This window comes from Tasmannia lanceolata, unplaced genomic scaffold (assembly GCF_043159265.1).
Source record: "Tasmannia lanceolata isolate RefF3 unplaced genomic scaffold, GAP_Taslan_0.1 ptg000037l, whole genome shotgun sequence".
NCBI lineage: Eukaryota > Viridiplantae > Streptophyta > Magnoliopsida > Canellales > Winteraceae > Tasmannia > Tasmannia lanceolata.
Window position 1 is genome coordinate 46,938,891 of NW_027518714.1, and position 72,089 is coordinate 47,010,979.

The window sequence follows — 72,089 nt, forward strand, 5'->3', positions numbered from 1 at the left end:
GAATGAATTCTGCAAAACTAAAGCTGAAGGTGTTATGGGTCTCCGTCACTTGGATGATATCAACAACGCTCTCCAGGTGACTGTTTTGGAACATCATCCAAAAAAGAGATCCCCCTGGACCAGGTGGTTCAAAGGCAAATACCTCAAGAATAACAAAAATATTTGGACTATGGCAATGCCTTCCAGGCCCTCTTGGGGTGTTCGGGGGTTGTTTAAGGCTCGGGAATTAACTAGACCTTTTATCTGCTACAATGTAGGCATTGATGATGAGATCGACCTATGGCACCAACCTTGGCACTCCAAAGGTACCCTCTCTTCTCTCTTCACCCGCGCAAGTACTGATTCAACTCTGGCTTCAGCATATTCTCTTGCCCAGATCCATAGCAGATAGGGGTGGATCCCTGCGCTATCCAAGCCTTCCCTAATTTGATATTCTTAAATCAGCCATCTTTAATCATGACAATAGGAATCAGGCCATCTGGATGCCAAACCCCAATGGCTCATTTACATCCATCAGTGCATGGAACTCAATCAGATCCCACTCGCCGAGACATTCGTGGTTTGATACAATCTAGTTCAAGGGGCATGTGCCGAGATTTGCGAATATTTCTTGGGAGGCAATCCAAAATAGGTTGAGCACCAAGGATAATCTTATTCTCAGAGGTTCGGCGTGTGACGCGAGATGTTACCTTTGTAATTCAGATCTTGAGACCATAAATCACCTTTTCTTTGGTTGTGGTCATGGTTTAAAATTTTGGTTTCGGTAACCGTTTCGGACCCCACCAAAAACCGAAATTTCGGATTTCGGCAAAATTTCGGTCTGAAATTTGGTAATTTGGTTCCAAATTCCGGACCAAAATTTTGTAACACTTTTTTTTTTTAATAAATAATGTCATTAAATCGAAATTTCGGACCGAAATCCGAAATTTGGTAAATGGCGAAAAACTGAATTTCGGAAAATTTCGGTTTCGGTCCCCACCAAAATTTCGGATTTCGGTCGAAATTTAAAACCATGGTTGTGGTTACTCCTCTTGGATTTGGAGATCTTTGCTTTGGAGGGTAGGTTTCAGGCGGAAGCCGAAGAGGTGCCTAACCGAAGAGATCGGTTGGCTTAGAGAAAAGTTCAGAGGTCGTGGTCAGATTGCCACTGCAATTAAGCTCGTCTTCGTATACGCTATCTACAAGATTTGGGGGGAATGCAACCTTCGCATTTTTTAAAATATCAGGAGGCCGAAATCTGTTATTTTGTGTGATATTCTCCTGGAGGTTGGAAACAAAATCAATTCTCTTGATCTTGTTGATTCGGATAATCCTCAGGACCAAAAGTCTGCATCTCTGTTCGGATTCCGCTTAATCCCTTCCTCTAAAATTCAAATGTGGTGTCATTGGGACCGTCCCCCCCCCCTCCCATGCTGGATGAGATAAAGATCAATGTGGATGCTTCGCTGGACTCTACTGGTGCTGGAATCGGGGGGCTACTTAGATCCAATTCCGGAGAGTGTAGTACCCTGTTTTCGCTTAATGAATGTGCTAATGAAGTTATTTATGAACTTGAACTAAAAGCAATTGAGAGAGGCATTCGTCTTGCCATAATCCATCCGGCCAAGAAGTTGTGGATCGAATCTGATTCTAAAGTAGCTGTGGATATTTTAAATGGTATCACAGATACCCCCTGGAAGCAACTGGAGCGGGTAAGGAATATCAGAGCCTCTATTCAGCGCTTCAGCGAATGTAGAATTTTGCACTTATGGAGGGAGGCAAATTCTGCAGCCGATTACCTATCTAAGTGGAATTGTAGCCTCAAGGGATGGGACATTAGGTCATCTCTGATCCCTGCTGAGTTGCATACCATCATTGAAAATGACAGACGAGGAACCCGCTACCTCAGAATTTGATTTTTCTTTTGTATCTCTACTTATTTTGTTGGCTGCTTGCCTTTGTTGCCCTCGTGGCCTCCCTTAACCTCTTGTATCTATCTTTTTCATGCAATATATCCGGTCGGGGTCCCGCCTAACCCCAGCTTAATCATAAAAAAAAAAGAAGGAAAAAAGGACATGTCTTTATTTTTTTTTGCTATTGATATTTGCACTACCATTTTTTAATAATTGCACTAACTCACCTTGTCGACAATTTGGCGCATGTAGCACCTTGTTTAATTTGAGAACATTTCAGGACGTTTGTTTTAATTGCATCACCTCCGTAGCTACCAGCTACAAAAAAAAAATCCATAGTGAGTTTCTCCCAAAAAATCGCATATCCCTTATTACAATTGATGTATTTGGTGGTAAACAAGAAATCATTGAAACATATAAAGGGTAATGATCCCCCCCCCCCCCCCCCCCCCCAAAAAAAAAAAAAAAAAAAAGGAAAAAGAAGAAGAAGCAATTTTTATGTAGAAGAGGACCTCCAATTTACGATGGTATCCCTATAATTTAATAATAATCATATTATTTTTCTCTAAACGGTGGGAAGGAAAAAAAATTCCCCAAGATAAATTTTTGGGAGATGATATTTTCACCCCTCTGCAGTACTCATTCGCTCCCCTTATAACGTGAACAGTGTGCAACTTTAACGTTTTCTGATGTCAAATCATGCTGGGGGTGAAAATATCATCGCCCTAAAATTTTCATCAGAAATGTTTTTCTTGCAATCCAGACAGAGTCTAAGCAAAATCAATGGCTCTAGGGTAATGCTCTTAGCACACGGATATGATGTTGAGAAGCCTCCAAGATAACGTGGATCCGTCAAAGTAGTGTGCGCTCACAATTCTTTAATCACACGAACTTGACTCAGTGTTGCCCGGATCAACAAAAATAAGAACGTATACGCAAAAGATAGAACATTAAAAAGTTTAAGATATTTAGATGTGATCAATTCCTTCAAGATTTCCCATCAAAATAAAAAATTTCTTCAACATACACAAAAACTCTATTCGTTGTCCATACAAGCTAACTAGTAAACGGTCCAAAAACTGTAACAAATTCACTAATGTAGAAGAATACAAGTACATGATATCATTGTTTTGTCCTTTTGGGTTTTGACATCATTTATACTACATCTACCAGTTTTATATGCGAGCAGGACACGACTATGGAGCACATGTGTAACCGAAAAAATAACAGCCTGTCTAGGTAAATGATCTAGGGAAATGATAAATTCACCCTTTTTTCTTTACCTGGGACAGCCTCGTGTAGTGTAAAATAGTAGTAAAAAATAATAAATACACTAGAAGCTGACTGTCCCAAGTAAAAAAAAAAAAGGGGGCAAACATATCACATCCCTGATCTAAATGATTTCAATTGTGGTCTTGTAGTAGAGAGTTGTGCCCCAAAATTGGGGCGATAGTAGTCATAAATAATAAATACACTAGAAGCTGACTGTCCCGAGTAAAAAAAGGGGCAAATATATCACATCCCTAATCATTCTATTTGCATAATCAGAGCGCAGATAGAGTCCTTCTATTTGGTGCAAGGCAATACCCCTCAATCATTCTATTTGCAACCCCCTTTTCATTATTTTAATATTTCCTAATGAGAAAAAGGGGCTTCGTTTAATGCATTTCTCACTCCCCGTTAATGCATGGGGCGTTGACGAAATTGCACAAATAATCCTTGCTTCTTCTTCACGCTTATCTTTATACACATCAAAGGAGATAGTGCTGCCGTTATCACGTATAAACGTTATTTCCCTTATGTAAAGCGCGCACGAATTTTAAAGATTGGAACATTCCCGGTATTCTGTTTGTGTATTAACTCCTTCGGGTCAAGCTATCGAGTACACCGACGGAATTTCGATTATGCTACCGAAATATCAAATACGTCGCTAGAATTTCTGGGTTCAAACATATCAAGTACGCCGCCAGAATCTCGAGTACGCCCCCGGAATATCAAGTACGCTGCCAGCATTTTTGGGTTCAAACAAATGTTCAAACATACCGAGTACACCGGCGGAATCTCGAGTAAGCCACCAGAGTCTCGAGTACGCGGCCGGAATATTAAGTACGCTGTCGGAATTTCTGAGTTCAAACACATGTTCGAACATATTGAGTATGCCACCGAAATCTCTCGAGTACGCCAAAAGATGTTTACTTGTCAATGATCCAACGGTCTCTGATTATGGGTAATAGCCAAGGTTTAAATGAACCCGAAGTTTTCTGGGTTGAAACACATGTTCAAACCAAACTAAAGCCAGCAGTGAAGAAAGACGCGACTGTTCCATCAAAATCTGTCCACGTGTCAAGGATCGACCCGTCTTTGCTTATTGCCGACGGACTAGATTAAAACGAACCAAAAGGGTGACAACCAAGGTGGCCTTATACAGCACGCCAGCGTCTCCTGCATTAATGGAGGACGTGAAATGCATTAAATGCAGCCCTACTTTCTCTCGAAAGACAATACTAAAATAGAAAAAGGTGGCTACCAAGAGGTTCATGACACGTATGGATTTTGTCAGGAATAGCATTAGGGTATTTTGCGGGCCATTTTTTGAAGAATCGTCCGTTTTGTAAATAAGATGAAAGGTACCCGCGATTCATACTATGTTGAAATCATTATCCACATTCGGTACTTTTCTCAATAATAAAAGACAATATGTGTCGGTGCAATTAACAAAACTTTGTTGTGCTGATATCATTTACCCTCTAAAAATGTCTTTCAAGAAGAGAACTGCCTAAGAATGTCTGGACACCTCTCTTGTAGATGTTGGAATGCAAGAACCTTCCCCCACCAAAACAAGGCACCGAATAAACAAGAACAACAAAGTAGACAACTCTGCTTCTCTCTTAAAAACATGCTCTAACTCTCTCCCACACCTCAAACAAATCCACGCCCACATAGTCCGCGCCCTTCTCCACCAAAACAACTCCTTAGCCTCCACCCTCATCTGCCTCTACGCCTCTCTTTCCCTCACTCGCTACTCTCATCTCATCTTCTCCTCCATCTCTCATCCCAACCTTTCCCTCTTCAACCATGCCATCAGAGCCTTCTCAAAGACCCCATCCCTCTGCCCACAATCCCTCAATCTCTACCTCCAAATGACCCACAAACACATCACACCAGACAACTTCACTTACCCTTTTCTTCTTAACTCGTGTTCGGCTCTAGTGTCCCTCAACCATGGAGTTGAGGTTCATGGTCGGGTTTTAAAAACTGGGTTTGGTGCCTTTATTCAAGTTTCCAACGCATTGATTGACATGTATGGGAAATGTGATGAGTTGGGTCGTGCTCATATGGTGTTTGATGAAATGCCTGAGAGAGACACTGTTTCTTATAATGCGCTGTTGGGTGCCCATGCGAGGGTCGGTGTGGGCATGGATGCTGCACAAAGTTTGTTTGGACAGATGAGTGTGAGGAATGTGATTTCGTGGAATGCAATGATTGTTGGGTATGTCAATGCCGGGGAGTGTGATTCCGCACGAAGGGTGTTTGATAAAATGCCTGAGAGAAATGTTGTTTCTTGGAGAACAATGATCGTGGGTTATACTAAGAATGGGCTTGTAGATATGGCTAGAAAACTATTTGATGAAATGCCTGAGCGGAATTTGGTTTCATGGACAGTGATGATTACTGGGTATGCACAAAATGGGCGGCCAAGGGAAGCTCTTAAGCTCTTTCATAGAATGGAAATGGTAAGGATTAAGCCCGATGCTGTCACGATGACAAGCGTGATCTCTGCAACAGCACAATTAGGAGGTACTGACCTTGCGAATCGTATTGGCTCTTACGTCGAACAACAACGCATTGAAAGGAACCCACGTGTTCTTACGGCGCTTGTGGATATGTATGCTAAGTGTGGAAACGTGGAAGAGGCATGCCGCTTATTCGACGAGATCCCTCAGCCCGATGTCTTCTCCTACAGTGCGCTTATCACGGGTCTTGCTTCTCATGGATACGGAACCAAAGCGCTTGATGTGTTCCACAAAATGAGAGTGGAAGAGATCGAACCGGACCACGTCACATTCATTGGAGTCTTGAATGCCTGTAGCCATACAGGGCTTGTTGACAATGGCTTGAGATTTTGGGAGAGCATGGTTAAGGAGCATGGGATCAACCCCGATGCTGATCACTATGCTTGCATAGCTGATATGCTTGGACGTGCTGGGAGACTCGCAGAAGCCCATGAGCTGGTTAAGAGCATGCCAATGGGCCCACATGCTGGTGCATTAGGTGCGTTGCTTGCTGCGTGTAGAACATTCGGTAATGTTGAGATTGCGGAAAGGATTGCTGAGCAGCTTTTTGTGTTGGAGCCTGAAAACACTGGGAATTACATGCTTCTTGCTAGTATTTATGCTTCTTGTGAGCAATGGGATGATGCGGCAAGGGTGCGGGAAGCAATGAAGGAGAGGGGTGTTAGTAAGCTCCCCGGATGCAGTTGGGTTGAGATACAGCCGGAGTAATGCTTACCAAGATTCAAACTAGCAGCCCATTCTAATGAATCATTCATGGACAATGATTTGAATGGATATTACTTAAAGTACAGAGATTTTCTCATTCGCCTAAAGCATCCAATGTTTCGTCAAGGCTCTTCCATCCTTCAGAAAACGATGAAGTTTTCAAGACTACCCAAGTAAGGCTACGCGTCTGTAGTCTTGTGAAGCTGAGCAAGTGCTGCAAGCTTTTCATTTGAAGCTCCTTTTTCTTCTACAAGGTACTCACACACATTCACACACATTGCTTTGATGCAATTTACAAAACAAATAATTTGCAATTTCATAAAAACTTCATAGTATACTTTTTCATCTGTAGCATGTCATAAGAGTTATATCTCAAGATGATCATTTCACCTGCATATAACAAGAGAATGGGCTACAAGCCTCACGGTCAGCTCGCTTAGAATGGCATTCTTAAGATAAATTTGACCATGCTTCCATTCCTTGCAAGCGCCCAAGGAGATGGTGGTTATGTTCTCGTCTTTGTAGCAGGTCTGAGAATCTCCTGGTATCATCTCATATTATTGTGAAAACTGTCTTTAAATATCTCCTAAGGCATATAGTCCATAGAATAGACCCATCTGCCCTTCTCTCATAATTATAGCAAACTCTCATGCTCTATGGTTTGCTAATTGGTAATTTGATAACGCATGGCATAAAGTTTACTCTTCTAACCATATATCCTCCCAAAACAAATTTTGTCTTCTCTTCCAACCCTATAACTAATTCTAGACTCATACAAAGAACGAGAAATACAAAATGACTGCCATGCACCTAAATCTTTTCCTATCGGTCGGTTCCTACACTCCCAATCTCCTAATCCTTTCCCATATTTTCCCAATTATTTTGTGCCATAAGGCCTCTTTTTCTTGTCCATACCTCAACAGCCATCTCACCAAGAGTGCTTTGTTCTTTAGATTGAGATTACCATTTCTAATTCCACCTTGTTTCTTTGATTTGCACATTCTCCTCACTTCATGAGATGTTTGAGTTTTTTTATATGTTTCTTTTCCTTACCATATAAAGTCATGTTGGAGCTTCTCAAATATATTTTCTACCATTGATGGTATCTTGAATAGAGATAAGATGTATATTGGTAGATTGGACAATGCTGCTTTGATTGGTGTGATTTTTCCTCCGAATTATAGTTTATTATTATTTTTTTCAAAAGGCCAACTTTCTCTCCATTCACCTAATTACCTGGTGCCAAAGAGAGAGTGTTGGTATCCCTACACCAAATGGGAGCCCAATATATGCTGTGGATAACCTTTCTTTCTTCTTTGCATTCCATGAAGATTGTCTTCTGGAACATAAGGGGACTGGGAGTTGCATAAAAACAGAAATCTGTAAAAGGATTGGTAATGGGGAGCGGGGTCAACATACTATTGTAATCAAAGGCTAAGTTTGTTTTGGAATCTTTAATTGATAATCTCTAGGGGCACTAACGCAAGGCCGACGCGACGGATTGCTCTGATACCAAATAACGCAGGGGCGTATAGCGGAAGTGATGGGGATATCAACAATGGGCGTGGATTCAAGGTTTACAAGTGTAGACGTGGACGAGACTGATGGCGGGGACTCTAGCATGGGCCACAGACATTGGCGTCTTTTTTTTATTTATTTACTTTCTATTTTCGTCATTTTATTTGTAGCCTACTTTTTAGGCATCAAATCTCATCCGTTTGGCGTGTTTTTGGTATTATTAGAAAGGTTTTTCAATTACCTATCTAACGGGCCCAAGATCACATGATTTGGAGGTGTTTTTAGCAAGTTATGAGTGTTTTTAGGAAGTGACATAGGTCTATTACGGGATTACTATTTTAGGTAAGTTTTTATCTTTTTCTAGCTTTGCTTTAGATTAGATGAATGATTGAGATTAGTTTTTAACTTTAGATTATCTTCTAAGGTTTCTTTTCTTATAAATATATCTTATGAAAGCAATGTAAAAGACTTTGGAATATTGAATAGAATTGAGAATTTTTTGTAAGAGCTATTGTGGCTTGGATTTCTTCTTCTCATCTCCTCTTGGTGGCTTGGAGCCATTCTTCTCTCATCTCCTCTCTTCTATTATCTTCTATTTTTTCAATCAAATAAACACAAACAAGGTTAGTAAATCAGATTTTCTATTTTCTTTGTTCTTAAACCCTAAAACTAGAAAACCCAAAATCCATAAATCTCCCTTGTTCTCCAAGATCTTGTTATGAGATTTTGAGGGATTGTTTTTATGATTAAAGTCATTAAACCTCAGCCTAAACACCGAAGAACCCTAACTTCAACCCCTTTTTAGCCTTATTGCAATTTTCACCCCTTTTCAAGCCCGGAAACCCTTTTAAAAGATCCATGCCCTAAACCAACCATCAAATCAGAACCTAAACCCTATAATTACATTTCTTTTACCTTCTAAACCTTAACCTAAGATTTGAACAGCATTATTAAACCAAGAACCTAAATCCTAGAATTACCTTTCTTTTACCTTCTAAACCTTAACCTAAGATTTGGACTGCAATATTAAACCAAAATCCCAGATCTGCCAAATTATCAAAATACCCCTACAACCCAAAACTGAACCGTTTTGAGCCTTTTACTACTGCTGGACATTTTGTTTTGTTTTTCTTCATTGGATATTATTATTTTCATGATTGTGTGCCATCTATTTCATTGGTAACTACATTAGCTTTTAGTTCTTTTAATTGGTTAGTTTCAGACTAATCTTTCTATTATCAATACATCTAACGAATCCTTATCGCTTTGATTGAGTTGTATAAGGTTTAGTTCATGCTTAATTACAATCTTTACAATTATTTATGCTATTTAAGTCTCATTATTGCTACTGCCCATAGATTAATTAGGCGTTAATTCGGCCCTAGGTAAGTTGTTAAGTGTTCTTTTAGTTTTTCGCGTAAGCCCTAAATTGTCCTAAAGTCTTAATCCCACTAGGAGTGTAGGATTTTCCCTAAATTAGGTATTGTCATGCATCAGGAAGCTTAGGCTCGGATAGGGCAGTATTAGCCGAATAGAGGTAAAAGGAAGACAAAAGGAAAGACTAAGGAAAAGGAAGTGGAATTCTTGGTCATTAGGTAAAGAAAGAAAGATATTAAGATTGTCTTCAAGGAAGAATAGATAGTGATTTCAAGAGGGTTGTTCTTGGAGGTATTAGGTAGATGGTAATCGGATGAAAATTTCGTAGGTTTATGGGCTGCTGTTTAGGCTTGGGTATATGGGGGTGCATGTTTCTATTAGTTGGGGAAGAGTCGGATGAGCCTGTGAAGGTGTGATGTTAGGCTGGGAAGCAACAAAATATGGGTTAGTTTGATCGGATGGTAAGAGGATTATGACATGGTGAAAAGATGAAGATGAGGAGGTTTTGGGGCTGAAATTAGGGATGGGAATAGGCTATAGCAGGGTGCTATTAGTAGGTGTAAATAGGATGGTCTTTGAGGGTAAAGAATCAATCGAGCAGCAGGTGGCTCGTTTGTGAGTGAATTTTCTGGTGGCGGCAACGCAACAGCAGCAGATGGCTGTGGTATTATGGGACTTGCGTCAACAAACTTCCGAAGGCAACTTAAATTTTATTCCAAAAGATAAAAAAAACGTTTACATGGCTGTATATTTATAGACTTTTGAAAAGACAAAATCCTAATCAAATTAAACTTCCTAATTCTACTCAAACTAAAAACAGGAAAAGGCAAGCAAATCCTACTTTTCCTATCTTAAACATCCTAAAAATCCTCCAACACATGGACGTCCAACCACGATGGGAATTTCGTCCACAATAAAACTCAATCCTAAAGTATCTCTACAAATTCCTAAAACTTCTCTCCTAGATTAACTCAAACTACTAAAATTTTTCTCAAAATGTTCAATTGAAATTAAAACTCTTGAAGGTCAACGTGGGTCGTTGATCTCCGCAATCCTGAGGGATGCACCTGCATCAGCACTGGAATCCGCAGTAGGCATCCCTGGATGCAAAACAGACCGCAGGTGGAATAATAAGTGTGGAGGGAATACAAATTCATTATAGAACCGATTCGGGCAAAGGAGTATTCTCTATCTATCGCGGTCACTAATCTGCACAACCACCCGAAATGACTGCTATCGGAGGTATATGGGCCTTCCAGAGCAAGGTTGCGAAACCAATTCTGGGCGAAAATCATGGAGGTCTACAATCAAAAGACAGGAACTTGGATAATTGGCAAAGGCTTTAACACTATCAATCTCCCAATGAAAAGAGCGGGCAAACAACGGGTGAGGTGCACTGTGAGTATAAGGAATCTATCAAAGGTTATTCAATTGTGTGAGCTAGTTTATCTTCCATTAGAAGGTGCCATGTTCACATGGACAAACAACCAACCCATCCTTTTAGTATGCAGATCGATCGGGTCTTAATCTCCAAAGATTGGAGGATACCTTCTCCATGATACTCCAGAGAACGTTCCTGTGCCTGACCTGCAGCCATTACCCAATTCTCTTAGAAATGAGGGACTGTGGAGGCAATCCAAGACTGTTTAAATTGGGTGTGGTGTGGCCCTGTGTGCAATATCCAACTTCAATGAGAAGACTAAAGAATGGTAGCAAGGAAATAAGAATGGCGGGATGGAAAGGTTTCGTTTTTTTTTTCCAGAAAATTAAAGTCTTTCAAATAAAAGATCAATGACAGGGAAAAGGGAGATGAACAAAGTAAATTTAAAAAAGAGGAGTCACTACTGAAAATTGAAGCATTAGACAGGAAGGAGGAAGAAACTCCACGGTTGGAACAAGAAAGGAATGAAATATCTTTGAATGCGGTGTACTAAGAAATCGTTAGAAGGGAGGAAATAATCTAGTGATAAAAATCCAGGGTACTTTGGCTGGGGGGGGGAGACAACAGTATGAAATTTTTTCATAGAATGACCAGTGTTAGGAGAAGGATTAATGCTATCAATTGTCTGGCCGATGGGGATGAGCTGATAGAAAATAAAGGTCGCATCAAGAACCTTGATAGTTCATAAATTATTCATTTTCAACATATTTTAATTTTCAAAAAAAAAGAAACAAAAAGAAAAAGAAAGAAAAAGAGCCTGTGGACCCCGATCCCGAGGACGAATGGGCGAGGGACACGAGATCCCCACACCGATCCTCTAAGATCTCCACAATGTGAAGGAGAGCTCTACCAAGGAACTCTCGAAATGGTGCCACTCACAGCATGGGTGGCGATATAAATGAGATACCTCTCGATTCAAGGACCAGCCCGGAACCGAGGTGTACCTATAACAAAGAAGAGTCGCCATCCAGGGAAGTAGGCCCTGGATCCCATGAAATACTCTGTTTGCAACGGATAACTAGAGATACAAAAGTCCGTGCCTGATGACGAATGGGGAAGGTGTTAAGCGCCCCCAATTCGCCCAAGTGCAAGCACATGGTCTCTTATGCCATTTTTAATTAATTTTGAAGAGTTTTGGGCTAAAATCATGTGAAATGGGAACGAGCATCCCCGAGAAAACGTCTATCTAAGCATGCATGACCCGGGGATGAGCAAAATAAAATAAACATTCAGATCCTAACTCACCGCATCTAATCCTAACCCATCACATCTAGGAAAGCAATAACATCCGCATGCACAGCTACAGCTAAGCAAGTAATAGCAGATATGATAAGCAGAGAAGCAGTAAATATCTACAGCTAAGCATGCGAAACTAAACGCACAAGGAATAAGCAAGCTGCAAATAAACACACAAGGAACCAAAGACAAACACACGATAAGCTAAAAGATTCGAGGAAAGAAATGAATCAAAAAATCAACGATACATGAGGACCGAGAATGCCAGGGAAAATAAAAGGGAGCGTACGATAGGCTCAGGGAGCGATTCTAATGAATCAAGCTCAGCGATCCTGATCCGCTGAAGATCGGATAAGTCTCACGATTGTCATAGCCTATCGTTGGGCTCAGCGAGGACAATCCCTGTGAAGGGGCCACGCTACGTCGTCGCCCGTCCCAAAACCCGATAAAACGTCGGAAAACCGATAAAACCGGAAAACCACGATTAAAATCGGAAATGAATATGGAAAGAAGGCTCCGAGTGACCTGGCAATCACCATCCTTGCCCATTTTGGCTTTTGTATTTTTGAGAAAAGCTTGGAAAGTATTTTTTGATGCTGAAATGATTTTTTTGAAGGGTTTAAATGATTTTATTGAAAAATTTGACTGAACTTGGGATGGCGATCCCAAGCTGCCTACGTACCCTGTGAAAAGAGATCAAGCCAACGTAGTTCGAAACAGCTTTTCGAAAAACGCCTTTGTTGTTTTTTGAATTTTTGATGTTTTTGGATTTTTGGTTATTTGATTTTTATGTGTTTTTTTTTTTTTTTTTATCCCTTTTTGATTGAAAAGGGGGGGGGGTTTGGCTCAGGAGGTTTCCGTCCGTCGTCGCCTGAACCCGACGAAGTGTTCCCAAAATCGATGGGATCCCGAAATGCAAAGAGAACCCCGAAGAACATGAAGAATGACTCTGATTGGAGAAGAAATCCAAGGAAATGTCCCTATAATCGAAGGAGTCCCGGAGCCCGAGTAAAATCCCTAGGAACGTGAGGAGAGTGAACCCGAAGGAAGACAAGGTAGAACCCCTGAACCCTATAAGAAGTAATGATCTCGAAGAAAAAAAAGAAAAAAGAAACCCCTAAGCCCATGTAAAAAATGATGAGATAGGAAAAGGGATATGAAGGGCAAAGAGGTGGCTCAAGAAACATTCCGTCATCGCCTAAACCCGACAATGTGCTCCCGTGATCGATGATACATCCTACAGGATTAACTTTTCTTGTGAGGCATATGATTTCCGTCCATGATCAAAAGAGAAGTTATAACAGATAATGATTGGGGTAAGCACACACAACTTCCTTACCATCAAACATCCACACTAAAATGATACATTAATCACGTAAAAATCATACCAGGAGAATTGAGCTTTGGAAGAAAGAGATTTCACTTATGAATTCACAGATGGGGTATTGAGGAGAACAAAACAAACATATTACGTGCTTCCGTTTAGACTGACAAAGACGTTGGGTAAACACAGAGCAGAACCAATTTTTATCGTCTAGATCTCCATCGTAAGCTTGTGAGAATATCACCAGTAAATTAATGCAATTATTAGAACTTACGCACGCTAATCCAGCTTAAAACAAGACCATCACATCTCACATCAAAATCAGCATAAAAAAAAAAACTGGTCAAAGGAATTGGATGTTCACTTAAACACTATGGATTGAGTAGGTCCATTGGGACAAAAGAGAATAACAAAAATCATGCCTTCATCAGATCGTGACAATCTACAGGTCGAATGCTAAATCTCATTCACAATGATACAAACGAGAGACCAAATTTCAGACCTCATCCGAAATGCTTATATCTCATAGATCAATAGCTCATGCAAAAATGCTGTAAATAACAGATCAAAGACCAAGTCGTACACATCTAATACAATAGTATCATCTATGAGAGCATAAAAATTAAATCACAAGCAAGGTTACCTGAATTTAGACGTAGAAGGGTAGAAAATGCCTTTAGAAAGACCAAATCCGATGCAATCACCGGAAATGAAGAAGATACTCCTTGGAATTGCAACTACAACTTCCGATCTAATTTTCTCTGAAATTGAGATGCTCGAATTTAAAGGTTGAAGACCATGGTATACAAGATGGAATATGGATCCAGATAATGAAAAGAAATGAAGAGGGTTTGAATAGGTAATGGGTATCCACAGTGGAAATTGGTGGTGGAAAATGGAGGGTCGAGATGGGTTTCTTATCTGGAAAACAGGGGAATGTTTAGGGTTCTTGGGGTTAAGGTAATGGAGTTGGGGTAGAGAAGATGATATGGTGGTTGATGGTGGTAGAAGATAGAGAAGAGGGTGGAGGTAGCAGTGGATTTGGAGCTTTTGAGAAGTGGGTTTGGATGTTAGGGATGAAAATAGAGGAGGTGGGGGTTAGGGCTGGCGGTTGCAGAGATAGTGATGGTGAAGAAGAAGGTGGCGGTGAAGATAAAAAAAGGGTTTGGGAGTGAGGTTGGATTCCGGCAAATCCCGCCGGAATCAATGGAGGTTAGGGATGATGGAGAAGAGATGGGGGTTTGGAAGGAAGATGAAGGGGTTTAGGCCGGATTCCGGTGATGGCCACCGGAGAAGATGTAGATGGTGGTTGCGGCTCAAGCGAAAATGGAAATGGGTTTTGATGGTTCGGGTGGAAACGGATCTTGGGCCGGAGTTAATGATGGCCGAGCTCCCCTTCTCTTGTCTTTCTCTTCCCTGCTCTCTCTCTTTCTCTCTCTTTTGCTCTTGGGTTCTTCTTTCTTTTCTTTTTTTCTCAATGAAGATGAAGCTCCCCTTTTAAAAAAAAACCCTAGCTCGATCCCTTATCTGCAAAAGGGAAATGATATATTTGTACCCCTTTTTCTTCCTTGGACAGCCACCTCTTAGGGTATTTTGAGACAATTTTTCTAACTTACAGGGGGGGCCGAGCAAAAAGCAGGGTGAAGATTCTCTTCTCTCCAAACAATCCTAAACCACTGATTTGATCTGATGGCTCTCAAGGATTGCTTGGAACAGAAGTTACATCCTAATTACTAGATCGCCCTTGTAAAAATGGGAAATCCCCTTTTTTATCAAGCATTGTCTTTTATAATAAAAGGAGGGTGATAACTGCACACGTATTTAATAACTGCACCAATTTGGCATGCCTTTTCTGCCATTATTCGCCAAATTTGCCCACAATTTTGCGGACGCACTTTTTGAAGTGCTGAACATCTTCTGAGGAGCCTACACCTACCAATGAACACAACGGGTTGGTATCATTTCGAGTTTTCTCTGCTTTTGGGGTACACTTCTTCGGGAATTTCGGGATTAGGCTTAAGAACTTTTATTCGGAATTCGGATCTGGGACTTGATTTGACTTCGGGAATTTCAATCGATTTCAGGGATTTATTTGATTTTGGGATTTTGGGGGTCCGGTCAAAATGGGATGTCTACAGAACCTTGATAGTTCAATACTTTTCAAGGTTGTACCCGAAGGATTAGTATTGGAGGCTAAAGGTGGGAAGGTTACCGTATAAGCAGTTGTCACAGGAAAGCAACGATGACCGGAGAGGGAGTTTAGTGAAGAGGTTAGAGAAACCATTTTTACTATGAAGAAAGGCGAAGCACCTGACCTCAACAGTTTCCCCATGTCTTTTTTCTTGTGGTTCTGGGAGGTGATCAAGAAATATGTAATGGAGTTTATGGTGGAGTTCCATAGTAGAGGCAAGATTGGAAAGGAAATGAATACTACGTTCATAACTCTCATTCCCAAGAAAGAGGGTGCAGTGGACTAAAGGACTTTAGTCCGATTAGCCTGGTGCATTGTTTGTATGAAACCCTAGCGAAGTCCTTGCAAGAAGATTCAAAGATGTAATGGGAGATATCATTTCTCAGTTCCAATGGGCATTTGTTAGCAGCAGACAGATTCTAGATGGAATCCTCATTGCAAATGAAGTGATCTATACTTATGCGAGGAATGACAAGAAAGGGTTCTTTCACTTCTTTGTAAGATAGATATCTATCACTTCTTTGACGGGGAGTTTGCTGACTGTGTTTAAGAGAATATAGGGCTCGTTGTAAAACTGTTGTGGATTAAGGAATGCGTATAGACTTCATCATTCTCTATCCTCTTAAATGGCATTCCTGTAGGATTCTTCGGCAGTTCGGGAGGCTCAAGGAAGGGTGATCTGCTATCTCCATATTTGTTCATAATAGTTGCAGAGGCACTCAGTTTACTTATCGCTAGAGCAGAAGAAAAGGTGTTGATGCATGCAACGACGTTACGGTGCAGAAAGGAGAAGTTGCCTATCTCATACTTGGGCCTTCCTCTAGGATACGGAATACCGAACACATCACTTTTGGACCTAGTAGTGGAAAGAATAGAGAGGAAAATTGTGGCTTGGAAAAAGAAATACATATCCTTTGGGGTAAAGATAAGTCTCATCAATGCAACGTTAGCAAATCTTCCAGTGTACTTTATTTCACTGTGTATAAAATACCTGCCAAAATTATTTCATAAAAAAAAAGATGCCAAGGTGGCCAAGCAGATTGCAAAGGAACTTATTGTGGGAATGAGGTAAATCCAACAGGAAGTTTAGGCATCTCATAAATTGGAAGAAGTCAGCCTAAGAGAAGGAGAGGCATCGGTATTGGTAGACTATAATTAAGGAACAAATCATTACTGGGCAAGTGGTTGTGGAGATATGGAGAGGAGAAAGAGGCATTATGGCACACCATAAATATGGTGATACATATGGACAAGGATCGGGGGATTGGGAGAGTAGGAACCCTTCTCTAGGTAAAGGTTTGATGTATGGAAGTCTATATGCGGTACTAGACCATTGTATGAGTTCTTAGTTAGGTTTAGAGTAGCATTTGGTGAGGGGACAAGGTTTTGGGTAGATCTTTGCCTAGGCAAGTCCCTATTGTGCCAAACATTTCCAAACTTATTCCGCTTAGCGACCGATAGATAGGCTAGAGTGTCTGACTTAGGGTGATATGAGAGTGGATTGCCTGAATAGGCTTTGGTGTCATCTCAAAGAACACGAAATAGACCTCCTTGGTTGTCTCAACAATTGGTATGTCTCACCCTCTTGTCAGGGCTCGGGACCATAGAGTTTGGACCCCGAATCCTAAAGCTCCTTTTCCGTTTGTGCTTTCTTCTATAGGTTGATTGGAGATGATCGATCTGCTTCCTGACATGCAAAGATTTGGTACTCTTCGGCACCCCCACGAGTGTCTGTTTTTGCGTGGACGGTTGCGGCAAGAAAGATTAACACTTGTGATCAGCTCAAAAAGAGGGAGTTCCATTTCGCTAGTTGGTGCATCCTTTGCAAAGAGGCGGAGGAATTGTTGGATCATCCTATGATTCATTGCTCTTCAATCTCACGGTTATGGAGGACCATTATCAAGAGTTTTGGAATCTCCTGGGTATTCTTAAGATCCATCAAAATCATTCTTCTGAATTGGAGCGTTGCTCCATTTGATAAGACAGGTCAAACTCTTTGGAATTTGATTCCTTTTGCGTTGATTTGGCATGTTTGGAAAGAGAGGAATAACCATGCATTTGAGGAAAAGGAGAAAAATATAGGAAGAATACTTGTTGACATCAAGATGGATCTCATCCTATGGGGGAGGAATGTCAACAAGGGTTCTACCTATTCAACACTCGGCATTATTTGAAATTGGAAAACATTATCAAAGAGAAAGGATAGAAGATGAAAGCTAAGCTGAGGTAGCGTCCTCCACTGGTTGAGTGGGTCAAACTCAAATTTGATGGAAGTTCGAAGGGTAATCCTGGGCACACAGGAATCGCCAGAATTTTTCGGGATTCAGAGAGCCAAACCCTCCTTTTTCTGGTTCACTTGGAATTTGTGATGCTAATGCAGCTGAAGCTAGGGATCTTCTCTGGGGATTGCAGAGATGGACAGCACAACCGATGAATACTCCCTTAATGGTAGAGGGTGACTCCTCAAATGTAATCAGCTGGGCCTCTAATAAAGCTGCTGACTCGTGGAAATTAACATTTGTTATAGCAGAAATCAGGACTTTCGCCTCAAGATTGGCCCCCACCTTTAGCACGCTTTACTTTCTTCAAATGGACAGAGTTTACCCTTGTGAAAGATGAGCGGGTATGGATTCAGTGGTAGAAAATTTCAGCTCGGGATTGTTGTAGAGTGGGCTGAGAAGTAATAATCGGGCCACTCTGGCGGGTTTCTTCTGTCTTTGGCTTGCTTTGTTGGGACATGCTCGTCCGTAGGCCAGCTACTATGTTTTGTTTTCGGGTTTTAATGAATCAGTTGATTTTAAAAAAAAGGCAATCAATGGATATTAGATTTCCATTAAGAATGAGTTTGCCTTTTACTAACGCCCCTTGGTATGTGGGGATCACCTCTTCTATGACTTCAATCCCCTATCAAGAACCTTTGCTAATGCCCAGTGCGAACGAGGTACCAAGCTTATGGGTCTAAAATCTTTTATCTCGATTGCTTCTTCTTCAATATTAGTGTGATGAAAGTGTGTTTCAATAGAATTTTCTAAATGAATGTAACACAACCAATAGGCATCTGTGGTGAATGTAAATCGATATACGGATACCTTGTGAGATTTGCTCTATCGCTATCATAGCTTGGTATTGTTCATCTAGTTGAACAAAAGATTCCATCCACAAAATTTTGTGTATAGCCTGAATCAATTAATATTGTAATTGGTTGTTTCTTCAGGACATGCATGGTTTGTGGAGATGTGATACCCACTAATGCCTGAGCTATGATCTCAGGTTGTGGACCCAAATTTTGTTTGATAATTTTCTCCATGGGGTTCTCCTCTTCTGCGCTGCTTGAATCCTCCAGCCACTTTCTTTCCAACAACAACAATTGCTGTGATTTGCATCGGTGGCCAGGTGCAAAATGAAAGCTTTTGCTGGCAAAGGGGTTTCTACCTTCTAGACCTCACAAGTTGAGGGCGATCTATCATGTGGGGAGTCTCTACTCACGACTGTGAGGGCCCAAGCCCTTCTCGATCCTCCTTTAGGGCCCAAACCCTTCTCATTCCCTAGTGTTTCTATTAGTATCTTCGTATTTTCTATGGAAATATGGAAAGATAACCGGGATGGAGATCTGAGAAGCAATCGAATCAGTCTGGTGGTTTTATAAGTAAACCAAATTTCCTTCCTGGAGACTGGATGTGTAAGGGCTGCTCATATCATAACTTCAGAAAAAGGAATGAATGCCGGAGATGTTCGAAAGGAAAAGAAGAAGTAAAGAACCTGTACTATGCTCCTCCAACGAAGCGGACCTCTGAAGGCCGGAATAAACCAAAAAATGATGAACTACCGGATGATGATATCCGAATGGAGGACAGTCTTAATGTAACAATTGAAGCATCTGGTAATCGTGTTCAAGCTAGAACCAAACTTCTAAAAATGTGTCTGATTGGAAGGATAAAAAAATGGAAAAGAAGATTGGGGAGATATGGCGATGGGAGAAATGGTTCTGGGAGTTACCAGCATTATCCGAACCTTTTATTATTAGCAAAAACGAGATCTTATTCGGTTTTGATTCGATTGAACAGGCTGAAAAAGTTTTTGGTATGGGAGGGAATGCTTATGGGGAGTATCTTTTATCGAGACCTTGGCATCTGGCTCATAAAGCTGGAGCAAAAGTCGATTTGCATTCGTTTCTTCGGAATCCCTCTACATGGATGGAGTGAGTCAACGGTTGAAGCACTTGGAAGCTTTTTCGGAACGGTGACTCAGGTAGTATTGGAAGGAGATAATCCTCAAAGCCTTGAATATGCTAAAGCAAAGAAGGTCTTCACTGCCTCTTTTCTCCGATCTGTGGTAAGATTGAAGGTTGAGGATCGCTATTATTCGATAGGTGTTGCTGGGGAATTTGGAGAGGATATTAAAATAGCGGAAAATCCGGTGCACCGTAACCGGAATTCATATCCATCTGAAGAAGTGGGGGTGGAAGAGCAGATTTCCGGCCGATCTGGGCATCAGCGGCACTCTGAAACGGGCAAAGAAAAGAAATATCCTGATCTATTGGATCAACCTAGATTGAACGGTTCTGATATTTTGGAAAATATTGGTGCAAAAGAAAATTCGAAAATCAATGGAAAACATTCGGATCAAAGGGGCAATGGCAATACAAAATCTAGGCCGTTGAGTTCAAATTTTGAATTGATCAGACAACCTGCGGGTGTACCAACGCAAAGACACGCAGCTCTCATTGATTCATCCGAACGGTATATGTCTCTGTTGGCTCCTTAAAAGGTGGGTGGGGAACCACATCCCTTTAATGCACCGTGTGCCTGGGCGGACCTTTTGAGGGCTGAGCACGTGGCCTCTTCAAAGATGGCGGTTTCACATGCTAAACAGCTGGCAATAGCTACAAAAAATAAAGAAAACCCCGATACTTGTGTTTTTTGACGACAGGATGATTCATACGAGTTATCGGGTATGGGAGACCGGAAACGCATCCAAACCATTCGATGGGAAAACAAAATGGCCTCGTCAATCTCTAAAGGCGTGGTAAATTAGGATAAGGATAATAGCGGGGAAACAGATGGCAATGCCACCGTTGCATGTGGGAGTAACGTGGCTTCATCACGATGTGTCTCAAAAAGAGCGAACAAAAACAAAGTACGATGGCATGGGTATTCTCGTCACAGCAAGAAAGGCTTCCTTATGAACCGTCGCAATCAAAACAAAAGATTTCTTCAACATACAAGCAATTTGCCACGAAAGCAAGTGCTGGCTATGAGGGAGGTGAATAGGAGGAACCCGGAAGCTTTTGGTGGAGGAATTAATTCAGAGATCCTTGTTGTTTATTAGGAGATGCTATATCTCCTATGGTCTAATGTTGTCACGATGGCTAGCTCAAGAAAGATGATCCACCGTTCTAACGATGTTGGCAGGCGATGGGAAGAGGCTAACCCTTCTATCACTTTTAATCGGGAAGAGATAGCCGAGGAATATCTTGCTCTAAAGTACAAGAAAATGGAAAATATGGATGCCTTTGATCAAGAAAATATGTCTCGGGATGAAGGGGTAACCTAATTTGAGGTTACAGGCGAAACATCTATCCCCGTGGACAGACAACGGCCGAGGATTTGTGAAAGGGGGAAAGGGATTACCATTGATACAAACAAAGGGGTGGAGGTGGAGGAGCTTTTAACGGATAGCGCCAACTGAAAAGAGGGTGACGAGTCTGGGCAAAATCTTGATCCGGATGCGTTAAAGACGTCAATGGACACACTCGAGAAGGAATTGGGTGAAAATATTGAAGCTTGTCTACTTCGTTGTCAGGGTGACAAATCCCCGAGTGAAATCGACAGTGATGAAGAGTTTGTAGCCATGTCGGAGATAGGGGATGAGTTGGGCATTCTGTACAGGGATAATGTGAGTGGCACTGAGAAGATGCTCAAGGCTATTGAGAGTAGGGATCGAAAGGGACGTTTAAAAGCCACTCATTCGGGAAAGGGGAAAAAGGAACTTAAGACCTTGCAACAGGCAAGCTCTAAAGGCTTCTTTGGGCGAAATCACCATGTATTTAAATGAAGATGTTATTCTGAAACATTAGGGGTTTCGGGTCGGAGAGGAAGAAATTGGCGGCGAAGGAAATTTGTCGAAGGAGGAAACCAGATATTTTTGCCATAATTGAATCAAAGTTGCATGGGATGGGGGAAGATGCTATAAATGGAATTTGGGGTCGCAACAATCGTCTGTGGGTTTCGAAAGATGCGGTTGGATCTGCTAGGGGGATCATTGTAATCTGGAAGGAAAAATTGCTCAGACTAGAACGGTATATTATAATGGAATTCTCTGTATCCTTAATCTTCTCCTCTCTATCACCTTCTCCTGTTGCTCCAGATATTGCCAGGGTTTGGACTATCCCGGCCCCCCCTTCGGTTGTTGTTTTTGGGTGGGCGGCTATTTTAGGGAGAATTCAAACGATTGACTTTTTGAGATAAAGAAAAATGATCATTATTAATTTCTGTTCCCTTTGTCATGAGGATGGGGAGTCGGCGAGCCATTTACTTCGTCATTGTAGGTTTGTGAGAAAGGTGTGGGGTATGGTGTTGGAAAGGTTTGGTGTGCAGTGGGTGTTTCCGAGAGACATTGCCCAGGCTCTTGATAGTTGGCAATATGCTCCGTGGGGAATGAAGGGGAAAGTTCTTTGGAAGCTATCTTTCCTTGCCATTATATGGTCGCTATGGAGAGAAAGAAATGCTAGATCGTTTAGAGGAATTTTTGAAAGTGTTGTTTTTGTTGCTTTAAAAGCTACGGCGTTAACTATATCTTGGGCGAAGTCTTTGCCTCTTTTTAATTTTGTATCCGCTTTCGATTTATGGTATGGGTGGTTAGTGGTGTGCTCAAGTGTAGAGAGGAGTAATGTTATTGTTCAAACTTGGGTTCCTCCGGAGTATGGCTCGTATAAGTTCAATTTTGATGGATCAAGTTTAGGTAATCCCGGCCCGGCGGGTATTGGAGGGGTTTTCAGAGATGATAAAGGTGAGGTGATATGGTCTTTTGCCGGTCCTATTGGGATTGCCGATTCGATTGAGGCGGAAGTGCGGCTGCACATCAAGTATTAAGCTTCTTGAAGGGGATAATCTTAATAATGTGGTGGTGGAAGATGACTCCATTAATGTTATCCGTTGGATATCAGGCTCTCGTAAGTTTCCGTGGAGATTTGCGGATTGTTTTAATGAGATTTTTTATATCATCGGAGATAATCATGTGGCTTTCAATCATGTGAGAAGGTCGACTAATGAAGAGGCGGATTCTCAAGCTAGGAGGGGGGTTGATTTGGAGTTGCTGGAGAAATTCGATTTTCTTCCTCCTTGATGTTGTATTCTCTTGATTTGTATTTTTTTCTCCTTTGTAATCTTTGACCATCTCGGTCTCTTTTAATGAATTTCACCATTCGAAAAAAAAAAATTCTTCTCTCTATCAAATGGATTTGAATGGATGTTAACGGCTATGAACGTGCATGAGCTCGGGATCGTCATGCTCTATGGCCGGAGCTTTATGCTATTCGTAATGGATGGCCGGGGGCTTGGATCGTGGGCGGGGACCTGAACACCACTAGGTACCCACATGAGAAGAATAGTCCCAGTCGAATCACTTCTAGTATGAGTAGATTATCTGACTTCATCAGCAAGTGCAAACTAATTGATCTGCCGCCCGAAGTGGCGAAATTCACATGGACAAACAATCAAGACCGACTTGTTCAATCTCCAATCGATCGTATTCTGATTTCTAAAGAATGGGATGAAATGTTCCGGAACATTTGTTAGCGTACTATATTAGACCATAACCTGATTATGTTACTGCTTAGTGACATTTTGGGCGGACCTTACCCTTTCAGACTGGACATGGCTCTATGTGAGATTCAGGGATTCAATGATAAAATTGTCGAATGGTGGAATATGGCAAGTTTTAACGGTTGGGCGGGGTATGTTTTCTGTCGTAAACTCAAGGCTGTTAAAAAGAAAATAAAAAACTGGACATCTTTGGAACGGCGACAAAACAATATCCTCAAGGATGAAATTCTTCATGGATTGGAAGGATTGGAAAGCAAAGAAATATCTTCTACACTGACGGATACCGAAAATCAAATGCGGGTGGACTTTATGGTGGAGTATGAGGAAATTGTCCGCAGATAGGAAATCTCATGGAGACAAAAATCTCGCGCCATTTGGCTTCAAGCTGGCGATAAAAATTCCAAATTTTTCCATAAAATGGCAAATGCAAGAAGTCAGTCAAATTCAATCAACTGCTTGATCGATGATGAACTTGTGGAAAACAAGGATCGCATCTCAAAGAGTATTGTAGATTATTATAAGAACTTGTATTCCGCTGCATATGATTGGAGACCATCGCTTGGTGGGCTGTCATTTAATCAAATTGAGTGGGAAAAATGTGAATGGTTGGAGCGGGAATTATCTGTGGAGGAGATCGAAGTGGCTCTAAATTCTTTAAAGAAGGATAAGGCACCGGGGCCGGATGGTTTCCCGATGGCAAGGAAGCACGGGTACTCTCCCGGGCCTCCCGTACTTGTACCCGACACGTATGGGGTGCGGGTACGTTCGGGTACACCCTGGGTACGTACCCCTATAATTAAAGAAATAAAAATCATTTTTCTTGTACTGGGTGCGTGTCGGGTGCGCACCCACGCGTACCCTACACGTCCTGCTTCTCTTATCTAGTTTGTAAACCCTCCTGCTTCTTCTCTCTCTTTTACTGTACTTAGTATTTACTTGTAAACTTTACTATTTTATTGTCCATTTACTTAAGATTTACATGTAAATAACAGAATACCCCCTATTTGGATTTATTAAAAATTGTTTCAAGACCCAAATCTAAAAGGAAAAAAAGTCAACTCTCCTGTTCTAGTACAAAATTCCCCAAAAAAGGGTCGGGTCAAAATTTTAACTTAACTTCCAAACAGTGGGGTATTTTTCAAATTTTAAAATTCATAAAATCTATCATGTCCAAACATTATTAAATCACAAAAGTCCGATATAAAAAATCTCATAATTTGTTCTCTAAAAATTATTCATCTTGTCAGGCACTGTTCAACACACTGGCGACAGATTTTTTTTCAATTGAATGATGTATTGATGCCTCATGTTGTGAAATATGGAACTTAATCACTTATGAAATGAAGAGTAATATTAGAATTTTTTATTTTGGTGATGTTATTGTTATTTGATTGCTCTCCAATTATTTTTTTTAAATTTTTATAAATATATAATAAAATATTAAAATATATTATTATATTCGGCGTACCCGAACGTACCCGCACCCGGTTTTTTTGAAAAATCATGTACCCGTGTCGTGCCGTTACCGCACCCCGCACCCGTGCTTCATAGCCCGATGGCTTTCTATCTTCGATTTTGGGATTCAATCAAAGACGAGGTATGCAATTTTTTTAACGAGTTTCATGAGTGTGGTATCTTAAACAAAGAGACCAACACCACTTTTATAACTCTAATTCCAAATAAAGAGGGTGCAATTAAGTTAACCGATTTCTGGCCCATTCGTCTCATCCACAGTTTATACAAACCTTGGCGAAAACACTGACTATAAGGATTAGTATTGTGATGGATACCGTCATCTCCAAATTTCAGGGAGCTTTTGTGTATAAAAGACAAATTCTTGATAGGGTGCATCTAGAGGCTCGGTTTTTGAGGTGTCATTAGTGGGCCCTCTAGATATTCCTGGAAGAGAAGATATTTCACCAGTAGGCCCTCTACATATTTCATTTGTGGGCCCTAAAAGTCCAGAGGAGCCTAGGGCCTCTTTTTCTTCAGTCGATTTTGATGGGCCTTGCGCATGGTCTCATCCGGAGTGTGCAAGTGGGCCTAATATTCTCTCTCCTTTTACCTTAGAAAAAGGGTCGAGCCCTTCCCAGTCTTTTATTCTCGATAGAATCCGGGATCGAACCTATGGATCTCCAGCAGAACATTTGCAGCTAGCCGTCTGTGGGGAGGATTTCTCATATGGTTCTCCTTCTTCTTCCTTGAAGGGATACATGGCTTAGAGGTGTTTTCATGATTTAATTTTAGCGGGTGTTTTTTGATCCAGATTGAACTTCGAGATAGAAGAGGCGCTTGAGGGGGAAGGACCGAGGGGGAGTAGTCTGGTGGAGAATCGATGCGAGCTCAGGGTTTCAAATTTTATTCTTCCTGTTGGCAGTACATTCCTTCTTTGCTTTTTGGGTTACAAAAAGGTGTTGATTGATTACAGTGGTTTTGGAGGGCTGGTGAATTGTTTCTCTGGCTGCGCTAGGGAGCATCCTCTTCGATTCCTTGTAAGGGTATCGCTCGGAAGATTCTCTCATCTCTCTTCTATGAGGTGGTGTAGCAAGGCGGTGTCCTTTTTACTGCCTTTCGTTTCAGAGCTTTCTCCTGTTCTGTTTGAGAACGCTTTTGGGTCTGGCTCTCATAAGGATGTTGTTGATCTGATGGTTGATCACACTTTGCAAATTAGTAATACTCTGGGCTTAGTTTTTACGGGCCCTGAAGAGGAATACAGATCTAGTATCAAGGAGGCTGAGCTCAGGGAGGTTGGGGGTGTTACAAGTTCAAATATCCATTCTGAAGCAAATTTGAAAAGGAAGGAAAAAGAGCTGGTAAGATTAAAATCTAATATCAATTATGATTCAGGGTCGCTCAGTAAAAGTCCTAACACAAAGAAAAAAGGGAGAGCCTTCGGTGTGAGGGCGGGGAAGATTACCTCTGTTTAAGGTTTTTAATGAAGATCTTATCTTGGAATATTAATGGTTTGGGTTCCCAGGAGAAAAGAATCCAAATTAAAGAATTACTTAAAATTTAGAGGCCTGAAGTTGTGTGCCTTCAGGAAACCAAGTTGGCGCACTTTAGCAGAATAGACATGAGAAGTATGGGGTTCAAAAAATGAGTGGGACTTTGCTTTCTTAGCTTCTAAAGGAGCTTCGGGGGGCATTCTGGTGGCTTGGGACAAGGTTAAATGGGTCATTAAGGATGTATGGTGTGGAGTTTTTTCTCTCTCAGTAGCTCTCTGAAAGACGAATGACAATTCTGATTGGTTATTCTCTGGAGTCTACGGTCCTACATTATCAGCTGACAAGAGTCTTTTTTGGGAGGAATTGGCAAAGATGAGAAATCTCTGCTTTTACTCATGGTGCATCGGGGGAGATTTCAACGAAATTTTAGAAATAGGGGATCGGTTAGGGTGCCAGCGAGTCAATACAGGTATGAGAGATTTTTCTGACTTTATCGCGATCAATGAGTTGGTGGATCTGCCGTTGGGCGGTGCATCTTTCACTTGGGCCAAGGATCGATCAGGAGCAGGCTCGACAGATTCTTACTTTCGGGAGAATGGTTGGCAATAACTACGGAGGTCTATCAGAAAGTTTTAGCTCATTCAGTTTCTGATCATTGCCCTATTCTCTTAGATCCTAAAATGGAGTCGTGGGCTCCGGCTCCTTTTAGATTTGAGTTAGCATGGTTGGAAGATTCCCTTATGGAGGCACGATTAGTAAGATGGTGGTCTGATTGTGTTTTTGAAGGTCCAGCTGATGTAATCATTGGCAAAAAATTAAGATTCCTTGAGACAAAACTGAAAGAGTGGGCTAAGGAGAAGAAAGAGCTTGACCATGGCAGGAAGCGGATCCTGGAGGATAGAATGCTGGAGCTAAATGCCCTAGAAGAGTGTGGATTGGCGTCGGAAGAAGACTATGAGGAACGAGGAAGGTTAAGCCAAGAACATAAAGGGGTGCTGCTGCTCGAAGAAATTTCTTGGCGTCAAAAATCCGGAGTCAAGTGGTTGTCTGAGGGCGACAAAAACACAGCCTACTTCCATGCCATGGCTAGCGTCCGCAGGAGAAGAAACATAATTGAATCTTTAGTGGTGGAGGGGGTCTGTGTGTCGGACAAGGAGAAGATTAGTGTGGAAATTATTGATTTTTACAGGTCTTTGTACTCAGCTGATGGGATGCTTCGTCCAATTCCTCAAGAGATTCCGTTTGATAGTTTAAGCTTGGAGGAATCTGTTAGGCTGGAAATTCCTTTCTCTGAGGAGGAAATTATGAAAGCATTGTTCTCTTTAGCGAAAGATAAAGCTCCTGGACCAGATGGGTTCTGTTTGGCCTTTTTTCAACTATGTTGGGAAGCTGTTAAATCTGACTTACTAAAATTTGTCCATGAATTTTTTGAGGGAGTAGTTCTCGACAAAGGGACAGGTGCTACTTTTATTTCCCTAATTCCAAAGATCGAAGGGGCGTCAAAAGTTTCGGATTTTCGTCCAATTAGTTTGGTGGGTAGCCTGTACAAAGTTCTTGCCAAGGTTTTGGCGGATCACTTCAAAGTGGTTTTACCATCAATTATTTCGGACTGTCAAAGCGCTTTCATAAGTAACAAACAAATTCTTGATTGCTCATTGATTGCTAATGAAGCTTTCGATTATTACAGAAGAAATGGGGAAGGAGGGATTCTATGCGAGCTTGATATGGAGAAGGCCTATGACAGGGTGGACTGGGGAGCTTTAGATTATCTGCTGGGTCGAATGGGCTTTGGTGGCCGATGGAGATGGTGGATCAGAAATTGTTTAGTGTCCGCTTGGTTCTCTGTTTTGATCAACAGCTCTGCTAAAGGTTTTTTCAAATCGACTAGAGGTTTGAGGCAGGGGGACCCATTGTCTCCTTTTCTTTTTGTGATTGTAGTAGAATCCCTTTGCAGATTGATGAAGAAAGGAAGTGAGTTGGGTCTCTTTGAAGGGTTTCTAATAGGCAACAATAGGGTAGAAGTATCGATTCTTCAATTCGCGGACGATACTATCATGTTTTGCCCTCCGGTTGTCTCCCAGATTCTAAATCTTAAAGCAATCTTAAGGTGTTATGAGATGGTCTCGGGCCAAAGATCTAATTTTGTGAAATATAAGCTGTATGCGATCAACGTTCTCGAGTGTGACGCTTCCTCCTTTGCAGGTATCCTGGGTTGTGCCTTAGATTTTCTTCCAGCCTCTTATCTTGGCCTTCCGCTAGGAGTGGGAAGACCAAACAAAAATTTATGGATCCCCATTATTCACAGAATTGAGCGGAGATTGGACACCTGGAAGCGTAACTTGGTATCCAAAGGTGGTAGGCTGGTTCTAATAAAGGCAGTTTTATCAAATATTCCGATATATTTTCTTTCTCTTTTTAAATGTCCTGTGAGTGTAGCTCAGAGAATTGAGCAAATCCAGAGAAGATTTTTGTGGGGAGGATCGAGTTCTTCAAAAGGGATTCCTTTGGTTAAATGGAGTGCGGTTTGTCTCCCTATAAAAAATGGAGGATTGGGTTGTTCAAGGTTTTAACAATGCTCTATTGGGAAAGTGCCTTTGGAGGTTTGGCGAAGAACAGTCTTCTTTGTGGGTTAGAGTTATTGGAAGTAAGTATGGGTTTTCGAAAGGAAACTGGTGCTCTGCTGACAATTATAAATTCAAAGGTGTATCGGTGTGGAGGGATATTTTGAAGGTGGAGGTTCTTTTTACGAAATGCATTCGTTTCAAGGTCTATGTGGGGGATAGGATTCGTTTTTGGTTGGATCCTTGGTGCTCGGCTGTCCCTCTCAAGGAGCTTTTTCCAGAATTATTTATGGTGTCGTCTCAGAAAGGGGCATGGGTCAAGGACTGCTTCGAAAGAGTGAATGCAAAAGTGGTTTGGACTCCCAAGTTTAGAAGAGCCTTTTTTAATAGAGAATTAAATTATCTTCAAGGATTCCTGTCTCTAATAGAAGCTTGCTACATCAAGAAATCGGGAGCAGATAGTCGAGTATGGATTTGGAGCCCGTCTGGCTTATTTTCAGTTAAATCTTTTTACCATCACATGATTTTTAGTATAGTGGAGCCTCTGTCTTCCTCAATATGGAAGTTCTTTTGTCCGCCGAGAGTTGCTTTCTTTGGGTGGTCTGTATGCAGTGGTCGTATTCAGATAATGGATTTTTTGAGGAACCGTGGAATGTGGCTGGTGGATCACTGTCCTCTCTGCTTATCTGATGGCGAAACAATAGATCACCTTTTCATCCATTGTAAGGTAGCTAGAGACATTTGGGGCCTCATTTTCGCTCACTTTGGGGTCTGTTGGGTCCCATCCAAAACTATGGCTGACTTCATTAGGAGTTGGGAGTGGAATCCTTGGAGAAAGAAAGGCAGGACTCTCTGGAAGATGTGCCTTGTGGCTACTTGGTGGTTCTTGTGGAAAGAGAGGAATGCGCGAGTTTTTGAAGGAGAGGCTAGGTCACCCTATTGGATTTATGTAAAGCTGATAGCTGCTGTTATATCTTGGGCTAGGGGCCTCCCTTTGTTCCGTTTTGTTTCAGCTTTTGACTTTTGGGAAGGATGGGCAATCATCTGTAAGGAAGGGGTCAGCAAAGTGAAAATCATCCAATCTTGGCATCCTCCTTCAGATGAGCTAATGAAGCTTAACTTCGATGGTTCGTCTCTTGGTAATCCTGGAGAAGCAGGAATTGGGGGTTTATGTAGAAATGACAAGGGGGAAGTTCTTTGGGCTTACTCGGGACCTATCGGAGTAGCGGATTCCAATGAAGCAGAGGTCAGAGCTGTTCATAGCGGGATCAAGTATTTGGATAGATCGGCTTTTGACAAAATCATAGTGGAAGGGGATTCCTTAAATGTAATTCGCTGGCTTTCGGGTGAGGCGATCCCTCCTTGGAGATTTTTGCCTTTTTTCGAGGAGATTGGGGACCTGGTTCAGGGTTCTTCTATTGTGTTTGATCATGTAAGGAGAACAACCAATGCTGAAGCAGATTCTCTAGCTAGGGGAGGTGTTTTTTGGGTAGATTTAGAGTGGTTTGATTATCTTCCTCCTTAACTTATTGTAATTTTTCTCCTCTTTGTATCTCTTCAGGACCATCTCGGTTCTGTTTTTTTATAAATCTGCCTTATTCAAAAAAGAAAAGAAAAAGGGTGCTCATTGCTAACGAAGTGCTTGACTCTATGAAAAGGAACGGGGAACGCGGTATTGTGGCTCGTGTCGAGAAAAGGCCTACAATCATGTGGAATGGGGGATGCTCGATGCCATTTTGGGAAAAATGGGGTTCAGGGATAAATGGAGAAAATGGATGAGATCTTGCGTATCTACTGCCTCATTCTCTATTCTCATAAATGGATCTCCACGGGGTTTCTTCAACAGCTCCAGAGGCCTTCAACAGGGTGATCCGTTATCACCTTATTTATTCATTTTGGTTGTTGGAGCTCTTAGCAGGCTTATATTGTTGGCGGAAAGCAATGGCTTTTTGAAAGGTTAGCTGGCTAGTAAAAACTCCATGCCAATCTCACATTTACAATTTGCGGATGACACTTTGATATTTTTGTCAGACGGGTTAGAATATACGGCCAATGCGAAACGTTTGTTCCATTGGTTTGAATTGGTTTCTGGACTTAAGATTAATTTCTGCAAAAGTATCATTGCTGGAATTAATATGGATGAAATATCAGTGAGTGAGCATGCAAAAATTCTGGGTTGTGCAACTAGCCAATTGCCAATTACTTACCTTGGTCTTCCGCTTGGATTCGGAATTCCTAAGATCGAGTTATGGGATACTGTGATTGAAAGAATTGAGAGAAAACTTGCCACTTGGAAAAAGAAACTTCTATCTCTCGGTGGTCGAATCACACTAATAAAGGCGGCACTTGCTAATATGCCGGTGTACTGTATGTCTCTATTTAAAATACCGGCCAAAGTTGCGAATCGAATTTAGAAAATACGAAGGGATTTCTTATGGGACGGAAGAGATGGGGAACCAAAGAAACTAAAACATCTCCTACAGTGGCAGAAAGTTTGCTGGCCGAAGAGATTGGAAGGTCTTGGTATTGGAAGAATTCGAATGCGCAACAAATCTTTATTGGGCAATTGGCTTTGGAGATTCGGAATGGAAAAGGAGGCTTTATGGCATTAGGTTATTGCGGACAAATATGGGAGGGGGTGGGGGGAATGGGCATGTGGTGCACCGTCTAGTAGTAAGGATCCGGGGCGTGGCGTTCCATCTACTCAACTAGGCAATTATTTAAACAATTGGTTAGATTCAAGCCGGGAAGAGGAAATTTGGTATGTTTCTGGAGTGACTTATGAATTGCGGAATCCACACTATCTTCGGCGTTCCCACAAATATTCAGATTAGCACCAAATCCGTTGTCAACCATTTTGGACTATCTGACGCGTATCGATGTTGGAAGGGGATCTTTCTGGGATATTCGCTTGCGTCGGGATTTAAAGGATAGCGAGGTAGAATCATTCACCTCAATCCTCAAATTACTGGAAGATACTTATTTATCACCGAACCTATTGGACAAGTGGATCTGGATTCCTGAATCTGATGGAGTTTTTACTGTCAAAAGTTTCTTCCGAAAAATTACCACGGACAATGGACGGGCTCCTCATCGGATGCAGCTATGGCAATCACACATTCCTCCTCGCATTGTGGCTTTTGCGTGGACTGTTTCACATAGATGCATAAACACTTGTGAAAGACTTCAAAGGCGAGGTGTTCGTCTCGCGAGTTGGTGCGTTTTATGCAAATGTAGCTTGGAAACCCTCGACCACTTACTGTTGCTATGTCCCTTTTCCTTCGCTATTTGGATGGGTTATCTTTTGCTTCTTTGGAATGTTCTGGGTAATACAAAATAGTATCTCTGAAATTTTAATGCATTGGGCGGGTGCGTTTGTTGGATGTATTGGACAGAAAATGTGGTCAGCTATCCCGTTCGCTATCATATGGTTTATATGGGGCGAGCGGAATAATCGGATTTTCAACGACATATCCAAGCCGGTTCGATCTCTTACCATATCAATCATCATTAATATTATTATGTGGGTATCTTGTAATGGGGGAGTACCATACCAAATATCCCAGATTCTACGAAATGGTTTTACGGTGCTGGCGGAGAAGAGGGCTGAAAAATGTATTAAGCCGCAATGGAGGGCACCTCCAGTGGGTGTCCTTAATCTAAACTTTGGCGGTAGTTCATTGAGAAACCCGGGAGCGGCGGGGATTGGGGTGTTACTTCGGGATTCCAACGGACATACTATAATGACTTACTCTGGACCGGCTGGATCTTGCGACGCGAATGAGGCGGAGGTCAGAGTAAGGTTGCCAGAGCGGGAATCGAAGGCTCCCAGAATGGTCGGAAGCGGGAATCGTAAAGTTGCCGGAGAGTCACCAGAGATTCGCCAGGAATCGTTTGGGAGTTGGGAATCACCAAGGAATCTCTGGGGAATCGTGTTTCACAGAAGATTCCCTTTTCGGATTCGAGAACCGCGGAATCGCGGTTCTCCACTCCCAAGGAAGAATCCTGCTTCCTTGGGTCAGAGCACTGTTATATGGTCTTCGATGGTGTTTTAATCATAATTTGGGACCATTAACGGTGGAAGGGGATTCCGCAAATGTGATTGCTTGGGCAACCAACCGCTCTGCTGGTCCGTGGCGGCTCACTCAGCTGATTGATGAAATCCGTGATTTGCTCAGTTGCGTGCACCCAACATTAACATGTCAGAGGCATACGACAAATACTGTAGTGGACCAGCTAGCAAAGGATGGGGTGACACTTCCGAATACTATTGCAATGGTGAATGATCCGGTGGCAGTGACCACTTGATTTTGTTTTTAAACAGGGACAACTTGTCCCTATTACTTGTAATTACTTCATTATGTGAATAAATTGTTACTTTCTCAAAAAAAAAAAAAAAAAAAAAAAAAAAAAAATCATGTGGGGAGGGCTAAAGATGTCTATCACGTAACATGATTATGGTTTTTTCAGAGGTTAAATCATAGTCACCTTGAGTTGTCTGAAGGCGGATTGGAAGATCTCTGCAAATCATATGCGCTGGTGGTGGGTTTTACATGAGGTGAATGGACCTTTCGTCATGCTCTCTGCTACCAAACCCGGCTAATCATTTTGTCAATAGCCGGTCTACATGGTGCTGGGGTTTCACTCATTGTAAGTTCAAAAGTCTTGCCAATGTATAAGCCTGAAGCTGCCTTGAAAATGTGTTGATTGTCTTACCAGTTACCATGACATGGAGAAACATATAAATTAATGATGTATACAAAGGAAAATGCCATGTATAATTGTTTCTATCAGGTGGTGGCATGATGGTGATTATGTATATGTGGGATATTATACATGCCAAAAGAAAAACCTGAGACTCTCAGACATACATCTGTACGAGATATAAGAACGGAGGGATAGTTTTGGAGATAAAATCTAAAAATACCAATCTCTCCACCCTCACCTCTATTTTTTCTTTTCATTTGAATAGTTTCAGGATGTGATTTATATAGGAACCACTGATCCATTCTTCTACCTTTTTCTAGGATTGATTGATAGATTTCCATCTCATATTTGTATATACAAACTTTAGGAAATTATCAGCTGTTGTTCTTGTAAACCAAGGAGTCCATTTTGTGCTTGATTTGTTATGATTTGGGATTGCAATTTGTTCTGGTTTTCTGATTTTTTATGCTGTAGACTTGATTGCCCTTTTGTATATGTTTTAGTTACATGTATGTCTGCATCTGCATTAGCCTGTATTTGAATCTGATGGAAGGGTATTAGGATTAGTTACACGCTTGTAATTGATGTTGATTTGCTGAAAGAATATTTGATTCATGAGCTTTACTACTGAAATTGCTATTTTTATTTGAACGATACATATCTAAGTGCTTTCATGTTTGCTTTGGTCAGATTGCCAAAGTACTCTTTATCAATGGGAACTGATTCCTTCAAACATTGGAGAGAGATCATCCACAATAGAGCTTTGGATTTTTGTCATGCTACAGAAGGGTGGCCATTGTAGAAATACATATAGTAGTCCAAGTTGTTTACAATCAATGCAAATGACAATCAAGAAGAATGTTATAATCGAGCTCAATGCAAATAGACAGTTGAGAAAAATGACCATTTACATATGTTCTACCCTTCAAGTTGAAATAGAACCATGAGTTTGATTAGGCCAAGGAAATAAATAAATAAAATAAATTAGGGTGGCCAAACATGCAATCAAACAATAGAATATAAAATTTAAAGAAATGGGAACCTGACCTACAGAAAACAATTCACAAAAAAACTTTTATAAGCAAATTTTATTTTCAGAAGAATTCTTTCAGTGTTGCCCAGCACGTTTACGATTCCTTAAGAAAAGCTAAAGGACCTGTTCGTTTTGGATTTTGAGAATTGATTTTGAGTCCTAACAAAAAGCCAAAAAACAAGGAAATTTTTGCTGACATGGGAAAAGGCTCTCTGTTCGGTTCCACTCTCGGTTACCGTATGATTATTTTGGTCTTACATGTAGACCTGGCAAAAAGTGACCCGGACCTGCGGGTCCACCCGGCCTGCCTGTAATTACGGGTCTGGGTCACTAATTAGTGACTCATTGAAATTTTACCCGGACCACCCAACCCGTCAAAACTGGGCGGGCTGGGTTAACCCGCGGGTGCCATGCCCGTTAAAACCCAAATGATCGGGATTTTATATGGTATAAGCCCTTATATTTTTTGAGAAAGTATTGTACGGACCATATCATAAGATGAACTAAACCGTCCATGTGATGGAACACAACCTAGATAGGTTTGCCCCAAAAGTCATTTCCATAGGATGATCCTAGTCCTCCGATCTATAGAGGTTTCCATAAATAATAATATGCAATTCCTCCATAGACCAAAAAGTCATTTCCATAGGATGATCCTAGCCCTCCGATCTATAGAGGTTTCCATAAATAATAATATGCAATTCCTCCATAGATCAGAGGGATAGGATCAACGTATGGAAACGAAATGATTTTTTAGCCACAACCCATTTACGTTATGGCCCATCACATGGACGGTTTGGATCATCCTATAGTATGTGAATGAAAACAGCAAATAAATTAAAAAACTGGGTGACCTGCGGGTCCAACCTGTTCATAGGGGTGGGGTCTGGGTTCACAAAATAGTGACCCATAAGATTCCGGTGCATTTGTGACCCGACCCATACCACCCGGACCCGTACAGCGTACAGCTTGGGTGAAACCCTGACCAAAGAGAAGAAGAGATGGAAAACTCCAACCTCAACTTTTGCGTGTGATAGGAAGAAGAAGATGGGTTGCAAAATTACACTCCCTATTTTTACTCCACTCACACTCCCTTCTTATTAAACATACCGCTCACATTGATAATGGGCCCCCACATTCCAAATTCTTGTCCTTTTTCCTTGCATTTTCCTTGCTACTCTATCTTTGATCTTTACACCCTCTCACTTTACCTTTTGTGAAACAACATACTTCCAAACTGACACAAAAATGTCCATGCAATTGCATAGTCAGTTTTCCATCAAAAAATCACTCTTGAAGGTTTGCCGATATTTTCCGTTACTCGTTTCTAGTGTCTAGTGATCGCTTGTCGCATTCCATTCTTACTTTTACAACATTTTTCCTTCTTTCTCCTCTCTCTCTCCCTATTTCTCTAAATTCTCTCTTGTTTGTCTTATTTCAGTCGAGGTACCTAATTGTTGGTTCGTGCCCAAAATAGTTTCTCTTCTGAAGTGCTTCTATCACGAGATGCGTGCGTGAGAGATTCATTCAAAATTTTGTATGGATTGGTATTCAAAACCGACCATCAAGGCCCATCGAAGGCCGACATATGGCTACTAAGGCCAGGTTCATAGTGACCTCTTTCCATGAGGACCGGTATCTAAAACGACCCATGAAGACTTGCCCATGGAGGCTTGAGTTCTAACAAGCCCATTAAAGCTTTTTGCTACCTATCTTGCAAGTGACATTTTCTTCGGCAAGCGGCATCATTGATCATATTTAGTGGACATTTGACAAAAGGCTAGCCACTATCCTCATAAGACTTTCATTAGCGGCAGCATGCATCAATTAGTGGATTTTAATTTTGAGGGATATTTTATTATAATCAAACGCATGCCGATTTTCAATCTACATACATTTGAGGGGGCATGTTAGAATATATATATATATATATATATATATATATATATATATATATATATATATATATATATATACTAGTAAAAAAACCCCGTGCGATGCACGGGCCGACAAAGAACTGTACGGATCACGTCATAGGTTGATCCAAACCGTCCATGTGATGGAACACAACATAAATAGGTTGTGCCTCAAAAATCATTTCCAAAGGCTGATCCTAGCCCTCCAATCTATAGAGGTTTCCATAATTCCTCTTAAATCGGATGGTTAAGATCACCCTATAGATTTTTTATTAAAAAACCATAAAGGAGGGGGGTAAGATTGAAATTATGTGCCTTTCATGGGTGCCTTTGTTGAAAAGCATAAAGGCGGGGGTAGGATTGAAAATATGTGAATTGAATGGGCGCATTTGTTAAAAAAAATCAAAAAAAGTGATGTGTAATTCTCTTAGAATTTTCAAAAAATTCAAAAAAATCTCTTCTTTTCTTTTCTGCTATATAGTATAACTAGTAAAAAACCCGTGCGATGCACGGGCCGACAAAAAACGGTACGGACCACGTCATAGGTTGATCCAAACCGTCCATGTGATGGAACACAACATAAATAGGTTGTGCCCCAAAAATCATTTCCATAGGCTGATCCCAGCCCTTCAATCTATAGATGTTTCCATAATTCCTCTTAAATCGGATGGTTAAGATCACCCTATAGATTTTTTATTAAAAAACCATAAAGGAGGGGGATAAGATTGAAATTATATGGCTTTAATGGGTGCCTTTGTTAAAAGCATAAAGGAGGGGGTAGGATTGAAAATATGTGAGTTGAATGGGTGCATTTGTTAAAAAAGGTCAAAAAAAGTGATGTTTAATTCTCATATAATTTTCAAAAAAATCAAAAAATTCACTTCTTTTCCTCCCAGCTTATATATATATATATATATATATATATATATATATATATATATATAGAGAGAGAGAGAGAGAGAGAGAGAGAGAGGATTGTGCACACCTAAGCTTAGGTGCGTTCGAGTGCCAAATCACATTAGGTCCATTGAATCATCCTAACCCCTCCAAAAGTGGATGGCAAAAATGGGCAGATTTGTAGACAAACAGAGTCTGTCCATTTTGACCTACACAAATGGATGGGTTAGGATGATCCTATGGAGCTCCTTTTTGGTATATACCTCATCTATGTAAGGGCCTTTCAAATGAATGCTTTGGATCATCCTAACAAAGTGGGCCCACATGAGTTTGGGGCACTCGAGCGCACAATCCTTTTTCTCATATATATATATATATATATATAGAGAGAGAGAGAGAGAGAGAGAGAGAGAGAGAGTTCATGCGCTTGACCGCAGGAAACTTACTTGCGGTAGAGCGTTAAACGCATCCCCTCTGCTCCCTTTTTTTTTTTTTGCAAGCGTGACTATGAGGCTAGACTTCCTCAAGTAAAAAATACCACCATGATTGACGATGATGATGAGTCATAGGGCCCGACATGGGACACATGTAAAATCGAGTCCATTGAACTCGCAGATCATCATGAGGCCAAGTCACACGGCCAAATGGAGAGCATAAGAATATAAACGGTTCACCAATTTGCTATCAGCTTTTTAGCATTTCCCTTGGGCCTTGTTTAGATTGCAGAAATTTTCAGAAAAAGTTTGGAAAGGAAAAATATTTCTAAAAGTTCCTACTCTTTTACCCACTTAAAAAGATAAGTTGAACCTACCATATAATCAATTTTTATTTAAAGGGACCTTCAATTTAGGGTGTTATCCCTCTAAATTAACCATAATTATATCATTTCCCTCTCAATGGCGGAAAGAAATTTTTTTCCCAAGTCCATCTGAAATTTTGAAGGAGAACCACTATGTGGATCGATGTTAAAGGATCAACTTTTGGGTCCTACACGACCATGTATATGTGCAATCGATACCGTCAATATTGTAGACACCAAATGTACATCCCATGCGTAAAATAAATTACTACAAAAATCAAAGGTTCAAATTTTCTTAGTGGACCCTTAAATGAGGCTTGATGTATCAAAGGTCCAAGAATATCCAAGTCTTTTCAATAGCATTTGGCCGACCTTAGTTGTGGTTGCCATTTAGATCAAGCGATTGGATCACATCCTTGTGCTACAATCCGCCCATTGTGATTGTGCCAATACCTATCACATCCACAGGCCACAACCAAACTCAAAGGGTGCATTTGGATTGCTAGAATCGGGTGCTTGAATCAAAAATCTTATTCCGATTCCAGTGTTTGGTTCAAAAGAAAAGAAAAAAATGAAATTAGGGGTAAAAAATAACACTGGGACTCCGTGGAGGAATTAAAAGATTGGAGAAATACTGAATCTGTTTCCCGTCCCAAAAGGTTGTATTCTGATTGTACGCCGATCGGAATAAATTTTTATATAAATTAAATTAATTTTTTATTATTTTTTAATTCCATTTATAACAGAATTGAAATTGGATGCCGATTTAGATTTCTGATTCCAGCATTTCATACTCAGCCAAATGGGGGATGCTAGAAAAGACAAATGAATCAAGGGTCTAGAATCATCCAATCAAGGTGTTCTCAACGAATCTGATCCAATCCACGGGCTACAAGTGGGCTGAGAAGGTGCATGCTATAAAGAGTGTTACCAATCAAGGGTCTTGAACTATCCAATCAAGCGGGCCGTTTGGATACAAGGATTTTGCAATCCAGGTTTGTAAAATCCTCGATTTACAAGCTAAAACCTGGATTTTACCATCCTGAAAATGTACAATCCAGGTTTTGGTTATAAAATCCTGTTGTTTGCTTGTAAAATCAAGGATTTTCTAAAAATTTTATATCCAAACGGCCCCGAAGTGTTCTCAGCTGCACATGTAAGTGAGGAGGTAACCATGGTAACCATGCATCATAGAAAAACTGAACATGTAAGCAAAGCAAAACCGATTGCCTTTATTTTACTTCACCCAAACATTATTGCAACTTCCTTAGGATTCTTCCCTCACCAAGTTGCTTTTCTTACTTCACTGACAAAAGTGTGAGAACCTAGGATATGTCAAACGTGGGGCCAACGTCAAAACACAAACTGTATCTTAAAGGGGGCTGATATCCACATTTTGCCATATGTTGTTAATGTCACTACTCACCTTGTTTAACACTTTTTTAATTAGCTATTTACACCTGCTGGAAATTTACATTACTCAAGATGCTATCATCAGTAGAACACAGTGTGTAGTGCCATTATCAAATTGTGGCAGTGTGGATACCAGCTGCGTATGTTACATAAGCTGACATTTATTCATCGGTAGAGATAATATTTTTAGGGTTTAAGGTTTAGGGTTTCAAAACAAATAGTAATATGAGACGCTTAATCTAAGAACGGTCTTAAATTCTTCACGAGTGCTCCCTCCTTGATGGCAATGTGGGGTACGTATTGTAGTAGTTTACTCTTATTCAGTCACCTGGACTTTGGTTTTTTACCAACCCATGTTTTCAAGTGGTCACAATTTTTATTAAAATGATAAACTTCCGAGATTCTGAGAAACTATCAAGATATCTTCATATTTTATTCTATAACAAAAAAATTACAGTGATAAATTAACAATATTATTTGTTGTTGGTGAATTGTCTACTACGGCTGAAGATCTTCCTACTGCTATTACTTTCCATAATTAATCCTCTTGGAAACCAACTTCATAAGCATCCTTAGTTTAATTCTTCAATTAACTCTTCAAGGGGAAAATTAATTAGTCATTTCCGTAACATGTTTTGCAGACCTTCATATTAAATAAAATAAAAACATACTAACGTGAGAAATGAGGCAGATTTTTATGATTCTTTTTTTTAATTAGGGATTTGCCAGGGTCCATTGCAAAAAGCATTTTGCGAAATGTCTATTGCATGAGAGAGCAGCCACCTCATGACTAATGACAAAATCTATTGGAAAGTGAGCCTATGTGGCTGCTATTTCATGCAATATAGACGTTCCACGAAATGCCTTTTGCGATGGACCCTAGCAAATCAATAGGTTATTAGAGTAGATTAGTTTGTTCTGATGCTGTGGAAAATGAAATTCGCACCCCGTTGTTTTAATAATGGCACTTTTTATTATACATTCATGGAGTTTTTCATAAAATAAGAGTGCAGACATCAATTAATTAACTGCATCTGCTTTTGACCTGCTGTTCATCCATGGTGGTTTCCACTCCCACACGATGTAAAATAAGGGAATCATTTGAAGAGCATGCATTAATAACAATATTGTAAAGAAATTCTGGACAATCCCATTACTTCACACACTAACAACTTGAATAAAGAAAATCCTTGCAAGAAACGTGCAATAACAGATCTTATGTTATACGAGATTTCATATGGTGTATGCCCTTATAGTCCCTTATTTTTCAAATAGTACTGTACGGACAATATGTTATTTCCATATGATAATCCTAGCCCTTCGATCTATAGAACTTTCCATAATATGTAGTTCCTCTATAGATCGGAGGGCTAGGATTATCCTATGGAAATGATTTTTGGGGAACAACCTATTTTCGTTTTGCTCCATCTTATAGACGGTTTGGATCATCCTATGATATGGTCCATACAGTACTTTTTGAAAAACAAGGGACTATAAGGGCTTACACCATATAAAATCTCGTGTTATACATATATCTATCCAATCTTCTACTGACATGACTCTCTCTCACACACACACACACATCAAAGCCTTTGTAAAACAATACCTCTCTTCTAGAAAAAATTAAATGTCCCAGATCAAAGTTCGTTTATTTTTTAAGCCTTGTTGTTAAACTATTGTATTCACTCTATGGGAGAGAAATGCTATCCTGATATGACTACCATGTTGACTAGCTCTGCATTAATTACATGCTTATGCATAGTCACAATCATGTTTAAATCAGTGTCATATGTGGGCCATGGATTTCACCAACATATCAGCACATTTAAGCCATTCAACATAGTTAGGAAAACCATGCTACCCGTCCCCATTCATATAGGCCCATGTCATTTCTCGTCATGTAATGTGCTGATATGTAATCATGGGCCAGACTGCCAGACTGCCACATGACGAGAAAATGACATGGGCCTATATGAATGGGGATGGGTAGCATAGTTTTCCTAACTATGTTGAATGGTTTAAATGTGCTGATATGTTGGTGAAATCCATGGCCCACATATGACACTGATTTAAACATGATTGTGACTATGCATAAGCATGTAATTAATGCAGAGCTAGACATGGTTGGCATATCAGGATAGCATTTCTCTCCCATAGAGTGAATACAATAGTTTAACAACAAGGCTTAAAAAATAAACGAACTTTGATTTGGGACATTTAATTTTTTCTAGAGAGAGAGGTATTGTTTTACAAAGGCTTTGATGTGTGTGTGTGAGAGAGAGAGAGTCATGTCAGTAGAAGATTGCATAGATATATGTATAACACGAGATTTTATATGGTGTAAGCCCTTATAGTCCCTTGTTTTTCAAAAAGTACTGTATGGGATGATCCAAACCGTCTATAACATGGAGCAAAACGAAAATAGGTTGTTCCCCAAAAATCATTTCCATAGGATAATCCTAGCCCTCCGATCTATAGAGGAACTAAATATTATGGAAAGCTCTATAGATCGAAGGGCTAGGATTATCATATGGAAATGATTTTTGGGGAACAACCTATTTACGTTGTGCTCCATCTTATGGACGGTTTTGATCATCCTATGATGTGGTCCGTACAATACTATTTGAATAATAAGGGACTATAAGGGCATACACCATATGAAATCTCGTATGACATAAGATCTGTTATTGCACGTTTCTTGCAAGGATTTTCTTTATTCAAGTTGTTAGTGTGTGAAGTAATACACTTTTTGCCCACAAATTCGCCCATTTTTTCCTCCACTTTTGGAGGGGCTAGGATGATCTAATAGAGCTGATTTTTGCTACACACCTTATCTATGATGGGGCCTTGCAAATGAATGGGTTGGATCATCCAAACAAAGTGGGCGCCTTAAGTTTTGTGAGCACCACCTCATATAAGCTTATATGAGGTTAATCTCAGGAACTCTATTCTCAAATATATATATATATATATATATATATATATATATATAGAGAGAGAGAGAGAGAGAGAGAGAGAGAGAGAGAGAGAGAGAGAGAGAGAGAGAGAGAGAGAGAGGGCGAGGTTTCTGAGCTAGACCACTATAAATACACCGTCTGCATGTTGTTTGACTCATCCAAGCTATTCATTCTATAGAAGCTCACATAGATAGGTTGTTCCTAACATACCATCTCCATACCATAATCCTAACCATTCGATCTATAGAAGCATATCTTCCAGCCATCCATTTTAAACCTCCATAAATCACAACCATAACCATAACCTATAATCCTAACCATAACCTATAATCCTAACCATAACCAGAGAGGGCTGTTTGGATACTCGGAAATTTTTTCTCCGAAAAATTTTCCACTCAAAAATGAGTTTTTATCGGTTTTGTTAACTCATTTATCAGATATTAAGAAAAGGTTTCTGTGCTCGATCTCGGAAACACCATCTCCCATAGTTGTTTCACTCATCCGACCTATTCATTCTATAGGTTATGATAGGATTATGATTTCTGGTTATGGTTAGGATTATAAGTTATGGTTACGGTTGTGATTTATGGAGGTTTAAAATGGATAGCTAGAAGATATGCTTCTATTGATCGAATGGTTAGGATTATGGTATGGAGATGGTATGTTAGGAACAACCTATCTATGTGAGCTTCTATAGAATGAATGGCTTGGATGAGTCAAACAACATGCAGACGGTGTATTTATAGTGGTCTAGCTCAGAAACCTCGCCCTCTCTCTCTCTCTCTCTCTCTCTCTCTCTCTCTCTCTCTATATATATATATATATATATATATATATATATATATATATATATATATATACTAGTAGAAAACCCCATGCGATGCACGGGCCGACAAAAGAACTGTACGGACCACGCCATAGGTTGATCCAAACCGTCCATGTGATAGAACACAACATAAATAGGTTGTGCCCCAAAAATCATTTCCATAGACTGATCCTAGCCGTCCAATCTATAGAGGTTTCCATAATTCCTCTTAAATCGGACGGTTAAGATCACCCTATAGATTTTTTATTAAAAAACCATAAAGGAGAGGGGTAAGATTGAAATTATGTAGCTTTAATGGGTGCATTTGTTAAAAAGCATAAAGGAGGGGTATGATTGAAAATATGTGAGTTGAATGGGTGCATTTGTTAAAAAAAGTCAAAAAAAGTGATGTGTAATTCTTATAGAATTTTCCAAAAATTTTGAAAAATTCTCTTCTTTTCTCTTCTCCTGTAAAGTGTGTATATATATATATATATATATATATATATATATATATATTTGAGAATAGAGTTCCTGAGATTAACCTCATATAAGCTTATATGAGGTGGCGCTCACAAAACATAAGGCGCCCACTTTGTTTGGATGATCCAAACCTTTCATTTGCAAGGCTCCATCATAGATAGGGTGTGTAGCAAAAATCAGCTCTATTAGATCATCCTAGCCCCTCCAAAAGTGGAGGAAAAATGGGCAGATTTGTGGGCAAAAAGTGTCTATGCATTTTGCCCTCCACTTTTGGATGGGTTAGGATGATCCAATGGAGTTGATTTTTTGTACACACCCTATCTATGATGGGACCTTTCAAATGAATGCTTTTGATCATCCTAACAATGTGGGTCCCTTATGTTTTGTGTGCGCCACCTCATATAAGCTATATGAGGTTAACCTCAGGAACCCTTCTCTCTCTCTCTCTCTCTCTCTCTCTCTATATATATATATATATATATATATATATATATATATATATATATATAGAGGAAAGTGTCTCTAGTCTCTCCCCTAGATAAGCTTATCTACTCCTCCCTTTAAAAAAACACAGTGGGCCCACGCTGTTTGGATGATCCAAAGCATTCATTTGATAGGTCCTAACATAGATAGGGTGTGCCCAAAAAATCAGCACCAAAGGGTCATCCTAGAACTTCGTTTTGTGGTGCCTTGTGGTACCCAGAATGGACACATATAAACGTCGACGTTATATGCGTCCATTTTGGACACGGTGTGCCCCACAAAACGAAGTTCTAGGATGACCCTTTGGTGCTAATTTTTTGGGCACACCCTATCTATGTTAGGACCTATCAAATGAATGCTTTGGATCATCCAAACAGCGTGGGCCCACTGTGTTTTTTTTAAAGGGAGGAGTAGATAAGCTTATCTAGGGGAGAGACTAGAGACACTTTCCTCATATATATATATATATATAGAGAGAGAGAGAGAGAGAGAGAGAGAGAGAGAGAGAGAGAGAGAGAGAGAGAAGAGAGAGAAAACGGTTTCTACACACATGTGTAGATAAGTTATCTACACACTAGCTTAAAATACAGTGGGGGCCACATTATTTGGGTGATCCAAACCATTCATTTTTAAGGCCCTCACATAGATAGGGTGTCCACAAAAATCAGATCCATAGGATCATTCTAACCATTCGAACTGTGGAGGCAAAAAATGGACTAATTTGTGAAGGTTTAAAGACATCCATTTTACCTCCACAAATCGTAGGGTTGGGATGATCCTATGGATCTGATTTTTTGTAGACACCCTATCTATGTGAGGGCCTTTAAAATGGATGGCTTGGATCACCCAAACAATGTGAGCCCCCACTGTATTTTAAGCTAGTGTGTAGAGAACTCTCTACACATATGTGTAGGAACCGTTTTCTCATATATATATATATATATATATATATATATATATATATATATATATATATAGGATAAAACACTGGTATAGGGAAGGTGGATTCTAGGTTTAGGATCATCGAGAGGGGGTGAATTGGTTGGTGATTGAAATTTTAAAATTTAATAGCCTAATTAAATGGGATTTGCTAGGGACCATTCTAGAGGAATTTTGGAGATGGTCTATCGCATGTCAGACCATCCACCTCATGAATGACGACAAAATCTGCTGAAAAGTGAGCCTCTGTGTCTGGTTTGACATGCGACAGACCATCTGCGAAATGCCTTTTGTGATGGTCGTTAGCAAATCCCTAATCAAACACAATTCACTTTAATATTTTCTCTTTCTTAAGTGGTTAGCACAAGAATATAAAATAAAGAGAATCCAACCACATAGAGAGAACAACTTAAAAGAGACAAAGGGAGAAGCGCATACACAAAGATTTTTAAGTGGTTCGGCCTTCAAATCCAAGGGCTACTCCACTCTTCTCAAAGTTGTACTTGAGGGTATTCACTAACCGAAGTCCACATGACGCTCGGCTTCAAGGCTCCTTATAATCTTCCTTCGAAGGGTTTAATTACAATTCTCTCCCGCGTTACACTGATAGCACTTGAATACAAATATTGCTTTGGCCTCCCTTTGGGCTTGAATGCATAATGACAGTTTGAGAAACTTCTCTCTATTGATTATGAAGTCTACATCAAAGCTCAAAGTGGATGCATGTCAAGGCACAAGCTTGGGGAGGGTTGAAACCAAAGTCAAGTAGGTACGTATCAAAGTGTTCTATGGCTTTAAGAGGGTTAGTAGATCTTTCAAAAGTCCTTAATGTTCAAGTTAAGTGGGTATATATAGACCCATCACCTCTCTACTACCCGTTAGTGGCATTTTGGTAATTTTTAAGCCATTTGAAATCTAGCCATTTCGTCCAAACAACTAGTTTTTCTCAACTGGACCAGTCGACCAGAGAGGCTCGGTCGACCGCCCCATGTGGACTGGTCCATTTTATTTTTCCACAGCGTGCAAGGCTCGGCTGGCTGGTGCTCATCGGTCGACCAATGCCAGTCGCGAGAGGGTCTGGTTGCCCGCGCCCTGTATGCTGTTCCACCCGGGTCTTTGGCCCTTTGCTGGTCGGTCCACCGCCGCCCAGTCTTCTCAAATTTCCATTTTAAACCATTTTTTGAGATTTTCAAGTTATAAACATGGCTTTTAGGTTCCTTTGAAATACATTTTGGTAATGGTTTGGATGTGTTTTTACTTGAACAATCACAAAGAAAAGGATGTACATACTAAGTGTGGTTCTCTCTCTTCTCTTTACCTTTGGCCTTAACATGGTCTCCCATTGACACTCTCTTGCTCGGGATGCTTGAATTTGAGCTCCACCTTAATTGAACCTTCAAGGTATGCTCTAACTCCTTTAACAGTTGTTTGGCTCAAGCTTTGGCCATTGCACTATGCTTGTGCTAGATTGAATCATCCTGTAAGTAACCTGTATATAACGCAACACTCAAGGCAACATATTAGTCCTTAATATTGAATCAATTTGAGTTTGTGAATCATCAAAACAAAAAATAGTTGAACCCTTACTGACCCTTGGGCTAACAGGTTACTTACCTCAAACAAATTCTAAATCTCCAGAAGAGAAGTTCTCTTCCTCTCTCTTCCCCCCCTTCTCTCTCTCTCTCTCTCTCTCTCTCTCTCTCCAAGAATATTTAATTTCACACTCTACATGATTTCTCAAAAAAATTCAATGCTTGAATAAAATATACATGGGGATTTTTTTACACTGTATTAAGCCTAATTTATAGATGAGGTTGGACGTCAATTACACGTAAACAAGAAATCCTATCTTAAAGAGGAGCTTAAAGAGGAGACTTAAAAAACCTTTCTCCACTAAAACTTGTGGGGAAAGTTGCCTTGTTTCCCACCACCACTTTTCTATTTTAGCTAGGATTGTGTGGTGTAGTGGGAAGTCTTCTTAATATTATTAGAAAACGAGAAAGTATGGAAATGTGAAACACGAGAGAATAGTTTTCTCTCTTGGCTTTCGGGTGAGACCATGAGAAGAAGACAGAAAAAGAGAGGAAAGAGAAAAAGGAGAAAGAGGAAGAAGGCCTCTTCTTGGGTTTTTCTCAGGTTGCTCTAGGGTATTCTCATTGGGTTTTTCTCGGCTAGCTCTTGTGTGTACAATCTTGGTTGAGAAGCAAGGGAAAGGGAAAGGGTTGTGGGTTTTGGGCTAATCCATTATAATCCTTATAATTTTCATTTCTTGTAGTGAAGATCGTGTTCTTGACCATGGATTTTGGTATCTTGGCCGAACCACATAAATCTCAGTATTCATCTTGTGGCTTGTGTTTATTTTTACTTTTCCGTTTACTTGTGTATAATCAAATCATATTTGCCCGGTGGATTTTTTCAATAAGTGGTATCACTCTGAGTCGAATGGAATAACCCCAAGTCAGAACGGCATAACTCCTAGTTTGACAGAGATTGATAACCCTAACATCCATTTTTTCCTGCAACTTTTCATTTTTTTGACTCCGATTCTTCTTCTTTTCCTTTTAATTTTTTCCGCGTCTTCCAATTTTTAGGTGACTTCCATTTTTTTTGAGTCTATTCTTCTTCTTTTTTCTTTTTCTTCCTCTTCTGATCTATTTTTTTCGGTGACTTCCATGTTTTCCTTTTTTCTTCATCTTATCTTCGTTCTTTTTTTTCTTCTTCCTCTTCTTCCTCTTTGTTTTCTTCATCTTTCACTTTTTTTCCTCCCTCCTCATCCTCTTCTCCAACTTCTCTGGAGTTGCAGAGATGAAAAACGGATGAAAATGGAGAGAAGGGGATGACGAAGATATGTTGCCTTCCTTTATTTGACTTGAGGGAAAAATTGTCTTTTGGTACTTCTTGTTAACTCACTGATACTTTGCAAGACGAAAACTCCTCAATTGCTTAACTTGAGCATGGGAGATATATATTTATAGGTGTCTGTGTACATAGCTTTTAGGCAATATGCCAAGAAAAAGAAAAAATGCTAACTGGTAATATTACAAGGTTGGCAACTATCCTAGTTGGTAATATAACAATACTAATTGATGTACACAATATTAGTGACATGCCTAAGGGAGAGATTTTCCATATTGGATTGCCATATGGGGAGTCTCACGTGATGTTGTCCTTCCTTTGTTGGGTATTGCCAGCTGTAACATGCTATCTTTAACATCCTCCCGCAAACTGAACGACATAAATTGGAGCGTCAGTTTGGTCCGTAAAAAAAGAAATTGCTTAGAACCAAGAGGCTTGGTGAGTATGTCAGCAATCTGCTCAGAGCTTGGCAAAAAGCGCATATGTAGAAGGCGTTTAGCCACTCGTTCACGAACAAAATGAAAATCAATTTCAATATGTTTGGTTCGTGCATGAAAGACGGGGTTGGCGGTGAGATAAATGGCGCCGATATTGTCACACCAAAGAAGAGGTGCGCGTGGTAAGGAAATCCCCAATTCAGACAGAAGAGACTGAAGCCACGCAAGTTCAGCAACAGTGTTGGCAAGGCCTTTGTATTCTGATTCAGTACTGGATCGTGCAACCGTAGCCTGCTTTTTAGAACTCCAACAAATAAGGTTTGGACCGAGAAATACACAGAACCCGCCAGTGGATCTCCTATCATCAGGACAGCCTGCCCAATCTGCATCGGAGTAGGCACTCAGGGTCAGCGAGGAAGGGCGCCGAAGGTGAAGACCAAGGGGAATAGTTCCCTTGAGATACCGTAAGATCCATTTAACGACTGCCCAATGATCAGAAGTTGGCCGATGGAGAAATTGGCAAACTTTGTTGACGGCGAAAGAAATGTCTGGTCTTGTAAGCGATAAGTACTGAAAGGCTCCAACGGTGCTACGGTATTCACGAGCATCTGAGAGGGCAGTGCCAATGAAGCGAGAGAGGCTGAGAGATGATGCCATAGGAGTGGAGCAAGGCTTGGCCCCATCCATCTTTGTGCGAATAAGAAGGTCGATAATATACTTACGCTGGGAAAGTATTAAACCATCGACAGTTGGAGTGACCTCAATACCAAGGAAAAATCGGGGCGGTCCAAGGTCCTTGATAGAAAATTCTTGGTGAAGCTGTGTGACCAAGTAAGAGATGGTGTTCCCCTTGTTGCCGGTGAGAATAATGTCATCGACGTAGACTAAAAGGAGTATAATTACACCCTGACGACGAAAAATAAAGAGTGAGGGGTCGGAACGTGAACCGACAAAGCCATGCTGGGAGAGAAAGTTGCTGAGACGGGTGAACCAGGCACAAGGGGCCTGCTTGACGCCGTAGATCACCTTCCGAAGTCAACAAACATGCAAAGGATGACGAGCATCTTTGAAACCAGGAGGTTGGGTCATGTACACTTCCTCAAAGAGAAGACCATGGAGGAATGCTTTGTGAACATCCAATTGACGAAGGGGCCATCCATAGGTAAGTGCAAGGGAAAAGATAATGCGTATAGTTGTTGGTTTGACCACTGGGCTAAACGTCTCATCATAGTCAATCCCTGCTTGTTGATGAAAGCCCTTTGCTACAAGTCGAGCCTTATAGTGTTCAATAGACCCGTCAGCCTTCCGTTTGATCCGATATACCCATTTGCATCCAACGATATTTTTCAAAGGATTTGGTGGTACAAGTTCCCAAGTACCATTGCGGAGCAAAGCATTAAACTCAGCGGCCATGGCAGCACGCCATGATGGGGATTTGGAAGCTTGTGTGAAGCACGTGGGTTCTGTTTCAAGATTTGAGGTGGCCACGAGTGCAAGAGGGTGCCGAGTAGCACAAAGAGCCTTAGGTCGACGAGTGCCATCCATCGACCGAGTGATCATATGGTGAGTGTGTGTAGCAGTCGGTTGGGAAGGTGGGACACCAGGAAGAGCACCGAGGTCAACAACTGGGTCAGTAGGATTAATGGAAGCCGAAGGTCGAGGATTGACTGCAGGGGCAATAGAGGACGGAGAAGAGGGTGATAGATTTGGGACTACAGAAGTGGATGAGGACAAAGGGAGGCATGACTCAGAAGGAGCCCAGGGAACCGAAAGGGGTAAGGAGGTGACCGAAGGTTGGGTGTTAGTTGGTGTATGATTGGTGGCAAAAGGAGAGTCATTTTCATCAAAAACAACATGCCGAGCAATATAAATGCGACCCGTAGGAAGATGAAGACATCGATACCCATGGTGTTTAGCGCTATAGCCAATAAAGATACATTTGGATGTGCGAAATTGAAGCTTGTGTTTATTATATGGACGAAGGGAGGGGTAACAAGCACACCCAAAAACCTTAAGAAACTTGTAATCAGGTTTACGACCAAATAAGCATTCTAGAGGGCTTTTATTATTAGTTACCGCGGATGGTATACGATTAATGAGATAGGTGGCTGTTTCAAAGGCATCCGCCCAATAGGAAAGGGGAACAAAGGAATGCGCCAGCAACGCTAAACCGGTGTCAACGATATGGCGATGCTTGCGTTCAGCCGAGCCATTTTGTTGGTGAGTGTAAGGACAAGAGACTCGATGACCAATTCCCGATGAACGAAGAAGAGGTTCAAGTTTCTGGTACTCACCCCCACCATCGGTCTGAAGGGACTTAATTTTACAACACAAGAGATTTTCAACATGAGTTTTTAAATGTGTAAACGCATGAATAACATCAGACTTACTAACTAAAGGGTAGATCCATGTAAATTTACTAAAGTCATCAACAAAGTGAACATAATAATGAAAACCAGAGTGAGAACTAAGAGGAGCCGGGCCCCAAACATCATAAAAAGACAAGATCCAAAGGCTTAGATGATCGTGTTGGTGAAGACGCAAGAGGTAGGCGATGACTCTTCCCAAGCTGACATGACGGGCAAAAACTAACAGGACCATGTTGCTGAACTGGAAGATGAGACTGACGAATGATATTGTGGACGACACGAGAAGATAGGTGGCCAAGGCGTCTGTGCCAGAGATCCAGGGAGACACGTTCGCCAAGTAGAGAGTAGCCACTGGCTTTATTCAAAGACTGGAGTGGTGGAAGGCAATAGAGACCTCCCTTAGTCGTGCCTTGGAGGAGGACGGTCCCCGTTGATCGATCCTTAATAATACACATGTCAGGATGGAATTCAAAAAATACGTCATTATCACAACATAACTGACGAACAGAAAGAAGATTTTTGGAGACACAAGGAACATGTAAGATATTTGATAACTGAAGATTTTTGGTCGGAGTATGTAAGAAAGAAGAACCGACATGAGAGATAGACAAACCTTGGCCATTTCCAACACGGATCTGATCGGAGCCGTGATACTCAGACGGAGAACGAAGGTTGGAGAGTTCATAGGTTAGGTGATTGGTGGATCCACTGTCAGCATACCAAGCGGGGTCGAAGGTAGATGATTGACCGGCATACAGTGCTACAAATGGGTGTTGCGGTTCAGGTGGAGCGCGCGGAACATCGTTTGTGAAGCGATAGCAGGTTGGGGCTGCATGACCAGGACGACCACGTACATAACTGGCATATAACACGACCTCTTGCAGGTCGTGGAGGGGATCCATCACGATTGTATGATGGACGGCCACGACCCCTACCACGAAATTTGTGTTGCTTATTATTGCGCTTGTATTGTGAGGTCGATGGCGATGAGCCCTTATAGGCAACGTTAGCTTCGGGTGGAGTCGTGTCGGCAAGAGAGAGGGACTGCATTTCCAGTCGGACATCATGACTATACAGTAAGCCATGAAGATCATCAATAGGGATAGGATCGGAACGACTGAGAATATTGGTGACAAGGTTCTCATAATCTGGTCCTAGGCCGGCAAGAATGCTCATAGCCAAAATAGACTCAAGAATCGGATGGCCAGATGAGGCAAGTTGATCAGCTAGCATCTTAGCATGTTGAAGGTAGTCAGTCATGGACTTTGTTCCTTTCCGCAGATTCATCAGTTGATGACGAAGGTTCATCACTCGAGCTCTAGACGGAGAAGCAAACATCTTCTCAATGGCATTCCATAGTGCACGAGAAGTGTCAAGACCAACGACATGTGCAAGGGGCCCAGTGGAGAGCGAGGAGATGAGCCAGCTCAGAATGAGCTAATTGTGTCGGCGCCATACCTGGAAGGAGGGATTCACGATCGGTGGATCCTCGGGGTTCGTACGCGGCAGATACATAGGAGGTGGTACTGCCTCACCCGAGACGAAGCCAAAGAGATCGTGGGCACGGAGCAATGGAAGGAATTGTGATCTCCATAATAGATAATTTGGTCCATCGAGTTTGATGGAAAGAGCATGGTGGACATTGCCAAACGATTGAAGAGAAGAGGAAGATGCGAAGTTGTTCACTGCGTCAGGTGTGGGTGAAGTTACCGTGGAAGACAAACCAGCCATTGAGTGCAGTAGTATTGAGGAGAAAGTCTGGTTCTTGGAGATGAAGTCGACGAGGCAATGCAAGCGAGGATCGACGGAGGTCGCAAAGTTTCAGTAAGAAAAAAAAAAAAAAAAAAAAAACTCAAACCGTAAGCTCTGATACCATGTTAACTCACTGATACTTTGCAAGAAGAAAACTCCTCAATTGCTTAACTTGAGCATGGGAGATATATATTTATAGGTGCCTGTGTACATAGATTTTAGGCAATATGCCAAGGAAAAGGAAAAATGCTAACTGGTAATATTACAAGGTTGGCAACTATCCTAGTTGGTAATATAACAATACTAATTGATATACACAATATTAGTGACATGCCTAAGGGAGACATTTTCCATATTGGATTGCCATATGGGGAGTCTCACGTGATGTTGTCCTTCCTTTGTCGGGTATTGCCAGCTGTAACATGCTATCTTTAACCCTTTTAGGTGAAGATTTCAAAATTTTAACACCACATTTCAGCCACCTTGTTTTTCCGTACTACTCCCACTTGAAAATTTCAGAATTTTTACGCCACCCAATAATATTTAATCCTAAAACAGAAGGTGAGTTTGCATAATTGTCAAAACATGGCACTGCATATGTGCAACTTCATATGTAACATAAATAAATAAAATAATAATATGGCTACTGATATTGGCACTGCCACTTTTAATAATTGCAAAAACTCAGCTAGTCTTTTATTTATTTATAATTGGCTAGAGCTATTTGGGAACTGAATTACCTATGACAACTGTATAAATAATAAAAGACAATATGAGTTTGTGCAATTATGAAAGGGATTTGCTAGGGACCATCGGTATTTCGCAAAACGGCGCACTGTTGCATGAGAGTGCAGCCACCTCAACTGAATTAAATCAATAAGACAAAATCGGAGCCTATGTGGTTGCACTCTCATGCAACAGCCCTTCCGTGAAATGCCTTTTGCAATGGTCCCTAGCAAATCCCATTATGAAAAACCAAAGGTACAAGATCCACGTCCAATTTCGCCCAGGAAATGGTTTTTGGTACATGGAAGAACAATTTGGAGAGAGATGGTGAGGAGGTAACCAACTTAGAGAAAAGGAACATGAAAGCTAATGAAGTTTAAATGATTAAATAACACCAACTCTAACATCTTAAGCTTTTGGAGTAATTGGTTGTTGCACAAAAGCAATGCAAAACCGTCTTTATGCCGTTATTTTACTTCCCCCAACCATTATTGCAACTTCCTTCACAATTTTCTCTAAACAAGATTTCTTTTCTTCCTCGGTTAACAAATGTGTGGGCAGGCATGATACGTCAAATATAAACTAATCTATAAATTTTTTTTTAACCTGTTATCAGTCTATTGTCGAAACGAAAATAGACTAGAAATCAAGATTAAGGTTTTTGGGTTAAATCTAATTTCTATTTCGGATTGTACGGTTAGATCTTTTTATTTAACTCTTCTCCAATTGCATGTCACATACAGTTACAATTACAACTCCAGCCGGTCATAAAAATGTTAATAAAATGAGGGGTGCAGATATCAGTTAAGTCACCACTTGCCTTTCTGTTTAGATTTCCGTCCTTGGTGGTGCCCACTTAATGTGAAACAAGAGAGAATAATTTGAGGAGTATTCACCAACGACAATCTTGTAAAGTAAGTCTGGATAATCCCATTGCTTCACACTAACTACTAAAATAAAGAATAATCCTTGCAAGAAACTATAAAAAACTGATCCTCTCTTGTCTATATATATCTATACATATCTTCTACTAATGTGAATCACCAAACCCACAAGAGAAGGAAATGAGACTCTCTCTTCTTCTACCTTTTGTCCTCCTCTCTCTCAATTTTCTTTCTCTATGGCCTTCAATGGCCCTCCCACTTTCCACGAATTCTCGGTGGATTGTGGACGAAAACGGGCGGCGTGTGAAACTTGCATGCATGAGTTGGGCGTCTCACCTTGAGGTGATGCTCGCGGAGGGCCTAAACAGAAAGCCCTTGGACACCATTTCAAAGAAGATTGTTTCCATGGGGTTCAATTGTGTTAGACTTACGTGGCCTTTGTTCATGGTCACCAATGACTCTTTGGCTTCTCTCACTGTTCGTCAGTCTTTTCTCAACAATGGCCTTACTGAATCCATTGCAGCTATCCAAGTCAATAACCCATCCCTCATTGATCTCCCTCTCATCCAAGCCTATCAGGTAAAACTTCAAATTTAGAATCATAATAAGAACCCATGATGCGTTTCTTGGACAAATATATAAATGCTCTTTAGATTCCAACTTTGTATTGATTAGTAAGAAATATTTAAATAATGATAAGAACTATAACGACAATTTATTACTAATAAAATAATAGAATTTGCTAGGGACCATTGCAGAAAGGCATTTCGCGACATGTGAGAGCAGCCACCACGGATGAATTAAATGAATTAGACAAAATCTGCTGAAAAGTGAGCATGTGTGGCTGCTCTCACATGCAATAGCCATGGGTGAAATTCCTTTCTTCTAGGGTCCCTAGCAAATCCCTAAAACAATAAACCAACAACTAAGGCCTCCTTAATTTAGGATTTTAGACTAAAAGGTCGGTGCCTGTTCCTTAATCGGACCTAGCACGTTCTATCGACTTAGTTTACTACAACTGGGTCTACTTCAATTGTGTGCTAAAGTCAATTCTATAAACCCCTTTCACAAGAATTAATGCTGATTTTCTCAATGAAATAGCAAGCTAGGTTTTATTTTAGAGAAATATTAGGAGCATAACCCTATTTTGATATTTGCCAACCTAGCTGTCTCTTCTTCTTCAATTGGCTACTGAGTGCTTTTTGGGAAGGAAAAATGATATTTGCACAAACCCAGCTGTCTTTTCTTCTTTAATGGGCTCTTGACTGCTTTTTGGGAAGGAAAATGATATGGAGAGCAAGAATAGCCCTAGCAGGGGACCTGCAATGAGAATATGCCATGTGTTCAAAAGAAATTTAATTTTTATAATTCCCTAAAATTAATGGAAATCCCTCATCACTTGTGATGTTGTGGCGTGAATCAATTTGTTCGGTCCACTTTTAGGTCCTAGTGTCGGTTTCCCTAGCATTACTTTTTTTGTGAAATGTAACAACCTTTTCACACCTCTTTAAATACTTAAACACAAGATGTTGCTAAAATATCAAAATATGGTTGTGCTGATATCATTTCCCTTGAATACGGTGTCTATTATTTCTTCACATTCCGAAAATATCAACAGGGGTGGACCTGTTGGTCTTAGCGAACTAATTAGCGGTTGCCAAGGATAGTTACCCAGGGATAGCTATCAATGGCCCAAACAGCCCTAGTGGCTCGGGAACCCCGTATACTATACAAGCATCTTAGCCATCCCAGCGGTTTATTCAAGATAAAATTATCCAAGCAAGGTGGCCAATCCCATGAACAAGTTATCCAAGGCTTTCTATTAATCTTGGATTCTTAGACAAATTACAAGAGGCCTAATCTCTGTTTATATAAGACACTGAAAATGATAAATATAGAAAGATGCTATGGTAAACATGGAAAGAGATAAGAATGTAATATTCTATTCTAACCTGATTACCAATTTAATCTAGCTAGGTTACCTCATTTAACCGACTTACTCAATCTACCACCAACATAGTGAGATATACACCCAATTCAAAGGTTGGATATTACATATTCCAGCACTATTCATGGAAAACAGCTTCATAATTGGCATTAGAATTGGGACCTATGGGAACAAGAGATGGGTCCCTTATAATTTTATTTCATGATGGGCCCATTCACGACTAATGGGATACATACAACATTTTGTTCCCTTGAATTTAATTTTCCCTGTATTATGCTGAATTAACATTGAAACCAGGCTGTAGTTTCTAGCCTATCGAACAACAATGTCATGGTGATACTGGACAACCACATAAGCAAGCCGGGGTGGTGCTGTAGCAACTCCGATAACAATGGCTTCTTCGGTGACAAGTACTTTGATCCAAACCTATGGCTCACTGGACTCACACGAATCGCGACCATGTTCAATGGTTCGAGCTATGTGGTCGGCATGAGCCTCAGGAATGAACTTCGTGGGCCCAAACAAAACCTCAATGATTGGTACAAGTAAGAAAAATATTTTTTAAGTTCCTACTTTTTTTCACACGAAATTAAAAAAGGCTACTTAGAGCAAGAACTGATATTCAATTTTTATTTAGAGGGATCTTCAATTTAGGATGTTATCCCTCTAAATTAACCATAATCGTATCATTTTCCTCTAAATTGCGAAAACCAATCCGAAGAAAAAAAAATTCATCAAAAATGTTTCTCTTGCAATCTAAACAGAGCCTTATTAAGGATAGGTGCTAATGGCTGATAGAAAATCCACTGGTAATCATATTTCAAAAACTCAAAACTCTTCTTGATTTGAAAGTGGCTGGAGTCGAGTAAACCTAAAATGAGTCATTTATGACTCGAAACTCTGAGGACTTTGTTGTAAAGATAACAATTATCTTCCATATGAATGCCTACATTATATATGGGGATTTGGTAGGCAATTTTGCGGAAAGACATTTCCCGGCTCACCTTTGTGGGAGAGGAGTGTAAGGAAGAACCACCTCATGAATTAAGGCTTTGTTCACTTGCCTTCTTGAGAAAGGAAAGGAGAAGAAAGTAAGCCAAATTTTCTTGTGATTGGACATGATTTGACATTTTCCGCCGTTCACTTGTTTTCTCGGGAAAGCGGAATTACACAGGTGGAAAATATAAATAATGACGTGGAAAATCAACTTTCTTGCACTTTCTCTCTAAATTTTCTCACCAAAAGGATGGGAAAATCACTTTCCTGAGAAAACCACTTTGCCTACATACTTTCTTTTCCTTTCTCGGCCAAGTGAACAACGGAATTTTCTCACAAAAGGAATTTTCTCACAGTTTCTTTTCCTTTCTTTTCCAGTGTTCCACGTCAGATTCTTTTCATTTCTTTTCTTTTCCTGCAGCTAGAAAACAAGTGAACAGAGCCTAAATGAATAAAGACAAAATCTGCTACAAAGTGAGCCTATGTGGGGCCACCTCATGAATTAAATGAATAAAGACAAAATCTGTTACAAAGTGAGCTTAGGTGGCTGTTCTCTCTCCTGCAAAAGTGAGCCGGGAAATGTCTTTACACAAAATTGCCTCGCAAATCCCTTAGGCCACATTCAGTTTAGATTATGACATCCCATTGAGTCCAAAACCAATTATTTGGACTCAAAAGTACTTTTAGGGGCCGTTTGGATACGCAGAGTTTTGAATCCGGGATTTCTTCAAAATTGTAAAGAGACAACCAGCAAGAGAGTAGCAGATCCTCTCACATTTCCAAGTTTTAGAAATCTCAGGATGCAGGAGGGATTTTTAAAACCTGAATTTCTCACTTAAAATCCAAGAAATGAAGTTAGGACAGCATACAGCTGCTTGATCATGAACCATCTAAAAACTTGGATTCTAAAATCCGCCTATCCAAACGGCCCCTAATGTTAGTCAAACAATCAATTTGGGACTTGCAACACTCTAAGACAAACAAGACCTATGCCCTGTTCAATAATCGGTTTAGCACTCACAAATCTGTTGTCATAATCTTAAACTTACAAGGCCGTACGTAGGCCCTCTTCAATAATGGGTTTAGCACTTGCGATAGGTTGCCATAATCTTAAACTTATATGGCCTTAGGTTGGTTGTTTGGTTCTTTGTGTTGGTTTCTACTCCTTTTTACTGCCGCCGAGTTGCTGGCGAACTCGTCGGCGAGGGTGAATTTTACTACTATAGTCCTAATAACTTCTCTCTTGGGTTTAACTATTTAGGTACATGCAGAAAGGAGCTGAGGCAGTACACGCAGCAAACCCAAACATTTTGGTCATATTATCAGGTCTGAATTTCGATACCGAGTTGAGTTTCCTTTCAAACAAGCAGGTGCAGCTCACATTTACTGAAAAGTTAGTTTTTGAGCTGCACTGGTATGCATTCTCAGACGGGCAAGCTTGGGCAGAAGGGAATCCAAACCAGGTGTGTGGAAGCTTGGGGGGTAATTTCAAGAGAAGAGGAGGGTTTCTTTTGGAACAAGGATTTCCACTGTTTTTGAGTGAGTTTGGAGTGGATGAAAGGGGTACTAATGTGAACGACAACAGGTTCTTGAATTGCATGTTTGGAGTTGCAGCTGATTTGGATTTGGATTGGTCTTTGTGGGCTTTGCAAGGAAGTTATTATTTGAGAGAAGGGGTTAAGGGGATGGATGAGACATATGGAATCTTGGGTTGGGATTGGTGTGGGCCCCGAAATTCGAGCTTCTTGGAGAGGATCTCAGCTTTGCAATCTCCCTTCCAAGGTACGTTGTGATTGCCAGTAACTTGGGTCGATTTTTGGGAATTTGTGTAAACTTTTACCATAAAATCAGGTTGGGTTGGGTTGATTTTAATTCATTTATTAGCAAAAAAACTCAACCTGACTAGGGGTGGCAAAATTGGCCGAACCGAACCGGAACCGAGCCGAAACCGAACCGAAAATTCGGTTTCGGTTTGGTTAAACCAAACCGATTCAAATTTCGGTTTGGTTCGGTTTGGGTATCAAACCGAACCGAAACCGAATATTTGCAATTATTATGAGTAAAGGGTGGCAAAATTGGCGGAACCGAACCGAAACCGAACCGAAAATTCAGTTTTGGTTCGGTTCGGTTTGGTAAAACCAAACCGATTCAAATTTCGGTTTGGTTCGGTTTGGGGGTCAAACCGAACCGAAACCGAACCATTGCCACCCCTAAACCTGACCCAGCCTAGGCCCAATTGCTCCGACTACCGCTAAGGGCAATTGCTTAAATGAATTCTAATCACCATTGTGGTTATTGATTTTTGCTCAAAATCATGTTTAATTTTGAGTATAATAATTGATTTTGGATTCACAATCGGTTTCAAAATCTAAGGCCCTGTTCTTTCAGATTGTGACAACCGATGGTGAGCGCCCCAACCGATCATTAGCCGGCCAATAATCGGTTGGGGCCCTCACCATTGGTTGTCACAATCTGAAACGAATAGGGCCTAAAATGAACAGCGCCAGGGGAAAAAAAAAAAAAAAAAACCATGGCCTTAGTTTAGGCTTAGCACCTCTGCCATCTGGCATATTTTTTATTTTTCTTATAATGCACTCAGTGAAACATTTTGACAGTTAGGCTCGATTTGCAGCTGAGTCGAGTCAGCTCAACTGAGTTTCCAGTTAACTTGTTATTGTGTTATGTTTTAGTACTACATTAACGATGAATCTCAAGAGTCGAGTCAGCATTTAAACATAAACCATGAGCTCATTGTACTTATTGAAAATGCAGGCCCAGGTGTATCCGAAGTTGCACAATACAATATGGTTTTCCATCCATCAACGGGCCTCTGCATGGTCCGAAAGTCTTTATTCGAGCCACTTCAGCTAGGCTCCTGCGTCGGATCGGACCATTGGACCTACACACCACAAAAGACTCTAAACCTAAAGGGTACATTCATTTGTCTGCAAGCAGACGGCTCCGGCAAGGCCGCGAAGCTCGGGATCATTTGCAATGACTCGAGCTCCAAGTGGGAGCCCATGTCAGACTCCAAAATGCATCTTTCTTCGACGCTAGCCAATGGTAGCACTGTGTGCTTGGACGTTGACATGAACAATAGTATCATCACTGGCCCATGCAAATGCCTGAGTAGAGATCAATCATGTGACCCTGCAAATCAATGGTTCAAAATTATCAACAGCACGAGAGATGAAGTCACAAGAGAACTCTCTTTGAAGACATTTCCTCTTGTTTTGAGTACTTAGCTTGGGAATGGGCAAGATGCTCAAGATGGAGGAGGGAGTACCTAATGAAATTGATTAGATTGACATGGTTTTTATCTTTCTAAATATAACATACCATTTGTATGGAACGATATGAAAAATATAGTCTTGGATCAAAATCCTAGATAAGGGTTCATTTTACATATGCACATAGGGGTGTTAATGGACCATCCAAATGCGAATGGACAACATCTATACAGATTTTGGATCCCTATCATAGGATCCAAAATTGTTCTCAATCGGATTCAGTAAACTAACAAAAGCTAGTTGGGCGGTGGGCCGAGGATCTTCCGTGAGAGCCCCTGAAACTTTGAAACTGCTAGTTTTTGGGTCTCTCTACATAAACGGGGTTATTGGGCATTTATTCCACTTCTTTGAGAGTTCAAAAACTTGATTAAGCCCTAAATTAACTTAAGAACTCTCCTTTGGCAACAAAATCACTCCCTCCAAACCATAAGTGCCTTGAACCTTAGAATCATCTTAGGAGTTTGGATTAGGTTTTAGCTTTGTAATCTTAGAGAGAGCAAGTGTTTGATCTTCATTGTTTAATTGGCCTATTTGAGGCAAAAGTATTGTAAATTTGTAATCACCTTTTTCCTTCTTCAACTTTGTAAAGCGATGAAAGGGCGCCGTATTTAAGTCACTTGGGGTGGTGGAGCTTAGATTGTAATTGGCTAAGATCCAAGCATTGAGGAGGATCGGAATTAATGGATTCCTCGAGGAGACAACTTGAGAAGAGTGGAGTAGGTCCTGGATTGAAGACCGAACCACTATAAATCATGGTGCCCAAGCTTCTTCCTCTCTTTCCTTCTACGTTACTTGTGGTGTGTGGTAATTCTTATCCCTAATCTATTTTACTCTAAACTGTGAAGTTGATTTAACTTTAAATTAGTTTAAAAGCTTTAGGAAATTTGACATAAGGGGGACAAATAAAAGGCATAATATCAGAGGGGTCAAGTGTTTGTTGAAAATGACCGAAGGGGGTCAAAATTTGGTTTTGAAAATTTCGGATGACGAGAATGCCCCTCTGGCAGAAACCGAGTGAAATGACGTAGAGAAATCAAAAAAGCTTTTAAGTTTTCCCTCTTCTCTCCTCTCGTCGGCGATCTCGACCATCTGTTTTTCGTCCTCTCCTCCGGCGATCTCTACGGCAATCACTCCGGCGATCTCGACGGCGATCTCGACCAAGGGGAAGCACGTATCAAACCTCGCATTTGAAGGAAACCCTACCTGGTACGTCGTTTTCTTCCCTTACTTTATTCAATCTCATTTTTATTTACTTTTTAAAAGGAAAATGAGGTTGAGAGAGATGCAAAAGGGGGGGGGGAATCATGCAATATGTTTTTAATTTTTTTCAGTTCATATACATGTCAGTTACTGCATTTCCTCCTAGAGAGTAAAATAGTTGTAAATGCTTGTAAATGTTGTTTATTGCTGCTAGGGTTTTATGTTTGACATTAATTTGTGAAATGGAGAAACGTTCTGCTGTTTATTTATTCTAGGGTTTTATTATGTACATTAATTTGTGAAATGGAGAGATGGGATTTCATTTCATATATGCATATCCACCTACAGAGTAAAATAGAGTTGCATGCTACGGTATTTGTTGATGCTAGGGTTTAATTTTTGACGTTAATTTGTGGAATGGAGAAATGCGATTTCGTTTCATGTACATATGTTAATGCTAAGCTTTTAATTTTACAATTTGTGGAGTAGAGAAATGGGATTTCAAAAACACCTTCTTGAAAACCATGTAGAGCTCCCCTATATTGGCCTTGAAAACCCTCTTTTGGTACTAGTAACCCCACCTAGGTAGCTGGAAACCCTTTTCTGTGAACTTGGGGACCATGTTGGGCAGTTGATTGCCCCTCTACGGCGACTTCTTCTAGGATTTGATGGACCCTCCAAGGGTACTTCTCCTACCCCATTAGAGGGCCCATAATCCCTTCTCTAATACGATGCATAGCTCCCCTCTGTTGCCCTTGAGAAGCCTCCCTTAGGTACTAATAATCCCTTTTTTGTAGCTGAAAACCCAAGCCTTTGAACTTCAGGACCTTCTTCTAGATTTGATGGACCCTTCAAGGGTACTTCTCCTACCCGATTTGAGGGCCCATAATCCCTTCTCTAATACCATGCATGGCTCCCCTCTGTTGCCCATGAGAAGCCTCCCTTAGGTACTAATAACCCCTTTTTGTAGCTGAAAACCAAGACCTTTGAACTTGAGGACCTTCTTCTGGATTTGATGGACCCTCCGAGGGTACTTCTCCTACCCCATTTGAGGGCCCATAATCCCTTCTCTAATACCATGCATAGCTCTCCTCTGTTGCCCTTGAGAAGCCTCCCTTAGGTACTAAAAACCCCTTTTTGTAGCTGAAAACCCATGCCTTTGAACTTGAGGACTTTCTTCTGGATTTGACGGACCCTCCGAGGGTACTTCTCCTACCCCATTTGAGGGCCCATAATCCCTTCTCTAATACCATGCATAGCTCCCCTCTGTTGCCCTTGAGAAGCCTCCCTTAGGTACTAATAACCCCTTTTTGTAGCTGAAAACCGATGCCTTTGAACTTGAGGACCTTCTTCTGGATTTGATGGACCCTCCGAGGGTACTTCTTCTACCCCATTTGAGGGCCCATAATCCCTTCTCTAATACTATGCATAGCTCCCCTCTATTGCCCTTGAGAAGCCTCCCTTAGGTACTAATAACCCCTTTTTGTAGTTGAAAACCCATGCCTTTGAACTTCAGGACCTTCTTCTGGATTTGATGGACCCTCCGAGGGTACTTCTGCTACCCCATTTGAGGGCCCATAATCCCTTCTCTAATACCATGCATATCTCCCCTCTATTGCCCTTGAGAAGCCCCCCTTACGTACTAATAACCCCTTTTTTGTAGCTGAAAACCCATGCCTTTGAACTTGAGGACCTTCTTCTGGATTTGATGAACCCTCCGAGGGTACTTCTCCTACCCCATTTGAGGGCCCATAATCCCTTCTCTAATACCATGCATAGCTCTCCTCTGTTGCCCTTGAGAAGCCTCCCTTAGGTACTAATAACCCCTTTTTTGTAGCTGAAAACCCATGCCTTTGAACTTCAGGACCTTCTTCTGGATTTGATTGACCCTCCGAGGGTACTTCTTCTACCCCATTTGAGGGCCCATAATCCCTTCTCTAATACCAAGCATAGCTCCCCTCTATTGCCCTTGAGAAGCCCCCCTTACGTACTAATAACCCCTTTTTTGTAGCTGAAAACCCATGCCTTTGAACTTGAGGACCTTCTTCTGGATTTGATAGACCCTCCGAGGGTACTTCTCCTATCCCATTTGAGGGCCCATAGTCCCTTCTCTAATACCATGCATAGCTCCCCTCTGTTGCCCTTGAGAAGCCTCCCTTAGGTACTAATAACCCCTTTTTGTACCTGAAAACCCATGCCTTTGAACTTGAGGACCTTCTTCTGGATTTGATGGACCCTCCGAGGGTACTTCTTCTACCTCATTTGAGAGCCCATAATCCCTTCTCTAATACCATGCATAGCTCCCCTCTATTTCCCTTGAGAAGCCCCCCTTACGAACTAATAACCCCTTTTTTGTAGCTGAAAACCCATGCCTTTGAACTTGAGGACCTTCTTCTGGATTTGATTGACCCTCCGAGGGTACTTCTCCTACCCCATTTGAGGGCCCATAGTCCCTTCTCTAATACCATGCATAGCTCCCCTCTGTTGGCCTTGAGAAGCCTCCCTTAGGTACTAATAACCCCTTTTTTGTAGCTGAAAACCCATGCCTTTGAACTTGAGGACCTTCTTCTGGATTTGATGGACCCTCCGAGGGTACTTCTTCTACCCCATTTGAGTGCCCATAATCCCTTCTCTAATACCATGCATAGCTCCCCTCTATTGCCCTTGAGAAGCCCCCCTTACGTACTAATAACCCCTTTTTTGTAGCTGAAAACCCATGCCTTTGAACTTCAGGACCTTCTTCTACCCCATTTGAGGGCCCATAATCCCTTCTCTAATACCATGCATAGCTCCCCTCTATTGCCCTTGAGAAGCCCCCCTTACGTACTAATAACCCCTTTTTTGTAGCTGAAAACCCATGCCTTTGAACTTGAGGAACTTCTTCTGGATTTGATGAACCCTCCGAGGGTACTTCTCCTACCCCATTTGAGGGCCGATAATCCCTTCTCTAATACCATGCATAGCTCCCCTCTGTTGCCCTTGAGACGCCTCCCTTAGGTACTAATAACTCCTTTTTTGTAGCTGAAAACCCATGCCTTTGATCTTCAGGACCTTCTTCTGGATTTGATGGACCCTCCGAGGGTACTTCTTCTACCCCATTTTAGGGCCCATAATCCCTTCTCTAATACCATGCATAGCTCCCCTCTGTTGCCCTTGAGAAGCCTCCCTTAGGTACTAATAACCCCTTTTTTGTAGCTGAAAACCCATGCCTTTGAACTTGAGGATCTTCTTCTGCATTTGATGGGCCCTCCAAGGGTACTTTTCCAACCCCATTTGAGGGCCCATAATCCCTTCTCTAATAACATGCATAGCTCCCCTCTGTTGCCCTTGAGAAGCCTCCCTTAGGTACTAATAACCCCTTTTTGTAGCTGAAAACCAATGCCTTTGAACTTGAGGACCTTCTTCTGGATTTGATGGAACCTCCGAGGGTACTTCTCCTACCCCATTTGAGGGCCCATAATCCCTTTTCTAATACCAAGCATAGCTCCCCTCTGTTGCCCTTGAGAAGCCTCCCTTAGGTACTAATAACCCCTTTTTGTAGCTGAAAACCCATGCCTTTGAACTTGAGGACCTTCTTCTGGATTTGATAGACCCTCCGAGGGTACTTCTCCTACCCCATTTGAGGGCCCATAATCCCTTCTCTAATACCAAGCATAGCTCCCCTCTGTTGCCCTTGAGAAGCCTCCCTTAAGTACTAATAACCCCTTTTTGTAGCTGAAAACCCATGCCTTTGAACTTGAGGACCTTCTTCTGGATTTGACGAACCCTCCGAGGGTACTTCTCCTACCACATTTGAGGGCCCATAATCCCTTCTCTAATACCATGCATAGCTCCCCTCTGTTGCCCTTGAGAAGCCTCCCTTAGGTACTAATAACCCCTTTTTGTAGCTGAAAACCCATGCCTTTGAACTTGAGGACCTTCTTCTGGATTTGATGGACCCTCCGAGGGTACTTCTTCTACCCCATTTGAGGGCATATAATACCTTCTCTAATACCATGCATAGCACCCCTCTGTTGCCCTTGAGAAGCCTCCCTTAGGTACTAATAACCCCTTTTTGTAGCTGAAAACCCATGCCTTTGAACTTGAGGACCTTCTTCTGGATTTGATGGACCCTCCGAGGGTACTTCTTCTACCCCATTTGAGGGCCCATAATCCCTTCTCTAATACTATGCATAGCTCCCCTCTATTGCCCTTGAGAAGCCTCCCTTAGGTACTAATAACCCCTTTTTGTAGTTGAAAACCCACGCCTTTGAACTTCAGGACCTTCTTCTGGATTTGATGGACCCTCCGAGGGTACTTCTGCTACCCCATTTGAGGGCCCATAATCCCTTCTCTAATACCATGCATATCTCCCCTCTATTGCCCTTGAGAAGCCCCCTTACGTACTAATAACCCCTTTTTTGTAGCTGAAAACCCATGCCTTTGAACTTGAGGACCTTCTTCTGGATTTGATGAACCCTCCGAGGGTACTTCTCCTACCCCATTTGAGGGCCCATAATCCCTTCTCTAATACCATGCATAGCTCTCATCTGTTGCCCTTGAGAAGCCTCCCTTAGGTACTAATAACCCCTTTTTTGTAGCTGAAAACCCATGCCTTTGAACTTCAGGACCTTCTTCTGGATTTGATTGACCCTCCGAGGGTACTTCTTCTACCCCATTTGAGGGCCCATAATCCCTTCTCTAATACCAAGCATAGCTCCCCTCTATTGCCCTTGAGAAGCCCCCCTTACGTACTAATAACCCCTTTTTTGTAGCTGAAAACCCATGCCTTTGAACTTGAGGACCTTCTTCTGGATTTGATTGACCCTCCGAGGGTACTTCTCCTATCCCATTTGAGGGCCCATAGTCCCTTCTCTAATACCATGCATAGCTCCCCTCTGTTGCCCTTGAGAAGCCTCCCTTAGGTACTAATAACCCCTTTTTGTAGCTGAAAACCCATGCCTTTGAACTTCAGGACCTTCTTCTGGATTTGATGGACCCTCCGAGGGTACTTCTTCTACCTCATTTGAGGGCCCATAATCCCTTCTCTAATACCATGCATAGCTCCCCTCTATTGCCCTTGAGAAGCCCCCCTTACGAACTAATAACCCCTTTTTTGTAGCTGAAAACCCATGCCTTTGAACTTCAGGACCTTCTTCTGGATTTTATGGACCCTCCGAGGGTACTTCTCCTACCCCATTTGAGGGCCCATAGTCCCTTCTCTAATACCATGCATAGCTCCCCTCTGTTGGCCTTGAGAAGCCTCCCTTAGGTACTAATAACCCCTTTTTTGTAGCTGAAAACCCATGCCTTTGAACTTGAGGACCTTCTTCTGGATTTGATGGACCCTCCGAGGGTACTTCTTCTACCCCATTTGAGGGCCCATAATCCCTTCTCTAATACCATGCATAGCTCCCCTCTATTGCCCTTGAGAAGCCCCCCTTACGTACTAATAACCCCTTTTTTGTAGCTGAAAACCCATGCCTTTGAACTTGAGGACCTTCTTCTGGATTTGATGGACCCTCCGAGGGTACTTCTCCTACCCCATTTGAGGGCTCATAATCCCTTCTCTAATACCATGCATAGCTCCTCTCTGTTGCCCTTGAGAAGCCTCCCTTAGGTACTAATAACCCCTTTTTTGTAGCTGAAAACCCATGCCTTTGAACTTCAGGACCTTCTTCTGGATTTTATGGACCCTCCGAGGGTACTTCTTCTACCCCATTTGAGGGCCCATAATCCCTTCTCTAATACCATGCATAGCTCCCCTCTATTGCCCTTGAGAAGCCCCCCTTACGTACTAATAACCCCTTTTTTGTAGCTGAAAACCCATGCCTTTGAACTTGAGGAACTTCTTCTGGATTTGATGAACCCTCCGAGGGTACTTCTCCTACCCCATTTGAGGGCCGATAATCCCTTCTCTAATACCATGCGTAGCTCCCCTCTGTTGCCCTTGAGACGCCTCCCTTAGGTACTAATAACTCCTTTTTTGTAGCTGAAAACCCATGCCTTTGATCTTCAGGACCTTCTTCTGGATTTGATGGACCCTCCGAGGGTACTTCTTCTACCCCATTTGAGGGCCCATAATCCCTTCTCTAATACCATGCATAGCTCCCCTCTGTTGCCCTTGAGAAGCCTCCCTTAGGTACTAATAACCCCTTTTTTGTAGCTGAAAACCCATGCCTTTGAACTTGAGGATCTTCTTCTGCATTTGATGGACCCTCCAAGGGTACTTTTCCAACCCCATTTGAGGGCCCATAATCCCTTCTCTAATAACATGCATAGCTCCCCTCTGTTGCCCTTGAGAAGCCTCCCTTAGGTACTAATAACCCCTTTTTGTAGCTGAAAACCAATGCCTTTGAACTTGAGGACCTTCTTCTGGATTTGATGGAACCTCCGAGGGTACTTCTCCTACCCCATTTGAGGGCCCATAATCCCTTCTCTAATACCAAGCATAGCTCCCCTCTGTTGCCCTTGAGAAGCCTCCCTTAGGTACTAATAACCCCTTTTTGTAGCTGAAAACCCATGCCTTTGAACTTGAGGACCTTCTTCTGGATTTGATAGACCCTCCGAGGGTACTTCTCCTACCCCATTTGAGGGCCCATAATCCCTTCTCTAATACCAAGCATAGCTCCCCTCTGTTGCCCTTGAGAAGCCTCCCTTAGGTACTAATAACCCCTTTTTGTAGCTGAAAACCCATGCCTTTGAACTTGAGGACCTTCTTCTGGATTTGACGAACCCTCCGAGGGTACTTCTCCTACCACATTTGAGGGCCCATAATCCCTTCTCTAATACCATGCATAGCTCCCCTCTGTTGCCCTTGAGAAGCCTCCCTTAGGTACTAATAACCCCTTTTTGTAGCTGAAAACCCATGCCTTTGAACTTTAGGACCTTCTTCTGGATTTGATGGACCCTCCGAGGGTACTTCTTCTACCCCATTTGAGGGCATATAATCCCTTCTCTAATACCATGCATAGCACCCCTCTATTGCCCTTAAGAAGCCTCCCTTAGGTACTAATAACCCCTTTTTTGTAGTTGAAAACCCACGCCTTGGAGTTTCAGAACCTTCTTCTGGATTTGATGGACCCTCCGAGGGTACTTCTTTTACCCCATTTGAGGGCCCATAATCCCTTCTCTAATACCATGCATAGCTCCCCTCTATTGCCCTTGAGAAGCCCCCCTTACGTACTAATAACTCCTTTTTTGTAGCTGAAAACCCATGCCTTTGAACTTGAGGACCTTCTTCTGGATTTGATGGACCCTCCGAGAGTACTTCTCCTACCCCATTTGAGGGCCCATAATCCCTTCTCTAATACCATGCATAGCTCTCCTCTGTTGCCCTTGAGAAGGCTCCCTTAGGTACTAATAACCCCTTTGTTGTAGCTGAAAACCCATGCCTTTGAACTTCAGGACCTTCTTCTGGATTTGATGGACCCTCCGAGGGTACTTCTTCTACCCCATTTGACGGCCCCTAATCCCTTCTCTAATACCAGGCATAGCTCCCCTCTATTGCCCTTGAGAAGCCCCCCTTACGTACTAATAACCCCTATTTTGTAGCTGAAAACCCATGCCTTTGAACTTGAGGACCTTCTTCTGGATTTGATGGACCCTCCGAGGGTACTTCTCCTACCCCATTTGAGGGCCCATAGTCCCTTCTCTAATACCATGCATAGCTCCCCTCTGTTGCCCTTGAGAAGCCTCCCTTAGGTACTAATAACCCCTTTTTTGTAGCTGAAAACCCATGCCTTTGAACTTCAGGACCTTCTTCTGGATTTGATGGACCCTCCGAGGGTACTTCTTCTACCACATTTGAGGGCCCATAATCCCTTCTCTAATACCATGCATAGCTCCCCTCTATTGCCCTTTAGAAGCCCCCCTTACGTACTAATAACCCCTTTTTTGTAGCTGAAAACCCATGCCTTTGAACTTGAGGACCTTCTTCTGGATTTGATGGACCCTCCGAGGGTACTTTTCCTACCCCATTTGAGGGCCCATAATCCCTTCTCTAATACCATGCATAGCTCCCCTCTGTTGCCCTTGAGAAGCCTCCCTTAGGTACTAATAACCCATTTTTTGTAGCTGAAAACCCATGCCTTTGAACTTCAGGACCTTCTTCTGGATTTGATTGACCCTCCGAGGGTACTTCTTCTACCTCATTTGAGGGCCCATAATCCCTTCTCTAATACCATGCATAGCTACCCTCGATTGCCCTTGAGAAGCCCCCCTTACGTACTAATAACCCCTTTTTTGTAGCTGAAAACCCATGCCTTTGAACTTGAGGAACTTCTTCTGGATTTGATGGACCCTCCGAGGGTACTTCTCCTACCCCATTTGAGGGCCGATAATCCCTCCTCTAATACCATGCATAGCTCCCCTCTGTTGCCCTTGAGAAGCCTCCCTTAGGTACTAATAACCCCTTTTTTGTAGCTGAAAACCCATGCCTTTGATCTTCAGGACCTTCTTCTGGATTTGATGGACCCTCTGAGGGTACTTCTTCTATCCTATTTGAGGGCCCATAATCCCTTCTCTAATACCATGCATAGCTCCCCTCTGTTGCCCTTGAGAAGCCTCTCTTAGGTACTAATAACCCCTTTTTTGTAGCTGAAAACCCATGCCTTTGAACTTGAGGACCTTCTTCTGGATTTGATGGACCCTCCGAGGGTACTTCTCCTACCCCATTTGAGGGCCCATAGTCCCTTCTCTAATACCATGCATAGCTCCCCTCTGTTGCCCTTGAGAAGCCTCCCTTAGGTACTAATAACCCCTTTTTTGTAGCTGAAAACCCATGCCTTTGAACTTCAGGACCTTCTTCTGGATTTGATGGACCCTCCGAGGGTACTTCTTCTACCCCATTTGAGGGCCCATAATCCCTTCTCTAATACCATGCATAGCTCCCCTCTATTGCCCTTTAGAAGCCCCCCTTACGTACTAATAACCCCTTTTTTGTAGCTGAAAACCCATGCCTTTGAACTTGAGGACCTTCTTCTGGATTTGATGGACGCTCCGAGGGTACTTCTCCTACCCCATTTGAGGGCCCATAATCCCTTCTCTAATACCATGCATAGCTCCCCTCTGTTGCCCTTGAGAAGCCTCCCTTAGGTACTAATAACCCCTTTTTTGTAGCTGAAAACCCATGCCTTTGAACTTCAGGACCTTCTATTGGATTTGATGGACCCTCCGAGGGTACTTCTTCTACCTCATTTGAGGGCCCATAATCCCTTCTCTAATACCATGCATAGCTCCCCTCGATTGCCCTTGAGAAGCCCCCCTTACGTACTAATAACCCTTTTTTTGTAGCTGAAAACCCATGCCTTTGAACTTGAGGAACTTCTTCTGGATTTGATGGAGCCTCCGAGGGTACTTCTCCTACCCCATTTGAGGGCTGATAATCCCTTCTCTAATACCATGCATAGCTCCCCTCTGTTGCCCTTGAGAAGCCTCCCTTAGGTACTAATAACCCCTTTTTTGTAGCTGAAAACCCATGCCTTTGATCTTCAGGACCTTCTTCTGGATTTGATGGACCCTCTGAGGGTACTTCTTCTACCCTATTTGAGGGCCCATAATCCCTTCTCTAATACCATGCATAGCTCCCCTCTGTTGCCCTTGAGAAGCCTCCCTTAGGTACTAATAACCCCTTTTTTGTAGCTGAAAACCCATGCCTTTGAACTTCAGGACCTTCTTCTGGATTTGATGGACCCTCCGAGGGTACTTCTTCTACCCCATTTGAGGGCCCCTAATCCCTTCCCTAATACCATGCATAGCTCCCCTCTATTGCCCTTGAGAAGCCCCCCTTACGTACTAATAACCCCTTTTTTGTAGCTGAAAACCCATGCCTTTGAACTTGAGGACCTTCTTCTGGATTTGATGGACCCTCCGAGGGTACTTCTCCTACCCCATTTGAGGGCCCATAGTCCCTTCTCTAATACCATGCATAGCTCCCCTCTATTGCCCTTGAGAAGCCTCCCTTAGGTACTAATAATCCCTTTTTTGTAGCTGAAAACCCATGCCTTTGAACTTCAGGACCTTCTTCTGGATTTGATGGACCCTCCGAGGGTACTTCTTCTACCTCATTTGAGGGCCCATAATCCCTTCTCTAATACCATGCATAGCTCCCCTCTATTTCCCTTGAGAAGCCCCCCTTACGTACTAATAACCCCTTTTTGTAGCTGAAAACCCATGCCTTTGAACTTGAGGACCTTCTTCTGGATTTGATGGACCCTCCGAGGGTACTTCTCCTACCCCATTTGAGGGCTGATAATCCCTTCTCTAATACCATGCATAGCTCCCCTCTGTTGCCCTTGAGAAGCCTCCCTTAGGTACTAATAACCCCTTTTTTGTAGCTGAAAACCCATGCCTTTGAACTTCAGGACCTTCTTCTGGATTTGATGGACCCTCCGAGGGTACTTCTTCTACCCC

General features: G+C 41.6%; 1 protein-coding gene and 1 pseudogene across 4 annotated transcripts; both read left to right on the forward strand.

Moving 5' to 3' along the window:
- Positions 1 to 4,648: 4,648 nt before the first annotated feature.
- Positions 4,649 to 34,428, forward strand: LOC143860645 (pentatricopeptide repeat-containing protein At2g22410, mitochondrial pseudogene; annotated as a pseudogene). 3 transcript variants are annotated; one of them, XR_013239770.1, is made up of 3 exons: positions 4,649 to 6,645; positions 6,744 to 6,919; positions 34,205 to 34,428. The product of XR_013239770.1 is annotated as a pentatricopeptide repeat-containing protein At2g22410, mitochondrial pseudogene, transcript variant X3 (transcript). The 3 variants fall into 3 exon arrangements; XR_013239769.1 differs by lacking the exon at positions 6,744 to 6,919 and adding an exon at positions 33,278 to 33,457; XR_013239768.1 differs by lacking the exon at positions 6,744 to 6,919.
- Positions 34,429 to 54,394: 19,966 nt separating this feature from the next.
- On the forward strand, positions 54,395 to 60,619 carry LOC143862556 (glycosyl hydrolase 5 family protein-like). Its single transcript, XM_077373627.1, has 4 exons — positions 54,395 to 54,842; positions 56,509 to 56,756; positions 58,469 to 58,989; positions 59,980 to 60,619. Exons 1-4 carry the CDS (start codon positions 54,444 to 54,446, stop codon positions 60,450 to 60,452), a joined length of 1,641 nt encoding a protein of 546 aa, XP_077229742.1. The 5' UTR covers positions 54,395 to 54,443; the 3' UTR covers positions 60,453 to 60,619.
- Positions 60,620 to 72,089: the final 11,470 nt, after the last annotated feature.

Coding starts and splice junctions, on each gene's coding strand:
- LOC143862556 (XM_077373627.1), top strand. CDS start 54,444: ATGAGACTCTCTCTTCTTCTACCTTTTGTCCTCCTCTCTCTCAATTTT. Junction 56,757..58,468: donor AACCTCAATGATTGGTACAA/GTAAGAAAAATA, acceptor TTAACTATTTAG/GTACATGCAGAAAGGAGCTG. Junction 58,990..59,979: donor TTTGCAATCTCCCTTCCAAG/GTACGTTGTGAT, acceptor TTGAAAATGCAG/GCCCAGGTGTATCCGAAGTT.